We start from the raw sequence: 66928 nt of genomic DNA on the forward strand, positions 1-66928 counted from the left end.
ACTACCTTCTCAGGGCAGCTCCATGATTAATAATTAATGGCTTTGCCAAGGGCACCCATAACCTGCAAATGAACTTGGGGGAGGGGGAGTGGCGGGGAATGGTATTATTTGAAAAAGAAAATGTGAAAAATTAATAGTACTTTATGACTTCCAAAAGGAATAATCTTGACCCAGCAATTTTAGGTCCTTTTCCCAACATTCTGTTTTAACATTCTGCTACGTTTAACTATGAAATTTAAAAAGATTTATTTGGAATAAATTGGAGAAAACATTTAAATTTCTTATTTTGTGAAAAATATGTTAGGTTTGAATACAATAAATTGTTAACTTGCCTAAGCTGCACATGTTTTTAATTGCAATGCACAGGAATCACAGCAGTTCTTTAAAATATCAGGTTTCTAATTGCAGTGGTCTATGGCTGTGCAAACTAGTTAGAGAACAATTTTGAAGACTAATAAGGACATGTACATTTATTTGATATTGTGATATTTATCATAGAATGGCTTAAGTATTGTTTATTTAGCAAAAGGTAGCAATTAAGTTCTAATTTCAGCCATTCTGCTTAAATTGCAAGTAGTCTGTTTTTGTTTCGCTCACTCCGTAAGGAGTGAGTGAGCAGAAAACTCAGTGTTCACATTGTTTTGTTTGCACTGACGCCATACTAAATGGGATAGATTCACAATAAATGCAGCAATTCAAAATTGGGTATTTGTGAAGCTCTGTCAGCAGCAGATGCAGAATTCTTTTCCACTACAATCTGTAACCTCTTGGCCAGGTATATCACTCACTACCATTGCCATCAAGGCAGCGGACCACTCCGGTTCAATAAGGAGTAACACGAGACACAACTAAAAATAAGTAAATTGGACTTTGATCTAATTGAAACCTACAAATTCTGATGGGGCTTGAGAGAGTAAGCATTGAGAGTTTGTTTCCTTTGGGAAATATAAAACAGCTACACAGTTTCAGGATAAGGGGCCGACCATTTAGGATTGAGATGAGAAATTACTCAAAAATGTTGTGAATCTTTGGAATTTTCTATTCCAGAGGGTTGTGGATGCTCCAACATTTAGCTTATTTAAGGCAGGGATAGACAGATTTTAGGTATCTCAGGGAATTAAGGGGATATGGGGGTATGGGCAGGAAAATGTAATTGAAGCCCAAGAGCAGTCATGAGCATATTAAGTGATGGAGCAGGCTTGACTGGCTATATGGTCTATTCCTGTTGCTATTTGTGTTCTCGTATGAGCTACCAAACTGGTGAAGTTACAGCACAAGCTTAAACACAAGTTATAGGCAGAGCTATGGGATGCCACAGGAAATGGATCAGATCAAGGCCCTGAAATCCTGCCGCATCCATTTGTGAATTGTGGCTAATTAAAGCAACTAACAAGGAGGAAGCTGCATGAACATCCCGAACATGTGAATGCAAAGGACAAAGCTGAAGTGTTTGCAACTGTTTTCAGCCAGATGTGCCAAATAAATGATCCATTTCTGCCTCCCCCTGAGGTTTCCACCAGACAGAAGCAAGTCTTCTACCAATTTACTTCACTCCGGGTGATATTGTGAAATGGCTGAGTGCACTGGATAAGGCAAAGGACCCTGACCACATCCTGGCTGTCCTGCATAAGAATGGTCGTAGAGTCATAAAGGTTTACAGCATGGAAACAGGCCCTTCGACCCAACTTGTCCTTGCCACCCTTTTTATTTAAACCCCTAAGCTAGTCCCAATTGCCCACATTTGGCCCATATCCCTCTATATCCACCTTACCCATGTAACTGTCTAAATGCTTTTTAAAAGACAAAATTGTACCCACTACTACTACCTTTGGCAGCTTGTTCCAGACACTCATCACCCTCTGTGTGAAAAAATTGTCCCTCTGGACACTTTTTTAATCTCTCCCCTGTCACCCTAAACCTATGCCCTCTAGTTTTAGACTCCCCTACCTTTGGGAAAAGATATTGACGATCTAGCTGATCTATGCCCCTCATTATTTTATAGACCTCTATAAGATCACCCCTCAGCCTTCTACGCTCCAGAGAAAAAAGTCCCAGTCTATCCAGCCTCTTCTTATAACTCAAACAATCAAGTCCCAGTAACATCCTAATAAATCTTTTCTGCACTCTTTCTAGTTTAATATTATCCTTTCAATAATAGGGTGACCAGAATTGTACACAGTATTCCAAGTGTGGCCTTACCAATGTCTTGTACAACTTCAACAAGACATCCCAGCTCCTGTATTCAATGTTCTGACCAATGAAACCAAGCATGCTGAATGCCTTTTTCACCACTCTGTCCGCCTGTGATTCCACTTTCAAGGAGCTATGAACATGTACCCCTAGATCTCTTTGTTCTGTAACTCTCCCCAATGCCCTACAATTAACTGAGTAAGTCCTGCCCTGGTTCAATCTACCAAAATGCATCACCTCACGTTTATCTAACTTCAACTCCATCTGCCATTTGTCAGCCCACTGGCCCAATTGATCAAGATCCTGTTGCAATCAGCAATAACTTTCTTCACTGTCCACTATACCACTAATCTTGGTGTCATCTGCAAACTTACTAACCATGCCTCCTATATTCTCATCCAAATCATGGTGTTCTTGAACTAGTCATGATGTGGAGATCAGAGACCAGAGACCACTCCATCTGACGAAGGAGCATTGCTCCGAAAGCTTATGGTATTTGCTACCAAATAAACCTGTTGGACTTTAACCTGGTGTTGTGAGACTGCTTACTGTTCTTGAACTAGCCATACTTCTAGCTAAAAGACTGGCGTTTACTTGAGCTGTGTCATGAAGATGTGCTTTATGTCCAAATAATGATTTTTAATCCACCAGCTGAAAACTTGGAGCTTTTAAAAAGACGTTTTAAAAAAAACAGACTTCAGCTCGGCCCAAGATGACTGACCCAAATTTGCATTAATATATGTTCCACATTCCAATTCATATAAGTAATGTCAGTCTGTCTGCAAAACCCATCAAAGACATTGACTTCAGGAGACTGGAAGGGCTTGCATTTCCTATCTCCTGCTGGGGTAATGGATGTCTCCAAGCGGATAGGAGGCATCTTAAAAGGGGAAGATAAAGAAACGGATGTCATTGTACACATTGGTGCAAACAATGCAGATAGGAAGAGCAGGGGGATCCTACGAGAGCAATTCAGGGAGTTGGGAAATAGACTAAAAAGTAGGGCCTCCAGGGTGGCCATCTCTGGGCTGCTCCCAATGCCTCGTGCCAGTGAGGCTAAGAATAGGGAGTTAGTACAATTGAATGCTTGGCTAAAGGACTGGTCCAGGAGGGAGGGCTTCATTTTCCTAGATCAATGGGAAGTTTTCAGGAGAGGATGGCACCTGTACAAGAAGGACGGGTCACAAGTAAATTGGAAGGGCACGAATATCCTGGCTGGGAGTTTTGCTAGTGCAGTTCGGGGGGGTTTAAACTAGTATGGCAGGGGGGTGGGGATCAAAATATTAGGTCTACAAGTGTAGAGGCTGGGGACGAGCTTGGGGCTGGGACAAGGCTGGCAAAGAAGAAGAGCACTCTGGGGGAGGATGACCTCACTGGGCCTGGAGGTCTGGAGTGCTTATACTTCAATGCAAGGAGCATAGCAGGTAAGACAGACGAACTTAGGGCCTTAATACTCACGAGGAATTTGGATGTGGTTGCGATGACAGAGACTTGGTTGAAAGAGGGACAGGACTGGCAGCTGAATATTCCGGGGTACAAGTGTTTTAGGCGAGACAGAGGAGGGGCCAAAAGAGGTGGGGGAGTAGCAGTATTAATTGGAGAGCATATTACAGCGGTGCAGAGGGAGGACAATTCAGAGGGGTCGTGTAACGAGTCACTCTGGGTGGAGCTTAGAAACAGGAAGGGCGCAGACACTATGTTGGGGGTATACTACAGGCCCCCCAACAGCCCAAGGGAAGTGGAAGAACGGATATGTCAGGAGATACTGGATAGGTGCAGGAAAAATAGGGTTGTTGTAGTGGGAGACTTCAATTTCCCTGGTATAGACTGGAAATCGCTGAGAGCTGGGACTCTGAATGGGGAGGAATTTGTAAAATGCGTACAGGAGGGTTCTTTGGAACAATATGTAGATAGCCCGACTAGAGAGGGGGCTATACTGGACCTAGTACTGGGGAATGAGCCCGGTCAGGTCTTCAAAGTTTCGGTAGGGGAACATGTGGCAAATAGTGACCACAATTCTGTTAGCTTTAGGATAGTGATGGAAAAGGATGAGTGGTGTCCCAAGGGTAAAGTGTTGGATTGGGGGAAGGCTAACTTTAGTGGGATTAGGCAGAAATTGGCAGCTCTTGATTGGGAGAGGCTGTTTGAGGGTAAATCCACATCTGGCATGTGGGAGCCTTTTAAGGAACAGTTGTTAGGGCTACAGGACAGGCATGTGCCTGTAAAAGGAAGGATAGGAAGGGTAGGATTCGAGAACCGTGGATAACCAGGGAAATTGAGGGACTGGTCAAAAAGAAAAGAGAGGCGTATGTTAGGTCCAGGCAGCTAAAAACGGAGGGAGCTCTGGAGGAGTACAAAGAAAGTAGGAAAGAACTCAAACGGGGAATTAGAAGGGCAAAAAGGGGTCACGAAATGTCCTTGGCAGACAGGATTAAGGAGAATCCCAAGGCATTTTATTCATACGTTAGGAACAAAAGGGTTGTCAGGGAAAAAATCGGACCTCTCAGGGACAAAAGTGGGGAATTATGCTTGGAGCCCAAAGAAGTAGGGGAGATCCTAAATGAATACTTTGCGTCGGTATTCACAAAGGAGAGGGATGTGTTGACTGGGAGTGTCTCGGAGGGGAGTGTTGAACCGTTGGAGAAAATCTCCATTACAAGGGAGGAAGTGTTAGGTTTGTTAGAGAATATAAAGACTGACAAATCCCCAGGGCCTGATGGAATCTATCCAAGGCTGCTCAGGGAGACGAGAGATGAAATCGTTGGGCCTCTGACGCAAATCTTTGTCTCGTCACTGGATGCAGGTGAGGTCCCAGAGGATTGGAGGATAGCTAATGTGGTCCCGTTATTTAAGAAGGGTAGGAAGGATAACCCGGGTAATTATAGGCCGGTGAGCTTGACGTCCGTGGTGGGGAAGTTGTTGGAGAAGATTCTTAGAGATAGGATGTATGCGCATTTAGAAAGGAATAAATTCATTAACGATAGTCAGCATGGTTTTGTAAGAGGGAGGTCATGCCTCACTAACCTGGTGGAGTGTTTTGAAGGAGTGACCAGAATGGTTGACGAGGGAAGGGCCGTGGATGTCGTCTATATGGACTTTAGTAAAGCGTTTGACAAAGTCCCTCATGGTAGGCTGTTGAAAAAGGTTGGATCTCATGGGATAAAGGGGGAGGTGGCTAGATGGGTGGAGAACTGGCTTGGTCACAGAAGACAGAGGGTGGTAGTGGAAGGGTCTTTTTCCGGCTGGATGCCTGTGACTAGTGGTGTTCCGCAGGGCTCTGTATTGGGACCTCTGCTGTTTGTGATTTATATAAATGATCTGGAAGAAGGTGTAACTGGGGTGATCAGTAAGCTTGCGGATGACACAAAATTGGCAGGACTTGCAGATAGTGAGGAGCATTGTCAGAAGCTACAGAAGGATATAGATAGGCTGGAAATTTGGGCAAAGAAATGGCAGATGGAGTTCAATCCTGATAAATGCGAAGTGATGCATTTTGGTAGAAATAATGTAGGGAGGAGCTATACGATAAATGGCAGAACCATAAAGGGTGTAGATACGCAGAGGGACCTGGGTGTGCAAGTCCACAGATCCTTGAAGGTGACGTCACAGGTGGAGAAGGTGGTGAAGAAGGCATATGGCATGCTTGCCTTTATAGGATGGGGCATAGAGTATAAAAGTTGGGGTCTGATGTTGCAGATATATAGAACGTTGGTTTGGCCGCATTTGGAATACTGCGTCCAGTTCTGGTTGCCACACTACCAGAATGACGTGGAGGCTTTGGAGAGAGTACAGAGGAGGTTTACCAGGATGTTACCTGGTATGGAGGGGCTTAGTTATGAGGAGAGATTGGGTAAACTGGGGTTGTTCTCCCTGGAAAGACGGAGGATGAGGGGAGACTTAATAGAGGTGTATAAAATTATGAAAGGCATAGATAGGGTGAACGGTGGGAAGCTTTTCCCCAGGTCGGTGGTGACGTTCACAGGGGGTCATAGGTCAAGGTGAAGGGGAGGAGGTTTATCACAGATACCAGAAGGACATATTTTACACAGAGGGTGGTGGGGGCCTGGAATGCGCTGCCAGGCAAGGTGGTGGAGGCGGACACACTGGGAATATTTAAGACTTATCTCAATAGCCATATGAACGGAGTGGGAATGGAGGGATACAAAAGAATGGTCTAGTTTGGACCAGGGAGCGGCACGGGCTTGGAGGGCCGAAGGGCTTGTTCCTGTGCTGTATTGTTCTTTGTTCTTTGTTGTTCTTTGTTTGTTCATTAGCAAGACATCTTTGGCCATCATTTGAAATATTCAACTATTGGAGATGGACCATTAAAGTTAATTTGGCCAATGGGACACAAGCAAAGTTGACTTCCAGACATGAACTAATCAAGTCACCTTTGGAGTACATGGGCAATGTATTTTTTTAAATTCCCCCTGCAGTTGGAGAAAGGTCACCTGAAGAGCCAACCCTCTGTTTTAAGCACATTTTCTCAGCAGAACAGAGGATAGACAGCTTAGGGAGAAGACCTAAATGGGGTCCCACCTGTCTCCCTTTTTTTCCATCCCACCTGGTAAGTTTCAAATCCTGTTTGCTGACTGTGATCATCTAGGGATGCCCTGCTGTACACAGAGATTTCTTTAAAAAATCCAACGCAGCACTACCCGTCTCCCAAAAAACAATCAACTTAGTCATTGACATCTTTACATCAGAAATATCAAGACCATCAAATTCAACCTGAAGCTAGCCAAGTCACCTAACTATATACTTTTTACAGAATCTAATTTGGCTAACCTATCCTTTGTGTGTGCGTTTGTGTGTGTTGCAAAATTTTGTGTATATTTTATTATTTAACTTGGGTCATTTCAAGTATAATTAACATTTCTTTGTTCTTTTGGGTTCTTTGGCCTACTCCTGCTCCTATTTCTTAAGAACAAATATGGATGAGTAATAAGTGCTGTCTTTGCTAGTGACCCTCATCCCACCAATTAATTAAAAATAATCTGGTAATTCCATATTGACAATTTTTAAATTTCTTCTGAGTGACAATATTCATGTTGGACATGTTTAATTCAGAATAATACTTCTAAATTGTGATGTGATGAAAATTGATACCAAGCAGATAACACTTATGGACTCTTAGTGTTTTGAAGGTGAAAATTCAGTTCATTAAGATAGTTTGATGCAGCAAGGGATGGTTGCTATTACACGTTGCTGAATAGATGAGTTAGGATGTGTTTAATAAACTTCCTCCTTTGTTAACTATGTGACTGGTAGGCCCCTTGTCATTTTCTTTGAGGCACTGCCCATTTCGTTGGGCTAAACACAGAAAAATGATTTTATTGTAACAAAATTGTAAGGGTCACCTGACCCATTCCAAGGCAGCCACATTTTTAAAACTCATCATGGGACATGGGTGTCGTTGGCTGGTCAGCATTTATTGCCCATCCCCAGTTGCCCTTGAGAAGGTGGTGGTGATCTGCCTTCCTGAAACGCTGCAGTACATGTGCTGTGGTTGACAAGTATCAGTGTTGCACAGTGGGAGGAAGAGAGGCCACACATACTGATTCCCATGACTGTTACAGGGATACATATTGCTTAGTGCAAATTGCTGATTGCAATGTAGAGCCAGAGGGAGGGGGCTGGAATTGAGTCCAGAGAGTCCAGTAAATCCTGTTATTCAGGATAAAATTAAACTAAACTTCTAATGTATTATGCGGAAGAATCATTGCCTAGAAGCAATCATGAGGATGCCATCTCATTACAATCACATCATGCACCACCAGAGCAGAATTTAACTCAATAATGTCGTTGGCGGGGAATTCCAGGATTTTGACCCAAAGACTGCAAAGGAACGGTGATAGATTTCCAAGTCAGATGGCAAGGGCTTGGAGGGGAACCTGTGGGTGGTGGTGCTGCCCTTGTCCTTCTCGATGGAAGTGGTCCTGTGTTTGGAAGGTGTTGTCTAAGGACCCATTTCCCAGCGAAGCAAGTCTTCCCCAACTCCAATGAACTGCCTAAGAAGAAGAAGAGTATGATTTCTATGCCTTTCAGCTTTCACATAGGGTCATTTGGACTCGTACCATCAGCTCTTTTCTCTCCTTACAGATGCTGCTAGACCTGCTAAGATTTTCCAGCATTTTCTCTTTTGGTTCTATAAGGGTATGATTGTTCTCCCTCAGTCAGTGTACCCGTGCTAAACCTCGAGTGTAAATATATTTTTTAAGAGGCTGCTAATGGGAGAAGTCGGGCAATCGTCACTCTGCCTATATGTTCCGTGCCTGCGTGTCTCTTTCCACTTCACCTGATGAAGGAGCAGCGCTTTGAAAGCTTGTGATTTCAAATAAACCTGTTGGACTATAACCTGTGTCCTCTCATCTTAACGGGAGAAAAGTGTCGCCTGTTATTATTTTCAAAGGGACATGCAGTTGAGTTACAACTACCATTGCTGTGCTGCACTTGCTGGGTAAAGATGGCGGATGTGCAAGTGCTCTATCTGTCCCACTCCGCCGCCGGGTCATGTGACCGGGGTCGCTCCGGCGGCCCCTCGCCGCACGACAGTTGCGCGAATACATTTTGCGGCGGTAGCAACAGGCTGCAGTTAAGATGTCTGGACACAGCCACGGGCATGGACCGTGTGAGTGCGAGGCGCACCAGGAGCCTGCCGAGAGGGGCCTGGAGTATGGCCTGTTTCGGAAAATCGACCAGGAGAGGCTGGAGTGTCTGAACGAGGCGAGTGAGGGCTCCGGAAAACTGGTCTTCAAGCCGTGGGAGGAGAGACTGGACCGGAGCAAGGTGTGGCCAGCAGGACTTGTCCTTCTTCAGACATGGCAGGGTGTGGGAGAGAGAGAGAGAGGCCTCAAATACTGAGTTACAGGGACACACATTACTCGGTGCAAATTGCTGACTGTAGAGCCAGAGGGAAGGCCTGGGATCAAAGTCCAGAGGTTCACAGTAAATCCTGTTATTCGGGATAAAATTAAACTAAACCTCTAATGTATTTTGCAGAAGAATCATTGCCTAGAAGCGATCATGAGGATGCCATCTGATCGTGATCACATCATGCACCACCAGAGCAGAATTTAACTCGATAAAAAAATTTAAGACCGTTGCCAAAAGGAATCATTCCCTGAATGAATGCTGCTGTGTCCACAAGTTTGCTGGGTTTGTTCTGGGTTGCCGTCTGTCATACAACTGAAGAGAACTGGCTAATAGTCATATTTTTAAGAATCATACCAATGTCAGGCCATTGCATAGCTTGTCTGCAGGATAGCTCACTCTGCTTTGCACCATTCCCCAGTTTAGGGAGTCAGTTGGGTTGGGTGTGCCAGTGTTGTGTCCCAATGTGGTTGCAGCCAAATGGTCTATTGTTTTCCTTTTTTAATTCCATAGTAATTTGATTATAATTGAGTTACAGCAGTGGATAGAAATATGTAAGATAGTATTAGTTCTCCAATGATTAGTTCACTGCAGACTGCATAGTATACATACTGTGGATTAAAAGTACTGCAGCAGTGGCAAACTAGACAATAGTGTTATTCATAGCACTAGCAGTGTTGGTGAATGCTAAGCAGTTGTGTCTTTCAGACAGGAAAATTTTAAAAAAACAAGATTTCCATCTGGGGAAACAAAATTCAGAAATTTTGTAGATCTCATTGAGACCTGTACTTGCATCTTAGCGTCTCAACAGTTACATGGCGGTACGATAATATGATTTTTAGTTGTTGCAAAAAATTCTTAAGTGAATAGTGAGCAATGCTATGTTAAATTTGCTGAGTACAATTATGTAAAGTCAAATGACAAACTTTGCATCTGATAATGTATTGTTTTAAGCTGTTTCTGCAGGTCAGCTAGGCAAAAAAACTTGAGTAAAAATGCCTGCCTATTTAATTTCATTGCAGATCAGGACTATATTTGTTGCAAGTAGGTTAAAAGGTAAATGGATGATTAAAGATGCAAAACTTAAAGTACCAAATTGACTATGCATATTGTGTTTGAAAGAATAGAGGAATTGGTCAATTAGCAATGCAGGAGTATTGGATCCAGAAAATCTTGAATAAATGGCAATGCCATTTCATATAGCTGACTGAAAATAAACTGTACCAATGTCTGGTATGTTTTTCTATTGCAGTTTGTAGAAAGTGATGACGATGAGGAATTACTATTTAATATTCCGTAAGTACCATTTTAAAAAGAACCTTCTAAATGTAATTGTGCCACCCCATTGAAACATATATTTATATGAAAGGCACATGTATGCTATCAAATATGTGAGATCCACAGGATAATAACAAATAAGTGCTAAGCTTTCTGCAAGTCTGATTTTTAAAAAATGTTTGTTTTTGCTTGCTGGGTTTATGTCAGAAATTTGAAGGTACGCTGAATCTCTGATTTCTCCAACTGCACAACAGCTGTAGGCAAACTGGGTGCAAGCTTTGCTAATGCTGTGACTGGATCTTTAGGATATTTGTAAAAGTGCCCCTGTATACTTTTCATTCTGGTCTTTTCCTGCTCCCCTGCAAATGCATAGAAATACTGATGCATAGAAGTGATGTTATGGAATTGGGCCATTCGGCTGTGTCAACCTTAATCCTCCACTACAGCAAATAGTTCTAAACGTATTTACTCAGCTGTTTCAATAACTCTTTAACTCATTTTTCGTCATCCAATCTAACCTTGAATGTTGGCATGACTTATGCAATTCAGCAAATGATCTCTGTCTTGTAACTCCATGAAGAGACGTTTTTCCTGTCCTCTATTCTAAATTTTAGTTATCACCTCATGCTCTTGAACCCTCATTACTTAATAAACATTTCTATCAATTCATTGTAATTGCAATGTTCTAATGTAAAATGCCAAATTTTTCAAGCCTTTTTATATTTGTATCTTTTCAAACCAGGCAACATCCTTATGAATCTTAATTATTCACTTTCTAAAACTTCTCTATTTTTCCTATGTATGTGGAGCTCAAAATGGCACACAACACTCCTTAACTCTGGTTTGTTACCTGTGCCACGTGCTAGCGAGGAGAGGAATGGGGAGAGAGAGCAGTTGAACCGTGGCTACAGGGATGGTGCAGGAGGGAGGGATTCAGATACCTGGATAATTGGGGCTCATTCTGGGGTAGGTGGGACCTCTACAAACGGGATGGTCTACACCTGAACCAGAGGGGTACCAATATCCTGGGGGGGAAATTTTGCTAATGCTCTTCGGGAGGGTTTAAACTAATTCAGCAGGGGGATGGAAACCTGAATTGTAGCTCCAGTGTACAGGAGGTTGAGAGTAGTGAGGTCACGAATAAGGTTTCAAGGTTGCAGGAGTGTACCGGCAGGAAGGAAGGTGGTTTGAAGTGTGTCTACTTCAACGCTAGGAGTATCCGGAATAAGGTGGGTGAACTTGCAGCATGGGTTGGTACCTGGGACTTCGATATTGTGGCCATTTCGGAGACATGGATAGAGCAGGGACAGGAATGGTTGTTGCAGGTTCCGGGGTTTAGATGTTTCAGTAAGATCAGGGAAGGTGGTAAAAGAGGGGAAGATGTGGCATTGTTAGTCAAGGACAGTATTACGGTGGCAGAAAGGACGTTTGATGAGGACTCATCTACTGAGGTAGTATGGGCTGAGGTTAGAAACAGGAAAGGAGAGGTCACCCTGTTGGGAGTTTTCTATAGGCCTCCGAAAAGTTCCAGAGATGTAGAGGAAAGGATTGCAAAGATGATTCTGGATAGGAGTGAAAGTAACAGGGTAGTTGTTATGGGGGACTTTAACTTTACAAATATTGACTGGAAAAGCTGTAGTTCGAGTACTTTAGATGGGTCAGTTTTTGTCCAATGTGTGCAGGAGGGTTTCCTGACACAGTATGTAGATGGGCCATCAAGAGGCGAGGCCACATTAGATTTGATACTAGGTAATGAACCAGACCAGGTGTTAGATTTGGAGGTAGGTGAACACTTTGGTGATAGTGACCACAATTCGGTTACGTTTACTTTAGCGATGGAGAATGATAGGTATATACCGCAGGGCAAGAGTTATAGCTGGGGGAAAGGAAATTATGATATGATTAGGCGAGATTTAGGATACATAGGATGTGGAAGGAAACTGCAGGGGATGGGCACAATTGAAATGTGGAGCTTGTTCAAGGAACAGCTACTGCGTGTCCTTGATAAGTATCTACCTATCAGGCAGGGAGGAAGTGGTCGAGCGAGGGAACCGTGGTTTACTAAAGAAGTTGAATCTCTTGTGAAGAGGAAGAAGGAGACTTCTGTAAAGATGAGACGTGAAGGCTCAGTTAGGGCGCTTAGAATTACAAGTTAGCCAGGAAGGACCTAAAGAGAGAGCTAAGAAGAGCCATGAGAGGACATGAGAAGTCTTTGGCAGGTAGGATCAAGGAAAACTCTAAAGCTTTCTGTAGGTATGTCAGGAATAAAAGAATGACTAGGGTAAGATTAGGGCCAGTCAAGGACAGTAGTGGGAAGTTGTGCGTGGAGTCCGAAGAGATAGGAGAGGTGCTAAATGAATATTTTTTTGTCAGTATTCACACAGGAAAAAGACAATGTTGTCGAGGAGAATACTGAGATACAGGCTATTGGACTAGATGGATTGAGGTTCCCTAAGGAGGAGGTGTTAACAATTCTGGAAAGTGTGAAAATAGATAAGTCCCCTGGGCTGGATGGGATTTATCCTAGGATTCTCTGAGAGGTTAGGGAGGAGATTGCAGAGCCTTTGGCATCTTTATGTCATCATTGTCTACAAGAATAGTGCCAGAAGACTGGAGGATAGCAAATGTTGTCCCTTCGTTCAAGAAGGGGAGTAGAGACAACCCTGGTAATTTATAGACCAGTGAGGCTTACTTCTGCTGTGGGCAAAGTTTTGGAAAGGATTATAAGAGATAGGATTTATAATCATCTAGAAAGGAATAATTTGATTAGGGATTGTCAACACGGTTTTCTGAAGGGTAGGTCGTGCCTCACAAACCTTATTGAGTTCTTTGCGAAGGTGACCAAAGAGGTGGATCATAGAAATCATAGAAACCCTACAGTGCAGAACGAGGCCATTCAGCCCATCGAGTCTGCACCGACCACAATCCCACCCAGGCCCTACCCCCACATATTTACCCGCTAATCCCTCTAACCTACACATCTTAGGACTCTAAGGGACAATTTTTAACCTGGCCAATCAACCTAACCCGTACATCTTTGGACTGTGGGAGGAAACCGGAGCACCCGGAGGAAACCCACGCAGACACGAGGAGAATGTGCAAACTCCACACAGACAGTGACCCGAGCCGGGAATTGAACCGGGGACCCTGGAGCTGTGAAGCAGCAGTGCTAACCACTATGCTACCGTGCCGCCTGTTCAACCTGGAGTTCAGTTACTAGTGGTGTACCGCAAGGATCTGTTTTGGGGCCGCTGCTGTTTGTCATTTTTATAAATGACCTGGATGAGGGCGTAGAGGGATGGGTTAGTAAATTTGCAGATTACACTAAAGTCGATGGAGTTGTGGACAGTGCAGAAGGATGTTGCAGGTTACAGAGGGACATAGATAAGCTGCAGAGCTGGGCTGAGAGGTGGCAAATGGAGTTTAATGCGGAAAAGTGTGAGGTGATTCACTTTGGAAGGAATAACAGGAATACAGAGTACTGGGCTAATGGTAAGATACTTGGTAGTGTGGATGAGCAGAGAGATCTCTGTGTCCATGTGCATAGATCCCTGAAAGTTGGCACCCAGGTTGATAGGGTTGTTAAGGCGTACAGTGTGTTAGCTTTTATTGGTAGAGGGATTGAGTTTTGGAGCCATGAGGTCATGTTACAGCTGTACAAAACTCTGGTGCGGCCACACTTGGAGTATTGTGTACAGTTCTGGTCACCGCATTATAGGAAGGATATGGAAGCATTGAAAAGGGTGCAGAGGAGATTTACCAGGATGTTGTCTGGTATGGTGGGAAGGTCTTATGAGGAAAGGCTGAGGGACTTGAGGCTGTTTTCGTTAGAGAGAAGAAGGTTAAGAGGTGACTTAATAGAGGCATACAAGATGATCAGAGGATTAGATAGGGTGGACAGTGAGAGCCTTTTTCCTCGGATGGTGATGGCTTGCACGAGGGGACATAGCTTTAAATTGAGGGGTGATAGATATAGGACAGATGTCAGAGGTAGGTTCTTTACTCGGAGAGTAGTAAGGGCGTGGAATGCCCTGCCTGCAACAGTAGTGGACTCACCAACATTAAGGGCATTTAAATGGTTATTGGATAAACATATGGATGAGATTGGAATAATGTAGATTAGAGGGGCTTTAGATTGGTTTCACAGGTCGGCGCAACATCGAGGACCGAAGGGCCTGTACTGCGCTGTAATGTTCTATGTTAACTGAAGTCTTGGTAAGATTTAAGATTATTATTTTTTGGGTTTTAGACTCTATGCCTTTTGTGAAAAAAAAAAATTCCATTACTGTTCATTGAAATATAATTTATTTGCCACTTGGTGTCACTATTAAACTTCAGAGGAAATAAACCCTTAATCTGTAGTTAAACAAAGTGCTTTGTGTAACACCATTGGCTGTATCTTGTGGGGCCAATGGGGGTCTTGCCCACTGGTTGGAGGGAACTCTTATCTGTTTGTTGTGGAGGCCCAACAGAATCAAGTGCCCTTAAAGCACTTGAGCCTCCTCTGCGATTGAGATCTCTTGTACCGGAGCCAAGGACTGGCAGTTTTTTATTTTACACAATGTGAGCATCACTGGCTGGGCCAGCATTTATTGCCTGTCCCTTACTGCCCTCCATTTCAGATGGCATTTTGAGAGTCAACCACATTGTTGTGGATCTGGAGTCACATGTAGGCCAGACAAGGTAAGGATGGCAGATTTCCTTCCCTAAAGGACATTAGTGAACCAGTTGGGTTTTTAACTGCAATCAACAATGGTTTGATGGTCATCACGAGACACTTAATTCCAGATTTTTAAAAAAAAATTGAATTCCCATTTCACCATCTGCCGTGGTCCCCAGATCTTGCCCTGAATTACTAGTCCAGTGACAATCGGTATGCCACTGCCTCCCACCAGATGCCCAGAAACATCATGGGACCTGAGAACAAAGGTGAGCGAGGCTGAGATGAGGGAGGGGGCAATAGGTCTCCGAGGCAAGAGCAGGGCATGCCTTTCAGTGGCTCCTCCCCTTCCTGATGTCAAGTCCCTCATTTGGGCACATGGTTCCTGATAGAGGAAACGCCATCCCTGGAAGCTGCTGGTAAAGCATGACAGGGTTTGCTGGATGGCCTTTCAAAGGTGTAGGAAAGCTGTGTGCCTCCCATTAAATCCCCGAGGCATCACTAAATTGTGGTGAGCTCGGAGATAATGGGTGTCAATAGGCTCTTCAATGAGTCGAATTGACATAAGAACATAAGAAATAGGAGCAGGAGTAGGCCATCTAGCCCCTCGAGCCTGCCCCGCCATTCAATAAGATCATGGCTGATCTGACGTGGATCAGTACCACTTACCCGCCTGATCCCCATAACCCTAAATTCCCTTACCGATCAGGAATCCATCCATCCGCGCTTTAAGCATATTCAGCGAGGTAGCCTCCACCACCTCAGTGGGCAGAGAATTCCAGAGATTCACCACCCTCTGGGAGAAGAAGTTCCTCCTCAACTCTGTCTTAAACCGACCCCCCTTTATTTTGAGGCTGTGTCCTCTAGTTTTAACTTCCTTACTAAGTGGAAAGAATCTCTCCGCCTCCACCCTATCCAGCCCCCGCATTATCTTATAAGTCTCCATAAGATCCCCCCTCATCCTTCTAAACTCCAACGAGTACAAACCCAATCTCCTCAGCCTCTCCTCATAATCCAAACCCCTCATCTCCGGTATCAACCTGGTGAACCTTCTCTGCACTCCCTCCAATGCCAATATATCCTTCCTCATATAAGGGGACCAATACTGCACACAGTATTCCAGCTGCGGCCTCACCAATGCCCTGTACAGGTGCATCAAGACATCCCTGCTTTTATATTCTATCCCCCTCGCAATATAGGCCAACATCCCATTTGCCTTCTTGATCACCTGTTGTACCTGCAGACTGGGCTTTTGCGTCTCATGCACAAGGACCCCCAGGTCCCTTTGCACGGTAGCATGTTTTAATTTGTTTCCATTGAGATAGTAATCCCATTTGTTATTATTTCCTCCAAAGTGTATAACCTCGCATTTATCAACGTTATACTCCATTTGCCATATCCTCGCCCACTCACTCAGCCTGTCCAAATCTCTCTGCAGATCTTCTCCGTCCTCCACACGATTCACTTTTCCACTTATCTTTGTGTCGTCTGCAAACTTCGTCACCCTACACTCCGTCCCCTCCTCCAGATCATCTATATAAATGGTAAATAGTTGCGGCCCGAGTACCGATCCCTGCGGCACGCCACTAGTTACCTTCCTCCAACCGGAAAAACACCCATTTATTCCGACTCTTTGCTTCCTGTCGGATAGCCAGTCCCCAATCCACTTTAACACACTACCCCCAACTCCGTGTGCCCTAATCTTCTTCAGTAGCCTTTTATGGGGCACCTTATCAAACGCCTTTTGGAAATCCAAAAACACCGCATCCACCGGTTCTCCTCCATCAACCGCCCTAGTCACATCTTCATAAAAATCCAACATGTTCGTCAAGCACGACTTTCCCCTCATGAATCCATGCTGCGTCTGATTGATCGAACCATTTCTATCCAGATGCCCTGCTATCTCCTCTTTAATAATGGATTCCAGCATTTTCCCTACTACAGACGTTAAGCTGACCGGCCTATAGTTACCCGCCTTTTGTCTCCTTCCTTTTTTAAACAGCGGCGTAACATTAGCCGTTTTCCAATCAACCGGCACTACCCCAGAATGCAACGAGTTTTGATAAATAATCACTAACGCATCCACTATTACCTCTGACATTTCTTTCAATACCCTGGGATGCATTCCATCCGGACCCGGGGACTTATCCACCTTCAGTCCCATTAGTCTACCCAGCACTGCCTCTCTGGTAACATTAATTGTATTAAGTATTTCTCCTGCTGCCAACCCTCTATCGTTAATATTTGGCAAACTATTTGTGTCCTCCACCGTGAAGACCGACACAAAAAACTTATTTAAAGACTCAGCCATATCCTCATTTCCCACTATTAACTCCCCCCTCTCGTCCTCCAAGGGTCCAACATTCACTCTAGCCACTCTATTCCTTTTTATATATTTATAAAAACTTTTACTATCATTTTTTATATTAATTGCTAGCCTAGCTTCATAGTCTATCCTTCCTTTCTTTATCGCTTTCTTAGTCTCTCTTTGTTGTTTCTTAAATTTTTCCCATCACTTGTTTCTCCACTATTTTTGGCCACTCTGTACGCAGCTGTTTTTATTTTAATACTCTCCTTTATTTCCTTCGTTATCCACGGCTGGTTCTCCCTTTTCTTACAATCCTTGTTTTTTGCTGGAATATATTTTTGCTGAGAACTGAAAAGGATCTCCTTAAAAATCCTCCACTGTTCCTCAGCTATCCTACCTGCCAGCCTGCTCTCCCAGTCTACCTTAGCCAATTCATCCCTCATCCTATCATATTTCCCTCTGTTCAAACAGAGGACACTGGTTTGGGACCAAACTTTCTCCTCTTCCATCTGAATCAGAAATTCGACCATATTGTGGTCACTAGACCCAAGAGGGTCCTTCACAATAAGATCCTTAATTCTACCTACCTCGTTACACAATACCAGATCCAAAATAGCTCGTTCCCTCGTCGGTTCCGTAACATGCTGTTCAAGGAAACTATCCCGACAGCATTCTAAGAACTCTTCCTCCATTCCACCCTTACCGACTTGAGTCTGCCAGTCAACGTGCATGTTGAAGTCCCCCATGATTATTGCCGTTCCGTTTTTACACGCATCCCTTATCTGCTTGTTTATAGCCCTCCCTACCTCAACATTATTATTTGGGGGCCTATATACCACACCTACTAGTGTCTTTCTCCCTCTACTATTCCTCATCTCTACCCATAACGATTCCACGTTTTGTTCCTCAGAGCCTATGTCATCCCTCAGTACTACCCTGATATTATCTCTTATTAATAGCGCGACCCCACCACCTTTTCCTTCCTGTCTATTCTTCCTAAACGCCTGATACCCCTGGATATTCATCTCCCAGTCCTGGTCACCTTTCAGCCACGTTTCTGTAATGGCCACTAGATCGTACCCACTCGTGCTGATTTGCACCATCAACTCATTTACCATTTGGACATCCAACCACCACTGGTCAGGGATTCCACGTCCGTTTCATTTGCCCTGTGGCCTAATGGAGGGAGATTCTCCTACCAGTGGAAAGTTGATGAAGGGCCTCCAAGCAGGCCAGGATTTCTTAGTTCCCACCATGGCGAGCTGCATTAAATCCAACCCCATGAAAAGTCAGTTCATGAATTTGTACAGAATGGAAAAAGCTGAATTGGAGCCCGAGTCTCATTGCCAGCTTTTATTGTACAGAATACATACATCCTGCATTTCTTACATTGGAATTTACAATGCTTTGAACAGAAGACAAAATATGGCACCAGAAAGGTTTGGACATGGCTTCACTGAAAGCAGCAATGGAGTGAGTTCCAGAGGACAGAGTGGAGCACTGAGGATAGGGAGCCAGTCACGGGATTAGAGGGTGTTCATGTAGGAGTGCAAGGCTGAACACGCCTGCCGAATGATGGACCTAAGATTTGTTTCAGACTCAATTTTTTTGAAACATACTTGTTTGCTTAAAGCAGTGGTTCCCAAACTTTTTTCACTGGGCCGCACTTTCGGAATAAAAATTTGCTCGCGCCACCCTGAAGTTTTTATTGATGATAAATGCATTCAAAAACAAAAAAAAAACAACTCCTAGCAGTGCTTGATTCATAACATAGAACACAACTACTTTATAATATGATCATGGGACATCCAGAAAGTATAAAACAATGCTTGTTTAAACCATGTTTAAATGTTTCTTTGATTGTCCTTGAATCTTCCCGCCACGCTTGCCATCCTCTCTTGCCGCACCCTTTGGGAACCACTGGCTTAAAGTGAGTTATGGAGGAGACCTGCTGCACATACCAGAATAAAGTCCTAGATCTGGGGAGGTGTCTAAGATGTTAATTACTGTTCATCTTGTTTCAGTTTCACAGGCAATGTGAAGCTGAAAGGAATAATAATAATGGGAGAAGATGATGACAGCCATCCATCAGAAATGAGATTGTAAGTGAAAGAACATTTTATTTTAAGCTATTTAACATCATTAAAATATATCCGTTTAAAAATTGGAATTGTATTTAACTATGGAATAGGTTCATCTTATGCCTTTGCTATGAAACTGTCGATCATTAGATGGTTCTAGGTGAGAGCTATATGTATACATGTCTTTGGACAGCTAATCATCGAATCTAAAGCTATATTTTTACTAATTAACTAAACTGTTGAATGCTCTAAAAGTGATCGTTAGCCTAACTAAAATTATCCCAGCTTTTACAAATATGCAATCCCAGTGAGATTTTTTTTGTATACTGTGACAAATTGCTAATGAATGCTGTACTTTCAAAGCATTAACTTGAGCTGTTGTGGGGATTAAAAATGGTGGATCTGAATAATTTACCGACCTGCAACACTGAATCACAAAAATTTATTCAACATTCTATGTCCCCACATAAACACTTCATGCTTGGTGAATGACTGACGTTATATGTACACAAGAAACCATTCAACCCATCAAGCCTAGCCCTTCCACAGATCATTTATTTTGCCGTAGACTCTATGCACCTTATTTAATATTCTGTAGGAGGTGCTATATAAAAATACTTGTTCCCAAAGAAATGTTCTTGGGTTGTTGGCAACCCTGGAAGGGCCCCAATTATTTACCTTCACTAGTTGTTGAACTATGATCATCCTGTGCTGAAGGCAGCGATATGTGGGGTGGGGATCCTTGGGTGCCACAGTGGCAAAGGGGAGGAGGGGAGCAGGTACAGTCATGTGGCAGGGATATAAGCAGTGAAATGTGCAAAGAGAGGGGAAAATAAAGGCTGTCTATTAAGTCTGTTTAGACCCAGAAGATTTAATAACAGTTTTTCAATAGAGCAAGAGAAGTTTCCAAAGTGCATCCTGAATGTATATTGTAAATTTGGCAATTGTGGCATAAGTGTAACATGTATATTAATGTGAATTCCTTCGTTCAGTGAGCACTTGAAACCAGTTCCCAGGAATGCCTTTTCTTCAGACTAGGATAAAATTCCCTGGTTTGGTCTTCAAGTTTGAGCTTTAACAATGACAGTAAAGGTGCAGTAACATTTGTATGATATACAAGTATTTCTTGGTTATGACCAGAAATATGACTTTCCACAACATGGGACAAGCTGTCCAGCTGGAGTGTGGAGCAGAACAGGCTGTGTGGTTATAGCGTTGGGGGCTGTGGAAGTACAAAGAGAGGGAAGCCTGTTCAGGGCAGCAGGTGATCCAGTGGGATGAGATAAATTGTAAATACATTGTGGCAAGCTTGATTTTCTTGGATGTTTGTTCAGATGGAAAATATAGTAGTAACCTCTTTGGAATTGTCCTCCCCAGAGGATTGTGGATATTCCATTATTGAATAAATTTATGCCGAGATAGACAGATAATTGGTCTCGCAGGGAATCAAAGAATATAGGAGTGGTGAGAGCCATAGATCAGCCAGGGTTGGTTGTATTGAGTGGCTGAGCAGGTTTGACGTGCTATATGGTCTACTGCTCTTATTTTTTACACTAGCTGAGAACATTTTTAGTCTGTCTGTGTTGTATTCGGAGAGGATTATAATAGAGCTACATGTATTGTATCCTCATGACTTGCAGCAAACATTTTTCTGACTGATTGTGGTACAACATTAATTGTGATTTAATGTAGCTAGTTATAAGCACAAATGAAGGAAGCTGGCTTGTGGCTTTCTGTGAATATGAGATGTTACAGCCACATGAGGAGGGTTACAATTTGACTCCCTTCTGATAACCCCATTCTGGTCAGACTTGGGGTGTTTTCTTGAAGGATTTAGAAGGATGGAAGAATTTTACTCAATGTCTTGTTTAACTATTTATGCACTGATTGCAAAGTAACAAATCTGACAGACATTTGAGCTTTAAAACAAAAAGGGGTTTGTTTTTGAGTTGAAAAACCCACCCAGGTAGAGGTAGCAAAATACTTAAAAAGGTAAAGCTATACTTCTTGCACTTTTGCAACCCACCTTTGCACACAGACAAGTTGCAATGTTTACAAGTTATATATGTAAGTAATTTCTTTGCCAAATTATCTAATGCCGAAAAGTCAGAAACTTGAGAGCTCACTGTTAGAATCATTGGCTGGGCATTGTGACTGCGGCAAAGTTCCTTTTAACATTCCAGGAGTTGAGTTGACGCCCCTGTAATTAAAGTTGCTGGAGACAATTTATTTTTTATTCTGTTCCAGAAGTAAATGAACTTTGCACCTCAGTTTCATTTTGATGGAAAATCCACTGTCTCTGTGCTGGATTTTTAAACTGCAAGAGATAGGATCTCATCTTGGGAGAGGAGAAAAGGGCGATCCTTACTGATTCATTGGCAGCTTTTCTAGACTACTGACATTGTTTGCAGCTTCCTTGCTGTATTAGAGATTTTCTCAGCTGCGTGCTATTTACTAGTGACGGGGTTCTCTGGCCCCGTCACTCAATGGAATTTCCCATTGATGTCACCCCATGCCACCATGAAACCTGCATGAGGGAGTGCACTGCCAATGGGATCGGAGAATCCTGCCAGCGTGAATGGCTGGGGAATTCCCCCCCCCCCCCATTATCTCTATGCCAACCGGGTTCTAGCAAACTTTGTTTCATTGGAGTGGTAGTCTCTCAGAGGGGCGGCACGGTAGCACATTGGTTAGCACTGCTGCTTCACAGCTCCAGGGACCTGGGTTCAATTCCTGGCTTGGGTCACTGTCTGTGTGGAGTTTGCACATTCTCCTCGTGTCTGCGTGGGTTTCCTCCAGGTGCTCCGGTTTCCTCCCACAGTCCAAAGATGTGCGGGTTAGGTTGATTGGCCATGCTAAAATTGCCCCTTAGTATCCTGGGATGCGTAGATTAGAGGGATTAGTGGGTAAAATATGTAGGGATATGGGGGTAGGTCCTGGGTGGGATTGTGGTCGGTGCAGACTCGATGGGCCAAATGGCCTCTTTCTGTACTGTAGGGTTTCTATGATTTCATATTTCTATTCTATGAAATATTAGGTCTGGTACATTTTTCACTAAATCCTTTCAAAGTAGTTCTTGACATCCTTTGGTGTGAAATTCCATGACGTTGTCTGGGCATGTCTGAATTGCAATTTACCGTGGAACTGGTCAACTTACAGTACCAGTTGTTAGGTGACTTGTGGCAGCCATCTTTAGTCAGTATCTTAAGTCATTTTTCGTTTTTAAACAGTTCAGTATATGCTTAGTTAGCCAGTGAGATTACAGATTAATATAGCTCATGCACAAATCACATCATTGTGACAGAAGGAAGAAAAATAAAGTCAGAAATGAATCTGGAAATGTTATCTATCTTTGAAATGTTTATACACTTGCAAATTTTCTGCAAGTGATATAGAATATACTAATCAATTCTTTACTTTCAATCAGGTACAAGAACATCCCACATATGTCATTTGATGACACAGGTAGAGAACCTGATCAAGTGTTTCCGCTTAGCCGAGATCTCACAGGGGAGTTGGAATATACCACAAAGTATGTCCATTTTTGTTGTGCTTTTTAAAAAGAGGTGAAAGTACTCTTCACCAGTAATTTGAAACACACTCGGCAAATTGGCAGCTTGTTATACACCAAATCCATTTTTCTAATCAAGAGAAAAATCAAGCAGTGTAAAAGTTGGCTATCAGTTTACTACAAGCCTGTTTTGCACCAATGTTGAAAATCAGTTCTCACTCCACCTGTAAGAGGAATTTTTTGGGATGTTCCTCTGGGGGAGTCTTGAACTCAACCAATACAAAGCCACGAAAGACACCATGTAGTTAAAGAGCGAAAAGGAGAAAAGATAGTCAGCAAGCACCAGCTACCCTTTCTGACATAACAGTACAAGTGTGAGATTAATAAACTCTTCTGAACATTTCTATTTCCTGCCCAGCTTATCACCCAAACTGGAGGGTCCAATTGCCATATTGCACATTATTACGTTAGCCAGTAACACTCTACCTATCAGCAGGATTAGGAGCTCCTTAGTCCATTGCACCTGAAAGTTCTTCCCTCGTTACTAGGAAACCTAACTATATAAATCTGGTAGATTCAAGGATATTGCTATCGCCTGCAAATTTTAATTGGTAAGCAAAGTCAAATTTATTGCTAATGCCCAGTCCCGTTACCAACCTCTAACCATGAGCTAATGCACTCCCATATATTCCAAAGCCTTGTTTAACTTGCAGCTGCCTGACTCAAGGCGATAAGGAGAACTGCTCTTGCTACTCCATTGTCTCAAAAGAATTTGGTCTGTCTATTTCCCATCATGCTGAGCAGTTAGATCATCCATTGGCGAAGGTTTACAAAGCACATCAGGAATACAGTTTAATTTCATAATACTTGGTTAAATTTGTGGTTATACAGACAATACCTTTGCATATTGTATTAGGCACATGGTGAATCCTTCTTCCATATGTATGTGTGTGTGTATGTGTGTATATATATATATATATCCTTGTAATCTTTATCTTACCCTGTCTACTATTATAGTAAATTTAAAATGAGGGGCTTTTATACTATTGCCCTACTTCACCATCCCTACCCCAACCCCCGAAATGTCTTGAATTGATACTAATCGAGAGCAGCACGGTGGCACAGTGGTTAGCACTGCTGCCCCACAGCGCTAGGGACCCGGGTTCAGTTCCAGCCTTGGGTGATTGTCTGTGGAGTTTGCACGTTCTCCCTGAGTCTGCGTGGGTTTCCTCCGGGTGCTCCGGTTTCCTCCCACAGTCCAACGTTTTGTAGGTTAGGTCGATTGGCCATAGTAAATTGCTCCTTAGTTTCCCAAGATGTGTAGGTTAGATGGATTAGCCGTGGGATAGAGCAGGGTGGTGTGATAATAAGATACTCAGAGTCGGTGCAGACTCGATGGGCTAAATGGCCTCCTTCTGTACTATAGGAATTCTATAATGTGGAACTGAAACTAAATGCTTGTTATTGAAAGTTAATAAATAATGGTCCACAGGAGATTATTTATTAAATTCTGGTTTTGCCTGACAGATCGTAATTTAGAATAATCACAGTAATCTTCCAGAATTTGCTCAAAGTTCCAAAATATATTAACAATGTTTAGCACATCTGGTTATCTCAAAAACTGTTACATAATTTTGCCAGTATTGCTTTGGTAGGAGTGTGTATATATAGTATGGGTTAGCACACTGATCCTTTGGAACTTGGGTTCAGATCCAGACTGCTTGGATGAAAGTTCTCCCTTATACTGAGGGTGAAATTAATTTAGATAGTCACAACACGGTCCCTACAACAATAAACAAAAAACCTGCTGAAAATTCAGTACAAGTTGAAATTCAGTCCTTGCCCATTTGTTTGCAGTTTGATACTGATCAATCCAAAGTGGCAAAAGGTAAATGTAAATAGTGCAGCGTTCCTGCTTCCAGAGGCAACCAAGTAGATGGTTTTAACCTGCACCTCCAAAAGCTGCATTGGCAACCAGCTGGGTGCCATCAAAGGTGGCCAAAGATGCATCACTTTCAGAAAGCTGTGTGTCCAAAACATTCCTATCTCCTACATTGTTCCTTGCAGGCCAGCCAAATTATTTTGCTATCATACTCTGTACAGGCACTCAGCAAGTGTATTGGATAGTGTAATCAAAATGGCTAAAATATGCATAGTTATTCTTTTACATTTTCAAAAGCCATCAGCATATATCCTATCAGTATTTTAAAGTTGTACCACTCGGTAGAGACCACTTTATAATTGTGCACTGTTACATGCAGAAAATAGTACATTGTATTACTTATACCCTAATTAGTAACTACAGCAGGTTCAATACTTTTTAATATTTCCACTTGTGTATTTTGTTCCTTTTTAGGATAGCTCGTTTCTCCAGTGTTCACCATCTTTCCATTCACATCACCAAGAATTTTGGTGCAGAGACTACAAAAATTTATTATGTAGGATTGCGAGGGGAATGGTCAGAGGTGAGACTGAAAAATATTAAAATTAGCTTTGAAAAGTTTTATAAAGGATTCACTGGTATGAGTTTTTATCTTGCACCTTAGTGATATTGCATAGCAAATATTGATGTCCTTTTGAGATCGATGGCCCTTGGAAAAGCACATGATATTTGCAGTGAAAGTGTGTAATTTCACTGGGGCTTGTTGTATATATTACCCTGCAGTATTTTGAAGTATGCAAGGCTTATGATCAAATAAAATATACTGGATAATTTCCATGTAAATCAGTGAATAATCCTGCTTCTTCCTCAACTCCTGGAAATCTGATTGGCAGTGGAAATTTATCTCTCATGGTTGTTCCTTTTACCCTTCCTCTTTTGGTGATGTGATTTATAGTTGGATTAATTTCCACAGGCTTCAGTATCCGTCTGGTACCCTCATGACATGGTCATCTGTAAATGAGTTGAGGAGAGGCAGTGTTGAACTATTTACTTGTTAGTCCTAAGGACATCAGAGTTCATCCAGTTTCTGTTGTCACCTTAAGTCCATTTTGCAGATCCACCACTGAAGAATAATCAACAATGAGAATTTTTAAAACACATGTTTGTTCTATTCCTTAGCCAGACGTACCATGACTAATTAGAACATCACTTGACAAATTGTATGCAAAGCAGGCATCTGACTCAGGACATTGTTTGATGCATTTAGCCACCAAACTCACTTGCAGCTTTATTTTTACTACTTTTTAACTAACTAGCAGTTCAGCGTGTGTCTGTGTCAGCAAGTGGTGATTAACGCAGAGCGCACCACCAGGGGGGCAAATGTAGCATCTTGCTGTTCAATAACAACAACTTCCACTTGTATAACATCCCAGGACATGTCATGGGCACAAAACAACAAATGGACACCAAGCCAAATATGAAGATTTTAGGAGGTGTGGCCAAATGTTTAGTTGCAAAAGTGGATTTTAAAGAAGATCAAAAGAGAAGGTTATAGAGGGTGGTAATTTTATTCTTTTTGTTAATTAAAACAACATTGCAGTTAGCACCATATTGCCTCCAACATTTGAAGATTTAAAATTGTTTTTTGAAGCAGAGGTATGAATTGGGTAAAATGTTGGTTTAATTTCTCTTTTGATGCTTAAGCTTTAAATCTAAACTACTTCGATGAAGTTGAAAATTTTCTCAACTCCATTCCTATTTTGTCTAGAACACAGAACAGTCCGATAGTTTTCCTCTAAATTGATAGCATTTATCTATACAGAGCATTAAGGTATTTGGGTGCAAAAAGAAAATATTTCATGGATGTATTAGCCGTTGTAAATGCATATTACTCAGCTAAATTAAGTGGTTTCTCTAATACAATTTGTGCTTTACCTATATACTTGAAAGCAACGCTTTAAATAGTTTGTCTTCCGGGTCACTGACATCAGTCCCTTGATGGACATTGTATTTTTAAATAAGAAAATAATCCTCTGCTAGAATTGAGTAACACGATGAAATGTTCCTTTTTGTGACAGGGCCACAGACATGAAGTGACACTTTGTACATATGAAGCTTCTGCCAACCCTACAGATCACAAAATTGACCTCATCACTCCTCAGACACACTTCATTGCTTAAAATGTGACTGCTGATGCTATAGCGTGCATAAAATGTAAAAACTGCACTACCCTACCAAGAAGAATGCACTTCCAGAATGCTCGGGGCTTCTACAGTAAATGCCCAGTGGAATAGACTGGCACATTATCTAAGCTCCAAACAATTGCGACAAATGTGTGGTGAACAGAAGATTAATAAGGAGGTAACATTCACTGTTTAATTGGAGTCTGCAGTTGCTGCTTTGATTCATAAATGCTAATATCCTGATTTAGGATGGCATTTAATATTCTTGGCCTCAAAACGGGATATTTTCTGTTAAAATTAAATGCCTAATTTTATTTTACATTAACAAAACATTTGACAACTGCTGAAAATCTGACTCCTGTGCGCGCTTCTCAAACTCCACACATCAGAATAATCCATTGCTTGTGACATTGCTCTGCTCCTATTACCATAAGATTCTCGAGCAGTAATATTTCTCATAAATTATAGAATAGAAAAGCATCTGTTTAAGGTTAACTGAATTGCTTTAAAAAGTGCACCGTGATGTCTAATCAAGATTACGAAAATCTATGTACCTATATTTGGAGACCTGATTGATTTTGTAATGGATGGGGACTAGTTTCTTCAGAGTCCAGTAAATCCATTACATTGCTTTTTGAGTGCCACAAGAAGCGTCAATGCTCTTGAAATTATTATGAAGAGGGACTTCTGTAACGCGAGCACACTCGCAGATCAGGAGCAGAGGCAAAATGTATTGATTTAATGAACGAAATGATCCAATAACATCGCTATCAATCACATGTAATCTATCCATTCTTTCCCATTTTTCCTGCAAGTTGCTGTCTTTCCATATACCTTTGCGCATTAGATTACGTAACCATGAACACCTTTGTGCCATTTGAGTATCAATCCAGTGAATGGAGGTTTATTCTGCTGCTTGAAACTTGTGTTAACATGGATATAATTTAAGTTGATTGGATGTTTTGTTGTTGATATATCCACTTCGCTTGAGCTTTTACGTTATAGTTTCCGGATTTAGAATTTGCTTTCACGACTCCAGAGAATGCAACCATGGTTTTAAGAAGAAAACAAAATAAAACATGTTTGCTATTATTGGACTGATGGTGTGTAATCCTCTCTCCTGTTCTTGAAGGCTGCATTGCAGATTACTGTTCATGTTTGTTTTGAAGATTTTTTGAAATAAATGTATTTCATTAAAAATAGCTCATGCAATTAACTTTAAACACCAGCAACTGAATAGTGAATGGATTGTCTTGATTATGTCTTGAGTTTCAATAATGTGATGGAAATAAAATGTAAACTAAGGAAATTAATCTAAATCCCTCCACCTGTTTCTGTACATCTTGTAATGTGCCTCACAGTTACAGCCAACCTGAGACTGTCCAAATGATTTAAGTTTTCTATAGAGCTCATTTGTCTTTTGGCACAATGGGTACCGTCCCTGCCTCTGAGCCAGAAGCTCCGGGTTCGAATACCATCCCAGGAATTGATAGCTGAGGAAGGTGCATTCATAACGTTGTCAACAGGTGTGTAAACCTTCAAATCCTTCCAAACATGAGAGGGGGAAAGTTTTTCACGCAGAGTGGTGGGTGTCTGGACCACACTGCCAGAGGAGATGGTGGAAGCAGGCACATTAGCAATGTTTAAGAGGCATCTGGATGGGTACATGAATAGAGGATATGGTCCGAGTAGGGGCAGAAGATTTTTCTTTAGTTAGGGCATCATGATTGACATGGACCTGGAGGGCTGAATAGTCTGTTCCTTTGCTGTACTTTTCTTTGTATGCTGGTGGTAAGAGTGGGAGAGACTCCTGGTCAGCCATGCTGTGGTGTGGCATCCTGAGCTTTCAGGCCCTGGTGACAGACAAGTGACCTGTTCCGGGAATTACCTGGAAACAGATGAAAGTCTTCCATAGTGGACCATTCGATGCGGGAAGAGAATTGGAGTTGGAAATATTGCTCACTAAGCTTGATTGTGGCCTGTGATGGATTGCTACACAGCTGACACAATTTCTGCTTCCCCCTGATTAAGTCCAGGGCGGGAAGATGCCTCCTACCTGATTAAATGCTGACCCACCATATGGGAAGGCACAAGATTCCCCATAGCTATTTGGTATAGAAAAAGGCCATTAAACCCATTGGGTCTGTACCTGCTCTTTGGAGTGCCATGTAATTAATTCCACTATCTTGCTCTTTCCCTGTAATGACATGAACTTTAACTTTCCTAATGGGTCCAATATGTGGTACTTCTACTGAACAAAAAACCTGATCAAGTTAGTCTAACGACAATTTGTCTTTAACAAATCCATGCTGACTTCTTTAGTGCATACTTTCCAAAATGCTAATTAAATTTGTCCTGGTTTTCAAGTTAGTCGAACAACAATTTGTCTTTAACAAATCCATGCTGACTTTATTAGTGCAGACTTTGCAAAATACTAATTAATTTTGTCCTAGTTTAGTGATTGTAAATGTTTGTCACCTTTTAGACTGACTTGCGTTGTAATTACTGAATTTATCCCTCTTTCTTTGAACATTATAACATTTACAATCCTTTAGTTCTCAATCACCATCCCTGCATCCAAGGAGGGTTGGAAAATTATGGCCAGAGCCTCAACACTATCTCCCCTTCCCTTCCTTCTGAACTGGATGACTCTTCAATTTGGAAGACTAACAACCTTTTAAGCACATCTTTTATTGTTACATTGGCAGCACTCTCTTCTCATGATGACAATTACAAACTGCTCGTACAAAAATGTGAATTTGTCAAAATCATGAACTACTTGGTTTATACGATCCATTATTAGAGGCAGCTCCTGTGCTTTCTCAGGATAGGGCTAGAAAGTGCAAGCAATTGACCCTTAAACCCAAACAGGTGGTAGAACCAATGCTATCCAAAGAAGGCCACGCTATAATTGTTCAGAATCCTAAGGAGGCATATTATAGGTTGGATTAATGATCACAACATCAGTGAAGGCTCAGAGGTTTGAGAAAGTACATCTGGCTGAGGCTCAATGACCTGAGCCCATGCTACAAGCCTATGAGATAAGGTGGTACATTCACATGGATCACTCCATAAATATTGTAACAGCAGCACACTTATTACGCAAATATTCTATTTATCCCATGTTGGCCTCAATTAATCATTGGAACTGCAACAGATTTGTTGCATTTAAGGATGATTGCAAAGTCAACAGTATGTCATGATGGCAGTTGGTGGTCTTAAAAGCACCTCCGATTCTCTTGCATTTAAAGATGTAATTTACCTTGTGATTTGTGTGGCTCACGGAATACAGGTTGAGGATCTACTTAGCCTTGGAGCTTTGCTCAACAGGCATCTCTTTTTCAATTAACTTGGTTTCCTGAGTTTCTGAGCCACTAAATGATTAGCTGACCTGGAACCTCCACCTCTAAATCAAATTACCATCTAAACATCTGGAACCACTTCACCAAGGAATCTCAACATTAAGATGGACAGATGCATACAAAATAGAACTGCGCACTACACTACTGTGTAAATGCATAATGATGCAATTGCAGATGTTATCATTCCAGTTTTGGGTTGTGGTTGGAGAGTATTTGAACCTATATGCTAGAGTGAAGTTCTAATCGTTTCAAGATAGTAACATGGTAGTAATAGAGGTGATTTCAAGTAAGTACACCGTACAAGAAAATGAACACCGAATAATAAAATGTATGTAGATTACTGGAAAAAAGAATGAGCTTAAAGTATTGGGCTAAATTTAGAGATAATATACGCTATCAAAAATCTAAAACTCTCATGAGTACACACTTTCAGTAATGATTCAAATAGATCTTATTTTAATTGAGTAATTTATCTAGATTGATTGCCCTGAATAGGAAAATAAAAAATAATTAGATTTGTTTTTAGATTTTTTTAATTTCCAGATTTATGTGAACTGAATTAGAGTCATAGAAATATGCTGACCAGGTTTCCTAAACTGAACTAGTCCCATTTGGCCCATATGCCTCTAAACCTTTCCCAACCATGTACCTGTCTAAAGGTATTTTAAATGTTGTAATTGTACCTGCCTCTACCACCTCCCCTGGCAGCTTATTCCGTATACACAACACCCTCTGTGTGGAAAAAGTTACTCCTCCTCTCTCCTTAAACCTATGCCCTCTAGTTTTGGACTCCCTTGCCCTGGGGAAAAGACCTTGGCCATTCACCTTATCTATGCCCTTCATTGATTTAAGAAATCTCTATAAGGTCACCGCCCCCCCACCCCAGGGAAAAAAGTCCCAGCCTATTCAGTGCCTCCTTATAATTCAAACATTGTAAATCTTTTTTGTACCCTTTCCAGTTTAATAACATCCTTCCTATAGCAGGACGACCAGAATTATATGCAGTACTCCAAATGTGGGCTCACCAAGATCTTGTAAAGTTGTAACATAACACCCCAATTTCCATATTCAATGCTCTGACCGATGAAGGCAAGTGTGCTACGTGCCTTATTCACCACCCTGTCTACCCTGTGACACCACTTTCAAGAAACTATGCATCCGCATCCCTAGGTGTCTCTGCTTGACAGAAGTAATATTTTGAAATTTCCAAGATGGAATATGAGCCCACTTTTTTCTGCGTTTGTGGGCCAATGCTACAGATTTGTATTCCAGTGATTTAACCACAGCACCACCATATGGTCCAGTGACTAAAACATGTTTGTCATGGGCTAGTGCCCCCTTCTGAACTATTTCTGAATAACATGGAGGTTTACAGCATGGAAACAGGCCCTTCAGCCCAACTTATCCATGCCGCCCTTTTTTTTTAAAAACCCCTAAACTAATCCCAATTGCCTGCATTTGGCCCATATCCTCTATACCCATGTAATTATCTAAATGCTTTTTAAAGGACAAAATTGTACCCGCCTGTACTACTACCTCTGGCAGCTTGTTCCAGACACTCCACCCTGTGTGTGAAAGAATTGCCCCTCTGGACACTTTGGTATCTCTCCCCTCTCGCCTTAAACCTCTGCCCCCTAGTTTTAGACTCCCCTACCTTTGGGAAAAGATATTGACTATCTACCTTGTCTATGCCCCTCATTGTTTTATAGACCTCTATAAGGTCACCCCTCAGCCTCCTATGCTCCAGAGAAAAATGTCCCAGTCTATTCAGCCTCTCCTTATAACTCAATCCATCAAATCCCGGTAGCATCCTAGTAAATTTTTTTTGCACTCTTTCTAGATTAATAATATCCTTTCTATAATAGGGTGACCCGAATTGCACACAGTATTCCAAGTGTGGCCTTACCAATGTCTTGTACAACTTCAAGACGTCCCAACTCCTGTATTCAATGTTCTGACCAATGAAACCAAGCATGCTGAATGCCTTTTTCACCACTCTGTCCACCTGTGACTCCACTTTCAAGGAGCTTTAACATGTACCCCTAGATCTCTTTGTTCTGTAACTCTCCCCAACGTCCTACCATTAACTGAGTAAGTCCTGCCCTGGTTCAATCTACCAAAATGCATCACCTCGCATTTGTCTAAACTCCATCTGCCATTCGTCAGCCCACTGGCCCAATTGATCAAGATCCCATTGCAATTGGAGATAACTTTCTTCACTGTCCACTATGCCACCAATCTTGGTGTTGTCACTAAGTGTCATCACATGTTAATCTTCTGTTTCACTTGAGGGGAGGGGGACACTAATGGAATCCTACCAAAGTGTAAAGAGTTTGTTTGGACACAGGAAGAAGGGTTGGGTGTGTGTGTGGTTGGCAGGGGAATAGCTGAGCTGTAATATTGTATTCATATTGCCAAACAGCCCATTTTAAAAAAATACTGGAGAAACTCAGCAGGTCTGACAGCACTTGTGGAGAGAGAATAGAGGCAATGTTGAGAGTTGGGATGACACTGCTGCCTCACAGTGCCAGGGACCCGAGTTCAATTCCCAGCTTTGGTCACTGTCTGTGCGGAGTCTGCACATTCTCCGTGTCTGCGTGGGTTTCTTTCGGGTGCTCCAGTTTCCCCTCCGCAGTCTGAAAGACGTGCTGGTTAGGTGCATCGGCCATGCTAAATTCTCCCTCAGTGTACCCGAACAGTGTGGTGACTGGGGGATTTTCACAGTAACTTCATTGCAGTGTTAATGTAAGCCTACTGGTGACACTAATAAATAAACTTCATACACTCAAAACGTTGGCTCTATTCTCACTCCACTGATGCTGTCAGACCTGCTGAGATTTTCCAGCATTTTTTTGCTTTAGTTTCAGATTCCAGCATCCGCAGTGTTTTGCCTTTATCTTACACGTGTTGGGGGGCCGGGCTGCTGTGTTGAGGAGCTGCACTGGGGGGCCCGGCTGCTGCATGGGGAGCAGAGAGGGAGGAGGACACTGCAGCTTGTGGGATGGAGGGTGACGTCACCTCCCCGGCACCGGAAGTGTCGGCCGGTCACCTGACCCCTGCCGGAAGTGCCGCGCGCTGGGTGTGAGGGAGGCCGCTCGCTGTCGGCGGCTCGGTGACTGAAGGTAAATGCCGGGGGTTTGGCGGGGCGGGAGGGCTGCCGGCGGTGGTCACCGCTGAGGGGCCTGAACCCGGGAGTGGCGGCGGCGGGCGGCTCATCATCTCCTCCTGCTGTTCCGTCCCCTCACAAGGAAGCTGGGAGTAAATTACAGGGAAGCCGGGCCTCCGGCTGCACCCTCCCAACCCTCCCCCCCCCCCCCCCCCCCCGGAGGCAAAGCCCAACCCTACCCGCCCCACAACATCACACCTCTGTGGTCAGTGTGTGATCAGTGTGGGTCGGTGGTCACTCTCCGGACCCTGTAGCATCTTCCCCATTGTGGGGAGGGGGGATTCATGTTGCTGTACTGTTTTAATTGTGTGTTTTTCTTAACGAGCCCGGTGGAGCCAACAGGTTTAAAATGAACATCAAATGTTAATGCAATGGGGCAAGGAAAGGAGGTGGGGTTTCTGTCTGCAAAAACAAGGGTGGTGAGTAGGAAAATTACAGATCCAGTTAATGTGTGTCAAAGTTGAGTGTGGACCAACAGCAAATTGACTGAAAATACAAAGCACTGCGTCTACCAAGCCTGTGCTCTCCACACTCTACTGTAGTGAGGCATGGGCAACTTAAAGCCAACAAAAGCAGCTGAGCAGCTTCCACCTCAGATGAATATTGGGCAACTCCTAGTAAGGCAGTCTGGAATGTGGAAGTACATCAGCATGCAGGGGTCCCCAAAATGTTTGCCCTCTTGAGTCAGCGGCCACTCCATAGGCTGCGTCCTGTGAACCGAGTGAATGATGACTACATCTCCAAAGACATGCTCTACGGCAAGTTTGCTATCAGCTCATGTCCATTGGATTGCTCACATCAGCAAGTGGGACTTCACTTGCTGAGAAGGATGGAGTTGTTGCGTGGGAAGTTCTTGCTGCTGACCAGAGTGGCTGGAGACAAAAAGTCAGAAGGATCGTGGAAAAAGCAGAGGACAAAAGGAACGACCAGATGGTGGAAAAGAGAGCCAGCCAGAAGGGGGGAAAGCCCAGTAAACCTTGGACCTATATTATTCTTCTGTGCCAGCTGAGGAAGGGGCTTCAACTCTTGAATTGACATACATATGGGCACAGTTCATCATTTCCTGAGATGGACAGATGCCAATAAAAGTTAGTCTGAGCTGTTCTCACGTCCCGATGAGTAGCAATGTGATAATGCAGTGGGAGTGCTGTACTGTCAGAGGTGCCATTTTTTTGACTAGACATGAAACCGAGGTCCTTTCTGACCTCTGGAGTGGACGTAGAACGTCCAATGCACATTTCTGGCAAAGAGCAAGAGAGTTTGTAGCAATAATTTATCTCCCAGTCAAATTAAACAGGATTTGGTCATTGTTATGCACAAAAAGCTGTTGTGTGTCATTTTGCAATGCTGACCATACTGCAGATGCATTTCATTGACTGCAGATGCATTTCATTGGCTGCAAAGCATTTTAGGGTGTCCTGAATTTGCGAACACTGCTATGTAAATGCATGTCTTTATCTCTTGCTATTTGGTTGATCAACCTGGTATAACTGAGTTTGCAGTGTTTACTGATGTGTAAACATTAGTCACAGCTGCACCAACAAGCTAAAGGTTCACCTGTGGACCTTATACACACAGCTTTGTGTGGAATAAAAAAATGGCAAACCTTACAAAAAAACATCCTGGTTGTTTTGTCCTTCATGCTGTAAATGTGTATTGATATATGTAATGAATTCAGTTTGCTCTGAATCCTCATGTTCATAATGCATTTCAAATTTAAATTATCTTCATACAGCAGGATGAAAATAATTTCCAAATTCTTGAATTGGCTTATTACTGGTTTATTGACAAACAATTTGAGTTAAACCATGGATAATGATGAATGAGAAATGACCAGCGGTTAACTGAGGGCGCAAACTATCTGGAAAATATGCAGTGATCTTTTCCAGTTTTTGTTCCACAGAAACCAATGCACAAGTTTTGACTGTCTTGTCGACTTTTGTGACCTGCAAGCACAGGGATTCCAAACTGAATAGAAATCTGTGATCCGTTCCCAACAGTGTGAACGGAAATTCTGGATCATTTACTTCATCAGTAACAGTCAGTAGCTCTGTGTTCTTTGTTTTGCATTCAGAAAATAACACAAAGATTAGTTCTTCAAATACTTCATGGAGCAGTCAAATTATTTTGATGCTTCAGTTCTCTACGCAAGTTCCTTGTTGTACTTGTTACAACAATGTGGAAAGCTTGGCCTGTACTGGACGTTATTTACAGAGTTCATATTTCTGTAACAATTTCTGGCTAAACCTGCTCTGTTTTCACCCAGCAATTTGGTATGACTTGCTGTGTCAGTTGTAACATTTTTATTGTCTCAGCTGAAATCAGTGAAACCAGCGCAAACCCCAGATTTGAAACTGAATTTTCTGATCTGTGTGATTTTGTTTCATTCTGTGCTTTGGTTGCCAAGTTAGCAGTCAGAGCCTGTGCTTCTGTCAACCTTGGTATTGTCTGCAGTAAAAATAGAAATGACCTGCACTCTGCAGAGCATCTGTCTTTCCAGTCTGCGTATTTAAATAAGGTGCAAAGGAGGATATGCATATAATAAGTAAGGGACAGCTTGAAGATGTGGGGGTGCTGTATGAATGCTAATTTGTTTATTCTTTAATTGTGTTGGCAAGCTGTATATGCAAGCTTATACTAAATCTTTAATAAGTGATTACATGACTCACCATCATCTTGTCACTGTAAAGAAGTTGTTGTAAATTCATGTTCTGATGTGCAGTGGGCTTAATTCCCATTGGATACGATCTTCACAGTTCATTTGTGCCACTGTGGGTCTTTTTATACTTGTGAACTCTGAAAGATTATTGTTGATGCAATGCACTATATTTCTCCAATGACGTCTTAACATACAGAATGCATTTGTCAATATTCTTCATGCTTTTGATCTTTTAAAAAAAACATTCTTAGTGTACCAGAAGTCATGACTTAAAATTCTTGATATTTTTAAACAAGAAATGTAATTGAGATCCTTCTCGAGTTAATTCTTTGAGTACAAAACAGCACATATTCATTTCAGGGAGCCTGCCAAAGCCAGAGCCCTTGCCACTTGAATTTGTATTTCTTTATGAGCAGGTCCAAATGTCGTGGATATTTGTAATGCCCCATTTGTGTATTGTAGAGCTATGTCTTGTTAGTTATACTGTTAGAGTGAAACACATTTATTTTATTCATTGGAATCAGGTTAATTATCTCTGCATAATATATGAATTATTTGACAGACTGGGCAACCAGCGTAAATGTGCATTTATAATTAATATCGTCAACATAGTGGTTAGTTATCTGACAACCTGAAGTATAGTAGTCTTACATAACAGAAGCAAAATATTTGATGCTGGAAATCTGAAATAAAAACAGAAAATGCTATAGATACTCAGCAAATCTGCAGCATCTGTGGTGCGGGAAACATGTCAGACAAAGCCTTGCATACTTCAGAATATTTATACTAGAGAGCTTTCACTAAAAGTTATTTGAATCCTACTTGCATCATAGAAAATCAGTGTTTCTTGTCCTTTGACCATGGCATGCATCCCCTTCCTTTTTCCCCCATCCCAAACTGGACAATATGGCCATTTGACTACCACCTTTTGGGTGCCATTGTCACGTTGCCATTGGATATCCAAAGCTGTCCTGATATGTTTTGCTCTAACCAGGGACTAGCCAATGATTGGAGCAAACCAATTAAAGTGAGGGCTGGTGCGGTGTTCAACTTCTGAGCTTTGGGCATTAAGTGCTTGGCAGCTGGAGTTACAATCTTACCTTACATTGGAACGCTATATCTCAGCAACCGAACTGGGAGTTTCAATTGATTTAAAAGTGAAATAAATACTATTTTTATCAGCTTGTTAATGGAATAATACTAGACACACAATGCACAATAAAACAGATCTTATTTTCGTTCTTGCTGAAATAAAAATTAAACCTCTGCAATAATGAGCCTTCAGGTTATATTTTGAGGCCTAATTATCAATTTATTAGTCGGCGCTAAGTTTTACTCTTTTGCTTATTATAAATAATTTGATAAAATGGATCGTGTTCCTAATGGTGAGTTTGAGTATCTCTGGATTATGAGACAAATGCCTGTGCTGTTAACCTGGTGTTCTTGGTATTGTAGTTAGCAGATGTGTCACTGGGCGTGATTAGTCATAACTATCCCTGTTTCTTACTCTGGTGTCATGTCTCTGCCTGCAGGTTTCACAGTTGGCACTTGTGTTGTTGTATGTGTGGTAACAACATGTCATTGCCGCTGCTCGATGAGGCTGCGACCGTGTCTGGGACAGAACGGGAAACTGGAGTGGTAAGAAATCTGTTCCCTTGCTCTGTCCTATATCTGTACTTGATGGCATCTGCTGGAATCTAATTCTTGGGAGACATTTCAGATTTATAATACAGTCTTGGTGTGATCTCTGAAGTGTTGCAGTTTTTAAGGGGATCACATTAGTTATTGCTCAATTAATACACGCAGGATCTGGCTGTTGCTGCTTTTAACTCTAGCCTTGGACTTAAACCAGCAATCTCTGGCTTTTGTGAAACTCCAGTCTGCAGGCATCGCATCTAATGTGTTGAGCTTTGCTTCACTATTTAAACTTGTATGAATAATTTGTTTTTGTTGTTTTATCTGGAAGGAAAAAACATTTTGAAGTGCTTGTTTTGCACATGGCGAGAGCAGCTGGGGAGATTTTATTAGTACTTTATCACTCGTGGCATATTCACGCTACGCTTTGCTGTCTGAAATTCGATTGACTCTGGTTTGTCTGTTTTAAGCTTTCATCGTCATTCTCCATCTTCCTTAAATCTCAGAATAAAGGCAGAACACCAACATAATAGTGCTTCAATTTAATTTTTGCTAAAAACTTCTCCTATAATTTTAAAAATACTTTTGAAGTTAGTCTTTTGTAGTTTCCCTCTGTATTTTGGGCAGCAATTGATGTCAAAGTTTACTGTTAACCCATTTTTGTTCCATTTTGGAATGTCTGTGGGTAGTTAAATCAAATACAGGGAGCTGCAGTACCACTTATGAGATTAATGCCGTACCAGTGGAGTTACAGTTATTATCTTATGACTGTAATCAGTTTGAAATCGCACTCCTTGATGTACCCAAACAACTTTAATCAAACATTCTGTATTTGGCATTTCTGTTAGATTAAAATTGTCATGGTTCTGGTGTTACATTGTTCTGGTATGAAATCAGTGTTGTGTTTTACAGGTTATTTTCCTGCATGGACTTGGAGACACTGGGTGAGTTTGTTTTCGATGAAAATTGGAGAGAGATTGATCAGTTTCATGATGCTAATTGCAATAAAATGACTTGAATACAAATCAGTGGATATCATGGTTTGACTATTTTACAGTGTTTTCTGTGCTTTAAGGATTCTGTAACCTTTCCAATTATGTACACCTGTCTGCCAACAATTGTATAACGATGGACCATTTTCAAAAAACTAAACATCTTTCTGCTCTAGTTACTTTTCATTTCCCCTGATACAGTCTGTCTCTTCCACAAAGATTCCTTTAGCTGATGCAGTGGAATGGAACTTTTTCAATATCGCTGTAACCAGAAGGTGTCCTTGAAGTTGGAAGAGCGACAGTGGACACCCCCAGCCCAGCCCCCTTCCCCCACTCCTCCAAACAAATACATAACTGCAAAGTATTCACTGGACGCTGGAGTTAGGATCTGATTCCTTTGGGTGGCTCAGCAACTATATCTAGCAAGTAGTTGATCAGACGGATCATAAAACCCAGATTCAATTTGTGGTTTGTACTGAGTTAGCTGATATCAACTAGATTGGCAATAGGAGTGCTGCAATTCACCTCCAATCTCTGGGTTCCTGATCACTATTGTGACACTCCTGAAAGTGGGCATTGGGCAGGGACAGGAATGAGTCGCTATGTAATGCCCCATGTAGTGAGTAGTTGCTATTAAGGCATGCACATAAATAGATACAGGCAAAGTAACGATGGAACTATACTCAGCATACTGTCAATTCCTTTGTCTAAGCTACATAACACTTAGCTTGTCCTTTGCTAATTGTCTACTGCCCATGAACTCATAACTTTTTATAATTTTTAAAAACTCTTTTACTGTCAATGAAAAATGATGAGCTGAAGCCAGATGCAGGGGAGGTAAACTGGAGGACATCATACCAGACTAGATTTTCACACAACATTGCTGAATGATGACTGCAATCTCAATTCCAACTATGTCTATCTTTGATCATCCTGCTCTTATCATTCACTTTGTTCCTTTCTAAACTTTTCCCATTTCAATTTCTCTTTTGCACGTATAGTCTGACTGCTAATCCAAGAAGTATGTGTGTTAATATTGTCTGTTACCCCTGCTGCTCCTCCTTGGTTCTTTTGAATGACAACCTCTGCCTTCTATTAGTAAACATATCTCCCCTTATTCAATTTGCCTGTTCTATCACTCAACTCCAGTTTAAATCATAATTCTTCATTTTTCTTTCTCAAGCAACATCAAAGCTTAACTTGTCCTCTTGAAATCATTATCCTTGGCTGCTGCATTGTTCATCACCAGCAGTGGCTCGACAACTACAATGAGTCAGACAAAAGTTCTTTGCTTTCCTAAATATGTCTACCAGCAAATGTGGTCATCCCATTATTCCGTTTAAATCAAATTTAACTCTTAATGTGTCATCGCCTTACATGGGGCGGCATGGTAGCACAGTGGTTAGCACTGCTGCTTCACAGCTCCAGGATCCAGGGTTCGATTCCCGGCTCGGGTCACTGTCTGTGTGGAGTTTGCACATTCTCCTCGTGTCTGCGTGGGTTTCCTCCGGGTGCTCCGGTTTCCTCCCACAGTCCAAAGATGTGCGGGTTAGGTTGATTGGCCAGGTTAAAAATTGCCCCTTAGAGTCCTGAGATGTGTAGGTTAGAGGGATTAGCGGGTAAAATATGTGGGGGTAGGGCCTGGGTGGGATTGTGGTCGGTGCAGACTCGATGGGCCGAATGGCCTCCTCCTGCACTGTAGGGATTCTATTCTATGATTCTTATTGCTGTCTAATGTTTGCCATTTTAAAATTCCCCTCTGACAAATCATATTCTGATACACTTTAACTCAGGTAATTGCAATAGTCTTTAAGATTCTTTTGGCCTAGAAATTTGGTGACATAGTACCTCCTTCACGTGCTAAATGAACACCTAAGCCTCTAATATGCAGGCACAAAATGAATGCTAATTATGAGCGGAGAGTGAGTCATCTATAATATTGATGCAGATAAAATAATTGGCATCAAGGGCCCAATTGTGAAATGGGCTCAGCCCTTTGTGTGTGTGTGTAATTAAGGAGCCTAATGCCTGTTTGAAGCTCCCATTCCCAGTGGTAGTGGCACCAAAAGAGTTCATGAAAACCAGATCTACGTATGGCCTAACTAACTATCCATAAGTTGACTGTTGCACTCCCAACGCCAAATGGTGAGTTTGTAGCCAGACTGTGAAGCTGGAAGAGGCAGAGATACTCCTCCCATGTGCACATACAAACCACAGGCAGCTGCTGACTACCACCCAAATCACTGATGCCACAGCACTTGATTGCTCCGTCTCATCGTCCTCTTTATGGATTTACTCGAGGGCAACTACAAGTGACACAGCAGCCCAATCTTTAACGTTCTCTGGTGTGTTGCCTGAAGATGCCTGTTAGGTGTTCACAGATCCCTAACAAAGCCCAGTATTGTGTCTCTCACGTCTATGCATTCATTTGCCAGGATTGTTTCTTGCATCCTTGGCATGCCCAGAAACATATTTCTCCCCTGGTGTCTTTTCTAAATTCAACTGCATACATTCTTCTATTTTAATATTTTATCCTATCAGTGTAGTATTGGATCTTCAAACTGACGTGGAAACTCTCATGTCTTCCTCTCACTCACTCTCATCTGTTGATTCAGGGGTTACGTCTTGGCTCAGATTTGTCTATTATTTGTGTTTCGTAACAGTTCTAGCTCCTACAGAAAATGTCTTAATCAGTCTGAATCAGGCAAGCATAGAAAAAAAAATAGGCAGGAAAATTCCAAGTGGTTGCATCATGGTACAACTTGCACCAACCATCAACTCCCCAACTAGATGAAAACTGGAGGCCAATTTAACAACCTCCAGGAGACTGCGGTGACAGATATCATTGATCTAGTTAGTGCACCTACCTACCTTCTCACAGACACTTGACCAACCCCTTTTTGAAGGACAACAGCAAATCCACAGTCTACACAGATTGACATCCCATTCCAGAGTTAATAACTCTCTGTAATGTTTCCCTGGCATCCAACTTAACTCATAGAAATCATAGAAACCCTACAGTGCAGAAGGAGGCCATTCGGCCCATCGAGTCTGCACCGACCACAATCCCACCCAGGCCCTACCCCCACATATTTACCCGCTAATCCCGCTAACCTACGCATCTCAGGACTCTAAGGGGCAATTTTTAACCTGGCCAATCAACCTAACCCGCACATCTTTGGACTGTGGGAGGAAACCGGAGCACCCGGAGGAAACCCACACAGACACGAGGAGAATGTGCAAACTCCACACAGACAGTGACCCGAGCCAGGAATCGAACCCAGGACCCTGGAGCTGTGAAGCAGCAGTGCTAACCACTGTGCTACCGTGCCGCCCCAAACACACTCAAACTGTGTTTGAGTAACTTTTTAAAAATTCTTTCATGGTGTGTCATTGTTGCTGTTAAGATCAGCATTCGTTGCCCATCCCTAAAGTGTATTGTCCTTGCCTGGATCAACTATATATTTGCATGTAATTTGTTATTTCAGTAACAGGGCTCCTTAATAACACCCAGCACTGTTTTTCTGTCCTGGCAGAAGTTGCTCCTTCTGGTCCCTTGCTAAGGTTGGGTCTCATTATCTTATGAATCCCCTTTCCACACCATTTTTATTGTGATGGTGCAATTAACAGCTCTTAAGAGAAAGTTAACAGAGGAACATAGGAATTTGGAGCAGAAGTAGGCAAATTCAGTCCTTCGAGCCTGCTCTGCCATTCAATCAGATCATGGCTGATATCTCCCGGGTCTCAAATCCACCTCCCCACCTGTTCCCCAAATCCCTTTATCCCGTTTTTTTATTAGAAATGTATCTATCTCTTATCCCCTTTTTTATTAGAAATATATCTATATCTTAACCTCATGGGGTCACTTATCTCTTCCAAAACTTATGTTAATGTTGCTTTCAAAAAATTGTCTCTCTTTGTGACAGACATTTTCTTCTCATAACTTCAGTTCTATCTTGTTTTATAGATAGACCAGTGTTCCTCTGAACTTTCCCTCCTTGCTTTTTGAGCTGCAAATACATGACCCTAATCACTTTTTAAAATTCAACCGTGGCTCAGTGGTAGGACTTATGCCTCGAGTCAGGAGGTTGTGGGTTCAAGTTGCACTCCAGAGACTTGGGCATAAAATCTAGGCTGACACTCCTGTGACAATTGTATGTGCATTGTCTACAGTTCCTACATTACAACAATGACTACATTTCAATAGTACTTTCTAATTCTCACAGTGCTCAAATGAAGGCTCATTGTAACGCCTTCTGTTCTAATGCATTTTTCTTCAAAACACTTAAGTTGTTTACCTGCCTCTCCATTTCTTTCCCCCAGCCTCCTTCAACAACCTGCATTTATATAGCGCCTATAATGTAATAAAAATCCCAAAGCACTTTCACATTGAGCTACATAAGAATATATTTGGAAAGATGAGGTGAGTTACAAAGAGTGTCTTGAAAGAGAGCTGAACAGGGTTGGGGTGGGAATTCCAGAGCCCTTTAGAGCCCAGACAGCTAAAAGCACGGTTTATCACTCCATCCCTAGCAGCAATGGGGATGCACAAGAGGGCAGAATTAGAGAACCTGCGGAGATCTTAGCGAGCTCAAAAAGTTTAGAGCGATAGGGAGAGGTGTGGCCATGAAGGGATTTGAAAAAATGGATGTGAATTTTAAAATCAAGGTGTTGCCAGAACACAAACTAATGTAGCTCAGTGAGAATAGGGGTGATTGGTAAATAGGACTTGGTGTGAAATGGGTTATGGGCATTAGAGCTTGTTAGGGTGGAAATGCACCCAGGAGAGCATTGGAATAGTTAATAGCATGTAGATGAAAAATGGAAGTGTTTTTAAAGTCTAAGTAACTAATCATCACTCTGAATTTATACTTTTTAATTTTCAAACTTTGGACTTTTCTTATTTATTTTTAATTTTCTTTTAATGAGCAGTTAGTGATGGGGGAAGCAGGAGCAAAGGAAGATCTGGCAGATGGGCAATGGAATAACAAGTGGATTTTAATATGGCTAAATGCAATTGAATGCATATTGGAGCAGGAAATATGTTGTGTTGAAAGAGCGTGTCTGAAGGAAAGGTGGAAAAGGAATTGTGGTATTAATCAATTATTGCAAAAATATTTCCAGTCAATAGCTTTGTTGACTAAAGCTTCATGATTGAATACTGGCATATGTTTTACTATCAGTTGAAGGCATTTTTTATTAATCCTTTGTAGATCACTCCTGAGCCCAGATTTGGGATACTACATTTTTAAAAATTATTCTTTTCATGGGACATGGGCTGGTCCAGCCAGCATTTTTATTGCCCCAATTAATTGCTCTTGAGCAGGTGGTGGTCAGTCACCTTCTTGAAGCAATGCAGTTCATGTGATATAGGTACACCCACAGTGCTGTTGGAAAGGAGTTCCAGGATTTTGACCCAGTGCCAGTGAAGCAAGAGCATTATATAGTTCCAAGTCAGGATGGTGTGTGGCTTGGAGGCAGTCATGAATATGCAGTCATTCAGAGGCTATGTGGTACCATTCTGTCAATAGGAAGTGAACAACTGCGGTTTAAGAATTAATTTTATATTGACAGTTAGCACAAAACGTGCACAAGCTAATCCACTTGTTATCCCAAGCATCCTCTTCTAAGTGATAGATGTTGTGGGTTTGGAAGGTATGTTGGACAGCCTGCTCATAAAAGGATATCATTTTTACATTTTGGGGATTTTACTCTAGATATACTCCTTGATCTCCATATCACTGGCCACTCCTGTTAAGAAACCTTAAACTGAGTATGTCTGTGTAAGTAAATATAACAAGACCCAGGGGTCAGAGAGCCTAAGGCTCTTATCATTTGTGTGATCTCCTCAACTTCAGAAGAATATCTGCTACCGTACAGCTCTCTTTAAAAACACAATTTATTTTACATTATACATGTAAATGAGCAATAGTATAAACAATGTGTTTACAGTAATTATAGCCCATTCTCAATGTGAAAACAGCTTGTGTATGTTTTGTGCTAACTCTCTATATAACATTAATTCTTAAACCGCAGTTGTTCACTTCCTATTGACAGAATGGTACCACATAGCCTCTGAATGACTGCATATTCATTACTGCCTCCAATTGATCAATGATCTGAATGCAGCTGGCCAAATATAAGCCCACAATTTGAAGCATGTGGCCACAGAGCTATCTGTTAAAAGGAACCACAACATTTAAAGGCCTCTCTCAGATCTGACTCTCATCTTCACCTAAGAAAGATAAAATAACACAAAAGACAAACATGGTTATAAGGTTGCAACAAAAAAAAACTGGATTGAACTTCCTTTTCTCAGAGAAATATTGGCTGGGTGGGAACTCCACCACCTTTCCATCTTTGTCCCAATTACGTTTGCCCTGCTGCCTCATAATGCCGGCTTAAGGGGGCCTCACCCTGTTGCCAGTGGTTTTCATCCAGTAGCAGGTGAGAGACTTGTCATACGACAAGCTTGAAAAGCAAATCATGTTGGGGTAACTTGTGGGCTTCCAGGGGCTGTCCCTCATTCAAAGGTGCAAAGCTACTATCTGTGGGAGTATCACTGAACGCCTCTAAGTCAGAAGACTGCCTGATTGAGGCACCTGAAATTGGGAGGGGGTGGCCTGTTGAGAGCCTCCCCTTGCCCTTGCTGCCAATCTCTCCCCTTTTTTTTTCTCTTCCCACCATCTGGCATGGACCCCTCGGGCATCCTGGGACTCCGCTGACTGTATCTCTAAGCAATGGCCATCACCTCCAGTGCTGCTGCTGAATAATGAAGAGCTATTGGCCTCTGGCTGGCATCATTGAGCCCAGGGAAGGCCCATCACTGCCCAGTTAATGCGAAAGGCCTTCCTGAAGAGGCGACACAGGGCTCTCCAGCTGGTGGGCAAGAACCCCCACCCCATCACCTTCCCCAGATACCAGATACTGCTCCCAGAATCAACTACCTTTGGTGGAAGAGCATCCAAAACTTCTGCCACCCTTGTTTTCACCTTTTCAAAAGAACTCAATGACCCCACACCTGCCATATATTGAAATATGTTTGCCACAGTTTGAATCATTCATCTATTAACTTCTCTTTGTACTTCATGCTTTGATCTGCACAGCTTGCATTAATGCTGCCTATCAGTGTGCCATGGACAGACTTGAATATGTGGCTATGTCATTAATAAGTACACTGAACAGGTGAGGCCCCAATATGGATAGACGGTCACTATTCACATCCTGGTAATTAGAGTACCAACCAATAATCCCTTCTGTCTGTCTGCTGCTACTCAGCCTTCTCCTAACCAGGTCAATAATTTGCCCTCCATTCCAACTTGACTGACTGTCTTGTGAGAGATTTCATCAAATGCCTTTTCAAAGTTTGTATAAATAGTTCCTGTGTCCATTACTTAATCACCTCTTCAAAAATTTCCATCAGTCCGTCAGCAGGGCCAGCTCCTTATAAATTGATACTGATCTACTGTGCTCAGTGAGAAAATTTCCAGATGTTCAGTCACTTGATCCTTAATTCTGGACTCTCACTATTTCCCAGTGACAGATGGCTGGCCCGTCTATAATCCTCTGGTTTCACACACTCTTCCTTAAATTCAACTGCCACACACAACTGGAAAACACTGGTTTAGCATTAACCAGTTTAAAACTAGTTTTAGATTGTAACGCTGTGTTAATTGTGATCTGGGTATGTTAAAAATAATTAAAGCTATATTATTTAATATTCTGTGCTAACTCCACCTAACTCCTACCCTGTGTATGATGTCGGTCTCGTGAAGAACTTTGTAGATCTCATTCAAGTGCAGTTGTTGTAACTCTTTAAAAGACAACTGGATAGACCATATTTTGAAATCTAATTAAAAGGTTTAGAAATCAGCAGAGGATCGTGCTTTCTGGTTTGACTTTGATTCTTGTGCTATTCCAAATCGGTTCATTGAGGACGGTTTTCAAGGTGTTACTGTACTTCGCTATGACTACAATTAACACTTGTGCAGTGGAATTGGGTGGAGGAGCTGCTGTCTATTACTATGGGGAAAATTTATTAGAGCTACTAACCAAATTGAAGGTGGCCTTGACAAACAAAGAAATCACGATGAGACCCTGACTGGATGCGGGATTACAACAGATTTTAATATCGTTGCAATGAGAGATGTGAACACTCGGAATGAGCCACCTTTGCAGAGAAAGGCCATGTACCATGATCGGAGATCATTTACCATTACATATTTGATAATGTTACATAGCAGAATTCCAGTTTCGGTAGTTTTGACGTGATCCCAGATGTATTAAATAGAATCTGCTTGAGCAAGTCAAAATACTGAAGTCTGCAAAATTATTAGAACAGCAAAGATTGGATTCTGCCACCAACTGCAGAAGAAATACATTTCTGCTGCCAATGGATTGTGCAGGAAGTAAAATTGTCATTAACAACAACTGTCTGTTGACAGTAAGAAGAATGAAGTTGCTTGTGTCTATATAATAAAGAACGTCTGAGCTGAACCATTGTATCTGATAATCAGTGTTACAGTCATTACAGCGCAGAAGGAGGCTGTTTGGCCTACCTGGTCTGTGCTGACTCTGTCAACCCTACAGCCCTATTCCTCAGATTCACCCCCAGAGCTCAAATGCTCATATAATTTCCTTTGAAATCATTCATTGTCTCCACCAATCTCAAAAGCAATGAGTGCTGCTAAAAAGTTTCTTTTTCAAATCCTACTCATAACCTTCCATCTGTGTCCTCCCCCTAGTCCCTGTATGATCAGCTAATGGAACCAGCTTTTCTTTGTCTGCCTTATCTAAACCTGTCATAAATTTCAAAACCTCTGTCGAAACTCCCTTTGATCTCCTTTTGATCTCTAAGTAAAACAGCCCCTGTTTCTCCAGCCTGACTTTGTAGCAAAAATCCGTCACCCCTGGAATCATTCTGGATTCTTGTAGCTGTTGCAAATGTATTAAATTTTGGAGCTGAACAGTTTGAATTCTTCTTTTCAGACATGGTTGGGCTGAATCGCTGTCCGCCATCCGACTCCCCTATGTCAAATACATCTGTCCTCATGCGTAAGTGCTGTTCAGTTTATGTGAAATTTGTTGAATACTTTTTATTATTTTTGAGTGGTAATCTGAAACATTGAGTTGTTGATGATACTCCTGAAGAGCAAAGTAGCTGAGAAGCTTGGTGGCAGGATTGTAAAAATGCCTTGTATGATGTTTGCCGTTGTTATTACTCGTCTTGCTGGTAATCGGAATTGTCGGAGCCTGGCAATCATTTAACAGCTGCGGCTGGTTTCATAGAAATCATAGAAACCCTACAGTGCAGAAGGAGGCCATTCGGCCCATCGAGTCTGCACCGACCACAATCCCACCCAGGCCCTACCCCCACATATTTTACCCGCTAATTCCTCTAACCTACACATCCCAGGACTCTAAGGGGCAATTTTTTAACCTGGCCAATCAACCTAACCCGCACATCTTTGGACTGTGGGAGGAAACCGGAGCACCCGGAGGAAACCCATGCAGACACGAGGAGAATGTGCAAACTCCACACAGACAGTGACCCGAGCCGGGAATCGAACCCGGGACCCTGGAGCTGTGAAGCAGCAGTGCTAACCACTGTGCTACCGTGCCGCCGTGGAGGAATATGAAACCTTTTTGAACTGGATCCAGATAATCTCAAAACCAGTGTATGATTCTGCAGAAAGCTGAATAACTTTCAACCTCACACCAGTTTAAACACCAACAGTTATAATTATTTGATTTTTCTCCTTTCCTGATCTCTCCTGAACACATTGATAACCTGCTTGGGTCATACACAAGTTGAGTAGCTCAAGGAGACCTGTCCAAGGCACCATTCTTTATGTGTGATCTTTGATAAGTGATGGTAAACTATTCACTCACCAGATGCATCCTAACCAGGCTTGAGCCTGTTCTGCCAGGGTATGAGCATGTGCATTTCCAGTATGCATCTCGGTTGGGTGGAGAAATCTGTCCTGTTTTCCTAACCCACTTGCTGCCCCCTGTTGGAAATGAGTTAGCTCACCATGGTCCAAACTGCTCCATTAATCATCCAAAAGCTGCTGAAATACAGGGGATTAGATGGATTTGGGCTTGCTGAATTCACTCTGCACAATGGCTTTGTAACTTGTCAGAATGGATTAAAAATTCAAAACAGCCTATGTTGTGTATAAAAGAATAATGTTTCTTCAAAAGAAAATCTATGAAATAGCAGGAAGCAGCTTACATTTAAGTTAACGATTACACCTAAATTGTATTGAAATGTGCATTAATTTGAAGTTAAATAGGTACATTTGGGAGATAATTTCTGGATTGAATTTATTTATTTATTTATTCAGGCCTAAGATTCCTGTGCAATTGAATAGGTCCATACCCATGCCATCATGGTGAGTTTGTCAGATTTACTTTTCTTAATTTTCTTCTTTCGTGACTTAGCTTTTGCTTTTGATTCCTTGCGTGGGACACCTCAGGTGATCAGCTAGTAGAATCATTGTATAGTGATCAGAAGCAGAATCAGACATTTATTTTGTGTAAATAGAAAAGAAACTGCAAATTTGAAATTAGAAATGCTGGAAGTTCCATGCAGATCAATTCATCGCTCTAAAGAGAAAAAAAGACAAGTTAACCTTTCAGGCGTATTGATTCGGTATTATCTCATGAGTTTAAAGTTTATTTATTAGTGTCACAAGTAGGTTTACATTAACGCTGCAATGAAGTTACTGTGAAAATCCCCTAGTCGCCACACTCTGGCACCTGTTCGGGTACACTGAGGGAGAATTTAGCATGGCCAATGCACCTAACCAGCACGTCTTTCAGACTGGGAGGAAACCGGAGCACCCGGAGGAAACCCACGCAGACATGGGGAGAACATGCAAACTCTGCACAGACAGTGACTCAAGGCGGGAATCGAACCCGGGTCCCTGGCGCTGTGAGGCAGCAGTGCTAACCACTGTGCCACCATGCCGGAGATAATCATCCTTGAAGCCATTGTCACAGAGCAGCGTTGGAGGTGCTATTTTCCATTTATAATTCAACCATTCTTAAAGCAGAACACAAATCATTATTTTTAATATTTAATTAAGCTTTAACTTTATTTTGTTTAGTCATTATAACTGAGAGTACAGCAAAATCTTATTCTCTTCTGTTTGAAAGGTTTGACTTGGCAGGACTAAATCCAGAAGATGCAGAAGATGAAACTGGTATAAAGAAAGCTTCTGACTGCAGTAAGTCCCCCTTCCTGTATCAAATCCTTTTTAAATCCTGCAGCACACTTTAATTAGGACCAGCTGAGTACTTTAAATATGCAACATCTTGTATTTAAATATTACCTTTTAACAAATTTTCACAGAGATATAATGAACAATGAGTGTCCTGCCAAAGGTGGTGTGATCAGGGAGGGTGACTTCGGGTGGGATCTTCCAGCCGTACTCACCCCAAGACCGACAAATTCTGCCCGAGGTCAACGGACCTTTATATGTGTCGTGCCTGTTACGATTCCCCTGGTGGGCGTGATGGGAAAATTCTGCCTTTTGGAGTACATTTTAAGAATATTATTAGAGCATGGCGGGGTTGGGGTTTGAGATGTTGCGAGTTTGCAATGAGAATTCCAAAGGCTACAAAGACCTAGTATGTGAATGAGCAGACCATCTGCAGAGGGAGGCAGCGCTTGCCAGCAGGATCCAGGGGCAGGTTGGATCTCAGGAGACAAGATGGTGGTTGGCTTTCAATAGGCATTCTGTGTGAAAAAGGCTAGCAAGAGGGGAGGATGGAGCATTTGTTCTCAACTCGATGATGGATGCCGTGATAGTCCTGTCATGGTATGTTGAGAAGATAGAAGGTATCCTATGGTAAACTTAGTTAAGTGGAATTCAACTCTGGAAGGATGGCATGAAAGATTGGCTGGCGAGGTAGAGGTGGGGGAATAACTAACTGAAAGAGGTGAGATAAAAGGTAGCATGAGTGAAAGCGTGAGAGCCAAGGAAGTGAAATAGTATCACAGCGGGCTTCAACCTGAAACAGCTGCCACAGAATAAACATGAATGGATACAAAGGCAAATCTAGGTTATACGGGTGTGGCAGAGATTAAATAATACATGTAGGGCAGGGAGTATATTTAAAAAAGGTATCTTCTGTAATGCATGCCTGCAAATTTGTATCCAGAGATCCATGTGTGAGAGGGATTAGGGGAATGTGGTTTATTATAATAACTGTCAACTTTTTCTCCCCAAGTTAAAGCAGTTATTGAACACGAGATCAAAAATGGAATTCCTTCACATAGGATCATTCTAGGAGGATTTTCACAGGTGAATCTTTAGAATTATTTCCAAATCTATTCAGTACCTATTTTGAATGATCAAGAAAAATAATGAATCTCTTCTCACTACAGGGTGGTGCATTGTCTCTCTACACTGCTTTGACATGCCACCACAAACTGGCTGGTGTTGTAGCCCTGAGTTGCTGGCTTCCTCTTCACAAAACCTTCCCACAGGTACCTCAACAGTTTTACATTTTCCCTGCAGATCACGTTGCATTGTGCTGTGGTGTCACGGCAAGATATTTAATCAGATTCAGAATAAAGTTCTGCCATAGTGTTAATATGTTCAAAATTAATTACGGGTTAAAACTCTCCAAGCTGCCCAAGTGATGGGGAGAAACTGTTCCTGCTTGTAAATGGATCAAGAACGTGAGGGTGCAGATTTAAAATGATTTGAAAAATAAGCAGATGTGATGTTTGAAAAAAATATTTTCACGCAACAGATGTTTTGGGTCTGAAATGCACCACCTGGAAGTGTGGTGGAGGCAGGTTCAATTGAGGCATTCAAGAGGGTATTAGATGGTTATTTGAAGTGAAACAGTGTGCAGGGCTACAGAGAAAAGGCACTAAGTCATAATGCTCATTTGGAGAGCAAGTGCAGACACGATGAGTCAAATGGCTTTCTTGCACTGTAACAATTCTGTGATATTACTTTTGCAACTTAAAGCTCTAATTATTCAGGACTCTAATGGTGCTGGACTTTTGGATCTTATGACATTCATGGTGAGAGTCTGAGATGTGCAGGACCAAAGGATTTTGGTGTGCACGTGGATAGATAACTAAACGTTAGTGGAAAAGTACAAAACAGTTTGTCTCCAAGGGTTTGGAATGCACAAGTGAGGAGGGGGTACTTCTGTTGGACAAGAGGTCCAACCCCATCCAGAGTATTGCATTTTTTGTGGCACCAAACTAATGGAAAGGTATACAAGAACTGTGTATATTATTCCCGCTGAGGTCCAACTGTCAAAATCAATTTGACTAATCTATGTCCACATTTACTTAAGTCTAGATTTGCAATGTTTTGGTTTAAAATGGAATGAAATTAGGTGATCTTTGTTGCTCTGGTCTGTCACTCAGCAATGTGGAAAATTATCCACTCGCCACTTCAGTTTGTGTTTAATAAAATTCAGTAATATGGGAGGGACTTGTTTTATAGAAGCAGGGCTGAATGGGAAGGTTTGGGATTGGTGAATTTTAGATTCTAACAACAATATGACCAGGTAATGTTCCTGAACTAATTCGGGTGTGTAAATGCATAAAAATGCACACGTTTATTAGCTTGCCCTTTTTGGATATTTTTCAATTGTTTAAACTGACAACAAGAAAGCTACATTGAGAATTAAATATAATTTTTTAAATGTTTGGATTTTTTTTGGTAATTCTAGGCAGCAGGTAGCAATGTCAACAAGGATATCAGCATCCTGCAATGCCATGGTGAAATAGATCCCATGATACCGTTAACATTTGGTTCAATGACAGCACATAAGTTAAAGGCAATCGTTAATCCTGCAAACCTTCAGTTCAAAACGTATTTAATGCAGCACTGCTCATGTCCACAGGTGAGTCTTTGCACTTGTGTTTGTTTCATATGATACAAGATTTATATATTATAATGTATAATGCACCATAATTTATATAGTCCTTCACGATTTTGTCCCATAAATTAGTTGACAAAATGCTGAAAGAGAAAGCAATGATGAAGTAATCACTCAGCCAAAATGGGCCTGGTAGCGTCACTAGGAATAATTGTAGACTTGACAAACATGGCTTATTTTTTGTGACCTTCCTTCCATCGTATGATCAGAAGTGTGGATGTTTGCTGATGATTGTATAATGTTCAGCACCATTCATAACTCTTCATATACTGAAACAGTCCACATCAAATGCAGCAAGACCTGGACAATATCAAGGCTTGAGCTAACAAGTGGCAAGTAACATGTGAGCCATACCAGTGCCAGGCAATAACCATCTCCAGCAAGAGAGAGTCTAATCATCGCCCCTTGATGTTAAATTGCTATATCCCCTGCTATCTGCATCCTGAGGGTTTACCATTCTCCAGAAACTGAATTGGATTAGCCATATAAATACAGTGGCTACAAGAGCAGATCAGAGGCTAGGAATTCTGTAGCTCACCACCTGACTCCCAAGAGCCTGTCCACAATCTACAAGGCACATGTCAGGAGTGTGATGGAAGACTCTCCACTTGCTCAGATGAGTGCAGCTCCAACAATACTCGGCAGCTCAGAGCCATCTAGGACAAAGCAGCCTCCTTGATTGACACCCCTTCCACAAACATTCATTCACTCCCTCCACCACCAACGTACAATGGGTCCAGTGTGTACCATCTGCAAGATGCACTGCAGGAACTTACCAAGGCATCTTAGGCAGCACCTTCCAAACCCATAACCACTATCACCCAGAAGGGCAAAGGTAGCTGGTACATGGAAACGCCACCACCTGGAAGTTCCCTTCCAAGTCAAACACCATCCTGACTATGAACTATCTTGCTGTTCCTTCACTATCTCTGGGTCAAAATCCTGGACCTTCCTGCCCAACAGCACTCTGGATGTACCTGTGCCACACGGACTGCAGCAGTTCAAGGAGGCAGTTCACCACAACCTTGTCAAGGTCAATTAGGGATAGGCAATAAATGTTGGCTCAGCCAGCTCTGCCCACATCCCGTAAATGAATTATTAAAAAAGTTCACATGGCTGTTTGTGTGAGGTTGCAGCAAAACAATATTTGTCATGATTGCATAAGTTGAACTTAACTAATTGAACCCCCACCAAGTTGGATAACAGTGATTACGTAGGAGATGAATGATGTGGTTGATTGTGTTCGGTCACAAGATAAGGAGAATTACATTCATTCTATTTAAAGCTATGCCCGTGTCACCAACAATAGAAGACACAGAAAGCATACCAGGAAATAAGTGTAAATCAAGAAGTTGGAGGGAGGAGCTTAAAACACATACAATTGCCAAGGAAAGGGTATTGAGAAAATTATTAAAACTAAAGGCTGGCAGGTCCCCAGGTCTTGAGGGACTTCATCCTGGGGCCATAAGAGAAGTAAGTGGCTGCTGAGGCACTGACATAATGGTTTTAATTTTCTAAAATTTCCTAGATTTTGGAAAGGTCCCATCAGATTAGAAATTAGGGGATGTACTCCTTTATTCAGGAAGTGAAGGAGACAGGAAAGTACAGGCCAGTTAGCGTAACATCTGTCAGTGAAAATGCTGGAATCTATTATTAAGCAGGTTATAGCAGGGCATTTGGAAAATCTCAATGCCTTCAAGCAGAGTCACTGTGGCTCTGTGAAAGGGAAATTGTTTGACCAATTTGTCAGGGTTCTTTGGGAAGCAACATGGATAATGTGGACCCTGTAGATGTGGTGTACTTTGGCTTTCCAGAAAGCATTTGACAAGGTACTACGTCAAAGGCTTCTACACAAAGTAAATCTCATTGTGTAGGTGGTAACATATATTAGCATGGATAGAGGATTGAGGTTAGCTAGCAAAGTAGGCATAAATGGGTAATTTTCAAGTTGGCAAGATATGAGGAGCAGAGTGCTGCATCGATCAGTGCTGGGGCCTCAATCATTTACAATCTATATCAATGACTTGGATGAAGGGACTGAATGTATGGTTCCCAAATTTGCTGATGACACAGAGATAGGTAGGAAAGTAAGTTAAGAGGACAGGACGTAAGGGGTCTGCAAAGGGATATAGATTGGTTGAGTGGGCAAAAATTTGCTAATTGGAGTGTCTTGAGGGACAATGTTAACTTGTCCCTTGACAGGAAGATTTGAAAAGCAGAATATTATTTAAATAGAGAGATTGACTGCCGCACTCTGAGATAAAGAGGGATCTTGGTGAATGCATTACAAAAAGTTAATATGCATGTACAGCAAGTGGTTAGGAAGATAAAAATGGATTTGAGGCCACAAACAGTTCAGCCATGTGGCGGAGCAGACTTGAGGAGCCAAATGTTCGTACAAGGAACTTAATTTTCTTCATAGAATATAAATTGGAAAAAATGTGCATTGCTTTCATGGAATCATGAAGACTTAAATAACATTTTCTTCCCTTTCTGAACTGAAGAGTTTAATGGGAGTTTGTTCTTTCATCTCACAGGAAATGACTGCAGTGAAAGAATTCATTGCAAAGCAGCTCCCACCAGTCTGACTGAAAAGAGCAAACCTGTAAAGCCCTCCTCAATCTTTCAACTTTCACCTGAAACCAAGCCATGTGCTACCAACCTCAGATCTTTGACGGACCATTTTATTTGTAATAGTTAATATTTTTTCTTAATGTAAAGTAGACTGGATATATCCACAATTTGTACTGGCACAGTCCCTTCAGAGGTAATTTTATCAGTTCAGTGATAACGGCGTTTGACAGGAAGTACCTATTCAACTTTAACTCTTTCCAGTTCAAATAGTCAGAAAAATATTCCTAATGCAGCTTTTATTTTGCGATATAATTTATAAAGTTCCTCCGAACAAGAAGGGTTACCCATACTTTCTGATCTTGGGCTCAAGCCTCAGTCCAATTTCACCTCAACTAGAGTTAAAGCTTCAAAATGTGCTTAATATATTATCAGTATGCTCTACTTTTTGTGCTTTGCCTGCAAATTGATGCACTCACTTTTTGTTATTTAATTGTGGAACAATATTGGTGTAATTGTGGAGAAGTTGCAAGGCTTAGATGGTTCTGCTGTACTGGCTGACGGGACCAAGAAACAGCAATGAAGAATCATGTCTATTCAAGAATGAAAAGTAAAATAAAACACGGAATGAACCCAAGGGCTACCAACGTGAGATTGCTGACTAGGCAATTGCCGGGATCATAAATCTCTATCAGCAGTTCACTGGTGCAGCACGAGTGATGATCCGTCATGGCTAGGTTGTCAAAATGGAGGCAGGTGTCATAGCAATAAGGTTCTTGCGTATTTTCTAATCTAAGTTTGCGAGTGGCAGTGGAGTCTATAAAGGGAATGTTTGCCTCACATATTGTACCAAACAAGTGAGAGGAATGTGTGGAAATTGCATTAAAAAGCTGCAAGTAACTCCACTTCTACCTCAACTGCAGCAGCAAGTGGCGTGATATTTGACCTCAACACCCTGGGCGATGGAAAGGAAGAATCCACCAGGGCAACCGCTTCCCCCATTAATCGATTGCTATTAAGTGAGTCCCACAGGAAAGTCTATACGTTTGACCATTAAATGAGGACAGGGTTACAGATGGAGGATCACCATCTACGGGAGGACTGTTTGTACTGTCCTGAAATTTTAAAAGAATGTTCCATTCTCAAAATATCCCCCAGAAGTTATAAAGCATTACCTCCAATGAGCAAGGTTCTGCTAGCCAGAGGTCCAGCCTACCATGCTGAACATCATTCTTGCTTGCCCTCCAGTGAGGTCTGCCAATTCTAAAGCATTTGACATAGTTCTGTGCTGTACATTGAGGAGTAGAATAGCTGTTGAGCAATAGGGAAAGGGGACAATTATTTAAACAGTGCCAAAGTCACTGGTTGGATGGTTGGTTTAGTTCTATCCAAGAAGTTCCCTCTGGATCCATTACAATGAAGTGGAAATATGGTATAGAACCCTGGGTCTCTGTCACAAACTATTAAAGTGATTCCCTAAACTGCAATGATGTAACATTACCCTCAGTTATGCTCAGTGTTTATGTAAAATACTTTTCAAAAATGGGCACTGCACTTCACATGAGCTTTTTAAAGCAGCAAACAAATTTGGATGGCAAAGAAGTTAAAGACTTTTACCTTTAAAAATACAGAAAATGTTAAACATTATGCAAACTGTCTTTACTGACAAACATCTTGCGATGCAAGTTGGTTAGCATTTCAGTACATCATGTTGCTGAAAATTATGCAAAAAATGAAAATGTCCTTGTTTCTATGAACGCCGTCACCTTCATAAGAGTTCAATTCCTTTTCAGGAACTGCTCCAGCGGAACCTAAATTAAATTCATGTAAAATTACAGATCTGAGGTTTTTGATATGTATTGAGTGATACTTCATTGAAGCATTGTAACACTACTCTTGGATCCATTTGCCACAAAACAGAATCCTACTCTGACAATCCTATATACAGCATGTGATATGCACTTGCACTAGATTTCTTAAAGGTTGGATTTGGTAACTCATTGCTGTACCTGGATTCCACCTGATGCATTTCACATAGATCTTCAATAAAAATAGCATGTCATGACATCTGTGTAACGTTAGGTAGATAATTTTGGAGGATGTGAGGGAGAATTAATGAGATTAGCTTTTTAACTGTGGCATTTTCTTTCATTTGCTTTCCACTGCTGCAGAGATGTTGCTAGGTTAATTTTTAAATAATCTATTGCTAGTTTTTAATGTCTGTTGCCATCTTTAGGTAATTGAGTTGGATTAAGTTTGCCTTTTTTAAGTGTGAGAGACCCTCCTTCAATGTGATTCATTGCTTTCCCATTATAAATACATTCGCTTCTTTCTATCTACCTCTTCAGATGTGACTGACCACTTGTATATGGCATTGTACTTTTAATGGATAAAATTCAGCGTATCATTGCGTATCTTTGTCAGAAAAAAGCATTGAGAAATCTAACTTTTAAAATAGCATCTTTTAAGTTTTGACTGGACAGAGTTATAGCACTTGATTGAAAAGCGCAAAATAGAAGGAGCCACAATGTGTATGTGGTTGGTTAGAGTGACATTGGGAGCAGTTTGACGACCTTGAAGGAGGATGGATATAAAGAATTTTTCATATACTTGGAGAAGATGTAAATTGATATAATGTTGTAAGGAATATCCATTAATTAATTCAGAGGTTCTGAAAACCTAGCTTGAAAGCGCTCGAGTTTCCTCTGGAAAATGGGCTTCTGAGGACATGCATCTCAAATCACAGTCCTGACTGCTGAGCAGCCTGTGGGCATGTTAACCTGCACATCAATTTTATTTCCTTCCTTTGACCGGGGCCTAATATTATGACTTTCTAACTATGTTTTACTAGCTTGTGATACTGTGAGGAGAGGGAGGCAGTGCAATGTCATTTTTTTTTTCTTTACTTCTAGTCAGGCTGTTTATCAGTTTAGCAGAAGAGTTCTGATGGCATTTGAAACGGAGAGCAAGCTTGGCTTCCTGTTCCAATCACTGGAAGCTGGTATGTGACCTTGAGTACGGTTGGTGGGTAGAGGGAAGAATCATTTTTCCGAATATTCATGCTAAGTTTATCCAACATAGTTGCTAAAGCAGAAATTGATTTGATTCTACCTCACATTCCTTCTATAGAAAATTAAGGCTGTAGATTAAAGGATCATTAAATGTCTTACAAATGTAAGTGATAGAAAATGTATCTGTGCTGAGTGGTAAATGCTCCAAATAGTGACTGCTGGGCAGCATTGACAATTACAGTTTTAAGATTAAATATTTATACCGTTGCATGCATTCACAGATGTGTTTTACAGATCATATTGGGAACGAGGCCGTGTACTTGATATTCCAAGCTCATCGCATTAACTCTCAAATTTTTACTTTAATCTACAATTGTACAATCGTGGTGATTGTTAATTGCTTGGCTCTTAACACCTTAAGGTGATGTCAGACAAGAATTGGTAATTGAACACATTAAAAGAAACCATTCGTCAATGCACCCTTCAAAAGAAGTGATCAATTTCCATGTGACTGTGTGCTTTTCCATTCCATTGCTGTGGTTTAATCTGATTAATTGAACCCACAGTATTTTATTTTTGTTTTCCAGTCTCTTTGTAATGTGAAATTGAATAAAGAGAAGTCCATCAGGAGTTGTTTTGAGTGTCTCTTCAGCAATAATTGGGAAGCATATTTAGATTTCATTAAGATTGTCAAATCTGTTTGAATATATTGCTGGATGTTTCATCACATGATCTATTCACAACCTTCCTGCCCAAACAATTATCTTTCTCCATATCCAGTATTCTTACTGGATTCTGGAGTTGAGAGGGTTGGCTTACGAGGAGAGACTGAGTAGACTGGAGGTATACTCATTGGAATTCAGAAGAATGAGGGGAGATTATCGAAAAATATAAAATTATGAAGGGAATAAATAATATAGAAGAAGGGAAGTTGTTTCCACTGGCAGGTGAAACTAGTACTAGGAGGCATGGCCTCAGAATAAGGGGGAACAGATTTAGGACTGAGTTGAGAAGGAACTTTTTCACCCAAAGGGTTGTGAATCTGTGGAATTCCCTGTCCAGTGAAGCAGTTGAGGCTACCTCATTGAATGTTTTTAAGGCAAGGATAGATAAATTTTTGAACAGTAACGGAATCAATGGTTTATGGTAAACGGGCGGGTAAGTGGAGCTGAGTTCACGAAATGATCAGCCATGATCTTATTGAATGGTAGAGCAGGGGCCAGATGGCCACCTACTGCTCCTAGTTCTTGTGTTCTTATACCCAATGAACAAAAGCGCTCAAAGAAAGTGAAAAACACAAATGCAGTTATTTTTAATGCTATGATTTTTCTTCTGAGTTTACACCAATATCCAAGAGATTAATTCCTGGTGACACCTAGGTTTCAAAGTTTTAATGTCCGTCTGGGTGTTTGAAGTTGTACATGCTGATATAAACAGCATGCGGTCTATTCCAATTATTATATTTCCTCTACCATTTTTATTCCCGTGTAGACATTTTTGATGCAGACTTTTTAAGTAGAATTTTCCTGCAGTAACAGTTAGCAACCCTTTTTCTTCCAGGCTTATGCTGGCTGATGGTTTCACAATGTGAGATTTAAAAAAAAAGAAACGGAGCAATCTGAATAAAGTTCTCTTTATATAATTTTTGGAGTATCTTTCTGTCATGTATGATTATCCAGAAGGTACCTGTGACAGACTCAAATTTGCCACACATTTTTTGACTTCCTCTGATGCTCCTCTTAGCAGGTTGGCACTTATGCTGCAGCGAGAAGGGAGCAATTGGCTGAAGATCGGCACTGAAAATTTTGGAAAAATTCTTGTTATATCGTGGTGTCGCATTCTGGGATTTTTTTGCATAAAGAATTTGGAAAGAGTGTTATTCCTAACTGTATTTTTAAGAAAACGTATATCCTGACAAGTTAAAACACAAGACAGGAGCGATGAATAATTATGGTGCTAATGATCTGGCTGTGGGGTTTTATCTAGTTCCACCTTTGACTGAATTAGCAAACTTTGTTAGCCTGTCTTGACAATCTTAGAAACACCTCGCACACACTACCTCTCTTTGGTTGTGAGAAGCATCTTCTGAAGTAGGACGGCAGTGAAGGCAGCCAGGTTTGTATACAGTAAAGCCCAGCTACTTGGTGATGCCTGGAAAGTATGGATGTCTGTAACTCAGAATAATGTTGCTGAGATGTGCTTATCGTTTTAATTGTGTTCATTATAAATATTGCTTCCCATATTAAAATTCCCAGCTTGCAAGTGTAACTGAAAGCATTCTCCCTCCTCCCAAAACAAAGAATTTGAGCAACATGTTTGGATCATTTTTGTAACATTGTTAATTTTCATATTTTTAAACTGCAATTGATTTTTTTTTCTGATTTGTGTTATAGAATTTTGCAGCATAGCTGGAGGCCTGTTGGCTTTGTAGGAAGAACTATCCAACTGGTCCCGCTCCCAGCTCTCTCCCCATATCCCTGCAAACTTCACCTTTTTAAACACTTGTCTAATTCCCTTTTGATGGTGGAAGCTACTTTCAGGCAGTGCATTCCAAGACAAAACAACATGGTACATTTGCTCTTTAGATGTATCAGCTATAGCTGACAATTTGCCCATTGGAAAATTAAATGAAAAATGTGCATTTCGAATTGATATGTATTAAGCAATGCCACAGGAGATTTGCTATTTTAAATCAAAGCTTTGTTATTTATAATGGCAGCAGTGTTTATGGTATGAATATAATTTTAATTTGCACTTCATTTCGAATTGCAAGTGCCTTGTCCTCCTCCATTTATCTGAAAGTGAAGGAAATTCCCAGCTGGTTATTTCATATTACAGCAGATGCTTTGTTTATCTATGTTTAAGCCAAACTTTTTTTTAAAAATCAATTGCAGCTCTGAACCTGTCTTCTCCCCGGTGATCTACATAGTCGGCTGCTGCACAAACAGTTCTATATCAGATTTTAAAACTTGTTTATTTAAAAAGTACAACTGTTAGCTGTCGTAGCACATTTCATTCTTTTGAGGCCGTAAGGATTCTGAAATTGCCATTACCTCAAACCTTGGCTGAAAATGCAAAGAACATAGTTTTGAAATGTAATATTTCCAGCATTTAGCAATAGTATAGTACAGTCAGACACTATTTGGTGTGTAAGTATGCAATATTTTAATTTCTAACTGCATTGAAACCAAGTATTGGATTTCAAACTCTAAAATTGAGATTAGAATGAGCAGCATGTCATTCAGTTACCTTTCACACTTAAATGTTGCTTTAATGTAAAACATCAAAATTAAATTACATTGAGTGCTTGCACGTTTTATCAATCCCAAACTGCACCTTCCATCCAAGCTCCCTCTCTGCAAGAGTTGGATTGGCAAAGCAAGAAACAATATCTCCTTAACAATCTGACACTTAACCTGCAAAAGAGAGGGAGGCGGAAACCAAGACTTTGTTAATCTGAGATTGATATTTGGACCAATTAATTTGGTTTAATGCTCAGCCAGGCAAATAAATTGCCTGTCTCCCAGAAGCTTTCTCCATCGCTCGGACCGTTCTTCCCACCCCCCAACCAATCGCAATTGCAGAGTGCGCAGCATTTTCCCCCCACCAAACACAACTGCAGAGTGGTAGCCCTTCTCTTCTCTCTCCCCCCCCCCCCCCCCCCCCACCACCACCAATTGCAACTATAGTAAAGGCCTCTGGTTTTTACCAGCGAAGCCATCATGTCTGGCCCGGATGGTTTGAGTCCCTGGCTCGCTAATTCTATTTAAATTTGACTTACATAATTTATTCTGCCTCACACTGGAAATGGGTGCGAGGCTGAACATGTCAGATACCCAGTGCTGGTAACATCATGAGAGAGATCGGGCACAAACCTCGGCCATCAGCCAAAGGGGCATGGATTACTTCAGTAGAGTTCCTGACAGGCAGTGCAATTTGCCCAGAATTATGCTAATTTAAAATATTAAAGAGCATATGGTACAAGTTGGCCAATAACCCCAGAACAAATGAATACAGTTGCACATTTCTGTCAATTATGTTCATTTTCCACAGGCTATGTGGCACAGAGGCCACATCAGTCTGGTGTTTAAACTCCACTTGATCTTCCTCCTATCTTTTCTCATTTTGAATCTACCATCGTAACCATCTCGTCCTCCCTAATATGCTTTTCTACCTCCTTTAAATGCATCAATACTTTCCACTTCAACTGCTCCCTGGGGGTGAGGAATCTTTGGATTTTTACCAATCCTTGAGTGGAAACGTTTCTTCCAAATTCCCTGTTAGATTTCTAGGTGACTATCTTATATTGATGGCCTGAAGTTATAGTCTTCTCCACAGGAGGAAACATATCCTCTTGTTGACATTCTGTCAAAACTTTTCATAATTTTAACTGTAGTATAAGGGTTAATGTGAGACTGAGTACAGTACCACCCACTGTGCAATGTAAAGGAACATATGACTGGGGTCTAGAGGGCAGTCTTGTATTGGACAGAGACGGGTGCTGATGTAAGCAGGGAGACAGCTCATAGCTCAGACCTTGTACTGTATGCATGTAATTACTAGTAGTTAATAAAAATACATACAGACCATTAACCTATACGAAACTCAGAGGGGGCGATCTTACCGGCTCATTACGCTGGCCAATTGGTATGACGAGCCAGTAAGATCGCAAGAGAGGCAAAAAAAACCTGGGTCATGCAGGGTTACCCACCTCTCTAAATCTTGCTGGCCCTGAATTGCTGGTGTAATCAGCCTCGTGCCCAGGGAGGGGCCTAAAGGGGGAGGCGGGGCCCAAGGGGAGTTGGGCAGGGAGGGAAGCTGCACACTCTGCAATCTGGCTGGCACGATTGTAGGGGGGTGCGGGTGGTATAGGGTAGGGGATATGGAAGGGAGGGGAGGAGGTGGGGGTGATTGTCTGGGAGAGGGGTATTGCGGCAGCAATCAGCCGGGGGGTGGCGAGACTGGCTGGAGGAGGGGAGGGGTATCGCGGAGGCGAATGTCTGGGGGTGGGAGGGGGAGTATCAGGACAGCAATCAGCCAGGAGTAGGGGGGTATCAGGGTGATATCTGGGGGTGTGTGATTAGCGGGGGAGGCCAGTGATTTGAAGGGGGGGGAGGGGGCAGTGACAGATCTTCAGTGTTCTATGTACACTGAACAATGAGAAACCTGCGCATGTGCAATAGTTCTGTCTAGCTGTGGGCAGCCAGTTTTCTGGTGAGAATAGATTCCATCCACTCCCCCTACGGGTGTGAATCACACTTAACCTTTTTTTTGCACTAAGTGGCGTACGATCATGTCTAAAAGCTCACTGAAAAATGGGTGTTATATTCTCTCCCATTTTTATGCTTGTTCAGAACATAGAATTTATTTTGGCAAAATCACCCCCAGAATCTCTTCATGAGACCTGCTGTACTACACACAACATAATACAACATGCTGTCAGCTATCTGAACAACCCAGAATCTGAGGAAGAAATTTAGGAAAAAACAGTCTGACCTGTTGAAAAGCACCAGAAGCGAAGGCATAGGAAGTGATTACCTTAGAAAAGCTTTGAAATAGATTTGGTAACAGAAGACAGAAATGAAACTTCACACTGCAGCTGTGGAAGTTGGAGTCAGTCATTAGCAGGTGAAAGGTGTGGGTTTTCTTGATCAGCATAAGTAAGTATTGAGACCCACTTCTGGGCGCAGTTTGTGGTTAGGGAAAGTAAGAATGTTTACTGAACGTAGTGTGCTAAAATGCCACGGACTACATCTGCATGTATAGCGATAAATATGCAAACTAAGGATTGAAAAGATGCTGAATTGTATTGGTTGAAAATGCACACCAAACTGTAATGCTATTGGTGTTTTAACTGGCGTGTATTGGCTACAGAATGCTATAATTGAAACTGTTTTACAGAATCTGGTCAGAACATCATAGTGAGACCCACTGTGTTTGTTCTCCTTGTGCGCAAGCAATAAAGGTGCAGTTTTTGAGTACTCACCGTGCATCGTCTGGTTAATTCTCAACACTGCTGGAGATGCCATTGTATCGTGTGGAAATCCAGTTTCAATATCCAAGGTACAAGATCAGAAGACCGACTAGGGGTGAGCTTAAAAAATATTTCTTGGCCAGAATTTGGCAGGATTGCACGGCTTAGACCTGATCAGTTGGTTGTGGAATCGCTTGGCTCTGTCTATCATCTGCTGCTTATGCAGTTTGGTACACAAATATTCCTATGTTCTAGCTTAACCAGACTGACGCCTCATTTTTAAGTATGCCTGGTGCTGCTTTTTGGATTGTCCTTAGCTCCAACTATTCTCAGAGAGAAAACTTTCATTTACCCTCTTTTGACTGTGGATGACCCAATCCCTTGCTCTGGTTACTTTCCAACACTTCCAAGTTAACTCAGCTGATTATTCCCTTTTGCAATAGACACTGTGAGGACAATTTTAGATTCTCCCACAAGATTCAAACTAAGTAATCTCCCAGCTGCTGTTCTCTCACAGGATTCAAACTGAGGTTATCACCCATATTCCACATGGCCAATAATGACATTAGATCTTTACTTACAGTGCAGGTCCATCTATTGTTTACTGTGGCTAACTTTTCTCAGTGAGTTACAAACTGCATCAGGTCCAAAATGCAACTATTTCTCTCAGCAAACACCCGGGTAAGTTGAAACCAGAGAAACTCCGTAAGCTCCACCCATTTTCATAGTGATGTAGCCTGCTCTGGGCTGACCTCAAACTGCCTTTTAAATTAACCATCCCTTAAACACAATTTCTTATTTAATTTGGTGAACTAAATAGGTTTTACATTCTTTCAGGATTTACCAAATGCTTTTAAACTAACCTAGCTCGGTATACCTCCCAAAACAAAAACATCTCTCTGGACTGCCATTGTTCTTGCAAGCTTTGCAGACATCACACCGCCTGTTCTTTTGCTAAGTAAGGCAACCTGCTGTGTTCTAGCTTTACCTCTTCTAATCTGACTTTATGAAACAAACATGAGTCACCTTTTGAACTACCATTTCTTTAGGTGTTCTGGCAATTTCTAAAGCCCAGCATTTTAATTACTTTATGTTTCTATCTGTTCACTGCATAAGGCAACATGGTCACAACTGTTCAAGTGCAATAGGCTCCGTACTTGCTTTAAGTAACAAAGGAAAGTACAGCACAGGAACAGGCCCTTCGACCTTCCAAGTCTGTGCCGATCACGATGCCCTAATTGTATGAATTCTATTTCCTACAGTAAACTATATTTAAAATTTAAAAATATACTCTATGAACTAGATATTTGCAACAAATGGTGAAACAATGATGCAATATTTGATTTTTAAAAAAATTCTAGGCAGTAGATGGCAATGAGGATATCAGCATCCTACAGTACCGTAGTGAAATGGATCCTATGATACTGTTAACATTTGATTTTATGATGTCAAATAAGCTAAGGATGATCATTAGTGCTGCAATGCATCAGTTGAAAACCTACTCAATGCAGCACTGCTCATGTCCACTGATAAGTGCTGCTGTAGTCTCTTGTTTGCATTTGTGTTTATAATATGACGATTTGTAGGAATCATAATCGATAATATTGATGTCATGTGGATGTACCCCTTCAACAATATGGTCCATTAATTTTGGCCCTGGTTAGACTACACCTGGAGCTCTAAGTTCAGTCTGGGCACTTCACCTTTTGGAAGGATATTATAGCCTTGGAGGGAGTACAGAGTAGATTTATCAGGATGGTACATTGATTCTGAAGGTGTCTGTGTTTACAATATGCATCACATTTGGGTGGAGAAAAGCTGCCCATTCTATTTTTCCCCATTCTAATCGCTTCTCGGCCTTTTGGCTAGGATCAAGTGTGGTGTCGACATGCTGTGCTTGGTTGAAGTCATTGGGTTACATTTTAGCTTCATTTGAAGCAATTTTTGGGGGCGGCATCTCGGCCTTTTGGCTGGGGTGCGGATGAGATCAAGCCTTGGAGGAGGAGCTATGCCTGCTCCAATCAGCTTGGATCATGTGGATCAGGCCCAAGACAGGAGGTGAGACCCCTGTCTTGTCAGCTTGGATCGGGAATGTCTCAACTTGTTGAGACTCTGAATTGGACTTGATTTGATTGAATTGGAATTAAAATACAAAAAAAATGTGGGGAAGCTGCGATCAATTGTAGATCATAGCATTTTCTGCCCCCTAGTGGAAATGAGTTCATTCAGCAGGGTCGCTATGACTCAATTAATCACCCTAAACCTGCTGAGATATTGGTGATCTTTAAAAATGATCATGTTTTGCATAAGATTAATGTGGAATTTTATGTTTGGTGTATTAAACAATGAAACATAATAAGACATACAAAGGGACCTGGGGGTCATTTTCCAGAAGTCACTGAAGACTAACATGCAGGTGCAGCAAGCTATTAAGAAGGTGATTCATAAGAGGATTTGCGTACCAGAGTAGTGAAGTCTTGCTTCAATTGTGTTGAAGCTTGGTTAGATGGCATCTGGAGTGCAGTGTGCAGGTTGTGTCCCATTACCTCAAAGAATATTGCCATAGAGGGAGCGCAGAAAAGTTCACCAGACTCATTCTGAGGATGGCGGGACCATCTTATGAAAAGAGATTGGGGCAAACTGGACATGTATTCTCAAGAATGTCGGCGAATCAG

General features: G+C 41.7%; 2 protein-coding genes across 2 annotated transcripts; both read left to right on the forward strand.

The window, feature by feature from the left end:
* Positions 1 to 8645: 8645 nt before the first annotated feature.
* Positions 8646 to 27542, forward strand: pithd1 (PITH (C-terminal proteasome-interacting domain of thioredoxin-like) domain containing 1). Its single transcript, XM_078237866.1, has 6 exons — positions 8646 to 8979; positions 10316 to 10359; positions 19334 to 19411; positions 22818 to 22922; positions 25258 to 25366; positions 26862 to 27542. The coding sequence occupies exons 1-6, from the start codon at positions 8791 to 8793 to the stop codon at positions 26961 to 26963; spliced, it is 627 nt and encodes a 208-aa protein (XP_078093992.1). The 5' UTR covers positions 8646 to 8790; the 3' UTR covers positions 26964 to 27542.
* Positions 27543 to 33250: 5708 nt separating this feature from the next.
* On the forward strand, positions 33251 to 58909 carry lypla2 (lysophospholipase 2). Its single transcript, XM_078237867.1, has 10 exons — positions 33251 to 33450; positions 37686 to 37791; positions 38701 to 38732; positions 47769 to 47834; positions 49127 to 49174; positions 49941 to 50011; positions 51018 to 51091; positions 51175 to 51276; positions 52488 to 52661; positions 55235 to 58909. Exons 2-10 carry the CDS (start codon positions 37714 to 37716, stop codon positions 55283 to 55285), a joined length of 696 nt encoding a protein of 231 aa, XP_078093993.1. The 5' UTR covers positions 33251 to 33450; positions 37686 to 37713; the 3' UTR covers positions 55286 to 58909.
* Positions 58910 to 66928: the final 8019 nt, after the last annotated feature.

The sequence above is a fragment of the Mustelus asterias genome, chromosome 21 (genome assembly GCF_964213995.1).
Source record: "Mustelus asterias chromosome 21, sMusAst1.hap1.1, whole genome shotgun sequence".
NCBI lineage: Eukaryota > Metazoa > Chordata > Chondrichthyes > Carcharhiniformes > Triakidae > Mustelus > Mustelus asterias.

Excerpts from the sequence above, each read along its gene's own strand:
- pithd1 (XM_078237866.1), top strand. The coding sequence starts at position 8,791 with ATGTCTGGACACAGCCACGGGCATGGACCGTGTGAGTGCGAGGCGCAC. Across the intron at positions 10,360-19,333 it reads GAATTACTATTTAATATTCC|TTTCACAGGCAATGTGAAGC; the intron begins GTAAGTACCATT and ends ATCTTGTTTCAG. Across the intron at positions 19,412-22,817 it reads CATCCATCAGAAATGAGATT|GTACAAGAACATCCCACATA; the intron begins GTAAGTGAAAGA and ends ACTTTCAATCAG.
- lypla2 (XM_078237867.1), top strand. The coding sequence starts at position 37,714 with ATGTGTGGTAACAACATGTCATTGCCGCTGCTCGATGAGGCTGCGACC. Across the intron at positions 37,792-38,700 it reads CAGAACGGGAAACTGGAGTG|GTTATTTTCCTGCATGGACT; the intron begins GTAAGAAATCTG and ends TGTGTTTTACAG. Across the intron at positions 50,012-51,017 it reads AAAGAAAGCTTCTGACTGCA|TTAAAGCAGTTATTGAACAC; the intron begins GTAAGTCCCCCT and ends TTTCTCCCCAAG.